The sequence below is a fragment of the Aegilops tauschii genome, chromosome 5, assembly GCF_002575655.3.
Source record: "Aegilops tauschii subsp. strangulata cultivar AL8/78 chromosome 5, Aet v6.0, whole genome shotgun sequence".
In the NCBI taxonomy this organism is placed as follows: Eukaryota; Viridiplantae; Streptophyta; class Magnoliopsida; order Poales; family Poaceae; genus Aegilops; species Aegilops tauschii.
In genome coordinates, this window is record NC_053039.3 from 11264965 (window position 1) to 11335896 (window position 70932).

The window sequence follows — 70932 nt, forward strand, 5'->3', positions numbered from 1 at the left end:
TCGAATCGGTGAATAGTTTCTCGAATCGACAAATATATTTTTTTTGAAAATTTGGATTTCCTCAAAAAAAAAGCACGCACATTAGTTTTGTGTACGAACTTTTTTTTAATTCATTAACATTTTTTGAATCAATGAACCTTTCTAAATTTGGGGAACAACATTTCCTTTATTTTTTATTTTTGTGAACATTTTCTAAAATTTTATGCACATTTTTTCAGATTCACAATATGTTTTGAATACACAATCATTTTTTCAAAATCATGAACATGATTTTATTTCCCGACCTTTTGTTCCAAATCGTGTTTTTTTTTTGTTATTTGCCAACAGTTTGGCAATTCACCAACATTTTTTGAATCCGCAAAAATTTATGATTTCCTAAACTTTTTTTAATTCGCGTACCACCAACATTTTGTACTCAACAAACCACAAATATTTTTTTGACCCAACCACCAATTTTTTTATGATTAACATTCTTTGACTCAAAAAATCACCAACATTTTCTCGAAAACTCGCAACTTTTGAATTTTGAAAATCCCGTATTAATTTAAAGAAAGAAGAAAACAGAATGAGAAAAGAAAAGACAAAAAACGAAATTAGCAAAAACAGGGGAGTGAAGCCTCCCGCATGGGCCGGCCCATGAACGCATACATGGAAGGAGGACGTGAGAAAAGGAGGGCAAAAAAAGTGTGAGGGCTGGGGGGATCAAACCCTGGTTCTGTTGGCTGGAAGACCAAGGCGTTCGCCACTATACTATCAGTGAACCTGAGACTTATGTTGGTACCACCACTATAAAACAACAAAGGAGGACGGCGCCTTTGGATCTGAAAATCGAATCGTTTTTTCTCACTTATGGATGGCACGGTGGGTAATTTTTATCAACTTCAGGGATGTTTTTTTGAACGGACGACCAGAAGCACTATTTGCTTTATTATAACTAGCAAAAGAGCCCGTGCGTTGCAACGGGAGAAAAAAAACACAACACACACTCTTAACCGAACAACCATCACTCAAGACCACAATAGGTCCATCTCCTTTATTTTAGCGACACATCATATTTGTGTTGCCGCTTATCCTGCTTCTCACCCTCGCCGGCGGTGGCCTTAGTGTTCACACAAACCAAAACGTGTTAGAATGTGGTTAATCCTAAGACGGCTCTCTCTCCCTCTCTCCTCCCTCTCCCTCTCTCTCTCGCTTTCAATCACACTCGCGATGAGAAATTTGTTGTTTTCCCCTCCGACGTATTCAGAGGTATGCATTTGTAGTTCTCGATGTTTTCTTTTCCCTATATGATTATAGTGGGTGTTTAGTTGCAATCCGGATCGCCGCCTGTATGAAAGAAAAATGGATCGTGCGCTATAGTTATAAGTTTGCTTCCAAAACAATATTTAAAAAATATTTAACAGGTAAAATTAACATCATATACAGATTTCACACATTTTTCTAATCAAATTTCATATATAACATATTAAAATCAGAGTTACGGTTTAAAAGATACATATAATTTAGAAAACCATTTCTTTGAATTAAATATCTTTCAAAATAATATTTATAAATAATTAACATGTTAAAATAATCTTATATTCATATTCTACATATTTTTCTAATCAAATTTCATATATAACATGTTTAAATCGGAGTTACGGTTTAAAAGATATGGATGGTTTAGAAAAGCATTTGTTTGACTTAAATATGATCCGCGGATGGAATACCTAAAAAGTCAGGGGGGGTTTTGAAAAATTGGAAAATAACGGTTCGGTGTGACTTAAATCTGGACTGCGGGTTGATTTCATGAAAATGCAGGGATTTTTTTGCAAATTGGCACGACGGACGGGTAGAAACCCAACGTGCTTTATTATTATAGGAAACATGCCCGTGCGTTGCAACGGGAGAAAATAAATCACCCCCATACACACACTCGATGACACCAAGAAATCATACGAAATCTTTCACAATGCCGTACGAGAAACAACATTATATGTAGTGTTGTGCACAATTATAAAGGTGGGATGATTTTTTAAGTAACTAAAGTTGTGTCCAATTGATTAGAAAACAAAAATATCTATCTACTTGCCGGTATCAATTCACGTCTTTGTGGTGTTCCTCCTTATTGATACCTAAGAAATAATGCATTACCGTAAAAAAAGAAATAATGCATTAGGCTGAAAATAGCGAATTACACTTTAGTACACAATGATAGCACGTGCATAGGAGCATGTTAGATATCTCCATAAAAAACAATCAATCTATAAGGACATGTATAACGAGTAGGCATTTTCAAATTCCCCATATAGAGAAAAGTATTTAATTAAAGTTGGAACATAAAAATAATTTTAGAAATGGTTATCATGCAAGATAATATCATATCTGGAATGTACACATTTTTTGAGTGATTGTCGTATATAACATTCTAAATTTAAAGTTAGGATTTGAAAGATATGAATATATTTTTAAATACTTGAATCTGCCAAAAAAGTTTAAGAACAAAATGGCTGGGCCGAAATTGAAAAATTGTGTAACCCATCAGATAAGATGGCACTTGGGCGATGCTGTTCTATCTTCCGCTCACAGAAATCAAGAGAAAACAAAGAAAAAGTGGGAGAAGTGGGGATAGAGCTCAGGCCGGCTGGGTGGGAGCGCAGGGCTCAAACCAGTAAGCTACAAGAGTACTTATTATTCATAATGGAATAACACTGTAAATGAGCTAATCGCAACGTTGGTGACTTAAAAAAAAGGAATCGTTTTTGCCACTTACCGGTGGCATTGGTGGGTAATTCTTGCCAACTTCGAGGGTAGTTTTTATGACGTACGACCAGAAACCCAATTTGCTTTATTATTATTATTATTATTATTATTATATATATATATATATATATATATATATATATATATATATACTAGTTGAATGCGCGTGCGTTGCCACAGATCAACAAAATCAGAAAACTACAACGACATACTATGACGAAAACTACGACGACATACTACCATCACATGAAGTATGTAAATGTGTGTGTGCATCCGGTTTCTTTTCTCCTATCCAAGCGTCTCATTGGCAATCTAACAAAAAAATCAGCTTCCCACGCAAATGGGGCCTTGATTAGTGACCCAACATGAGCGGACATCAACCTTCAGGAAGTACCCGTCAAGCTCACCAGATGCCGGCGCACCGCAGAAGTAATTCTGCACACATGAAGACTTAAAAGGCAAAAATCAATGTCTTAGAAAATTAAAAGAAGCTACACATATAAAAGTGTAAAAAGGTATAAGTGAGGGCAAAATTGTGGAATAGCTCTGATGAATGCATAAAAGGCAGTACACTACCAGAATAAATTAGTCTATGTGGCACTTTCATTATCATCGAAGTTTACATGCTCTTAATGTACCCTTCGAGAGCATAATGAAATCCTAAGAAAAATAAAATTATTATCAGCATAAGCAACATACAAGATGTCTAGAAAGCAAATAATAATGGTCATTTTGACAGGAATCAAAATATGACACATTATTTAGAAAAAAGAGTTATAAATTCAATGTGCAGGCAACATGATACTAATTTATACACACGCACTTGTCATGCCCGCAGCAGGAACCATTTGAAAAAGAAAGTAATCATTATTGGTATACATATACTTGTCTTGGACACAAACCGAAACCTACATGCAGCTGAAATCATGCATCAAACCTGCATGTACAAAATACATCTATATTTTCTCAAGGTTGATAATTTTATAGTTTGGTAGCCATCTGCAACCATGCATCAATTCTCAGAATCATATCATGATTGATTTTTTTTTCAATTTGGTAGTCTGCAGATCAATATAACAAGCAACAATTTGAGGGTTGGGAGACATTCCTAATATGATTCGCTTTTTTACAATGTAGTTTCATCATCATCGAAAATTTCCCAATTTGGTAGTTTGCATATCAACATAACAAGCAACAATTTTCCACTTTCTATAACGCAGTTCATCTAGAAAATGACAAACGGGACGTGGGTTTGACACCTAATGAATGATCATCTGCACATTTTAAATGATACCTTTTAGACCTTGTGATAAAAAAAGATGTTGAACTATTGGCAAAGATTCAAAATCAGTCAAGAGATCATTTAATTAGCACCATGATTCTACAACAAAGTGATCAAATTTGAGTACCTCTGCCTTGAGTCGAGCACCTCCATTGTCATCTGATTATTCAATGACGGACTGAATCAGACACAAGACACATGGTCATATGCCTAAATTCAGAATAACACAACAATCACACCAACACCCATCAGGAATACACACTCACTGCCCTGGCATGCAGCGGTTCATGCTCCTTTTGAAATTGCCTCTCGTGATGTGACTATCATGTTTTATCCATGTGCCCGACAATCAAATCAAGTCAGATAGTGACTCCAACTTCTTATTAATTGTGTGTTCCGTTGAACCTTTTAAGCGGTGAAATTACTTGTGTGCATACCATTCCGATGGGCATGCCGCAGTTGATGTTGGAGGAGCCATCCAGGGGATCAAAGCAGACACAGTACCTGATGGGAAATGAAGAGCCACACGTACACTTCATCAGAAACAGCAGAAGTAAAATTGCTCGACCATATCAAGTTTGTGAGCAGAGCATATGGAGTGGAGGTTTTTTACACACTTCCCACGGAGCTTTCGGTCCAAGTATGAAGCCTCCTCGTCCTCCTCGGACACAAGAACGCACTGCATATATGACGCCGTTCGCAGAGCAGTGTCACAAAACAGAATAGAAGCAACGATCTTGTTCAAAAATTAAAAGAACCGAGATGAGAGAAGAGTCATACGGTGCGGCCACTGCTGACAAGGGCATTGACCAACACCTCGTTGGGAGAGCACGTCCAACTTCTTTCCGCTCCTCCACCTGAAGAACCCACGGCAAAGAAAACAGGCAATCATCATCATAGCACCATTCTCACGGAAGAACAACTTTGATGAAGAGAGGAAACAAGCGCTTGCCTGGACGTTGCTCTGAACTGAGAGGCCGATGAGCTTGGCTTGGCCGGCCTTGTTGAGTGTGACGAACTTGCAGCCGAGGACGATGTGGGAGAGGAGGATGGTGAAGTCGCCGCGCGACTCCAGGTGCCTGCTCTGCTCCTTCAGCAGGTATCGCGTGATGGTCATCAGGTCCGTCCGGAAAGCGTCCGCCGCATGATCCATCTCGTTACTTCGACCGTGGACGATCCTCTCCCTCGCCGTTTACTTAGCCCGGATAGAGAGTTTTGTTGCCTGCGTCCCTGTTCCCATCCCGCCGCCTCCGCCTCCCACGGCGGCTCAAGAGGGAGATCTCGCCTCCGACGCCGCTGCTCCCCCAAGGACCCGCGTGCGTTCCCGCCTCGTGTACGTCTCCACCGTGTTCACACTGTGTTGGAACCGGCGATCCACCTATTTGACACCTATTCCATTCGCCTCTCCTTCGTCTCCGGCCACGCGCTGCATGACTACTCCGGTGCCGCAGATTCAACCCACCCAGCTGTTTGAGGAGAGTGATTGGAGGAGTCGAGGCAACGGGACGATTGCGATGGCACCAGTCGAGGAGAATGGATCGGGAGCGAGGGGAAAGCACGAGATCGGCCAGAAGCCCAGAACCGCCGCTGCGCTCCTGCCTCTCCCGTATCTCCCTCTCTCTCTCTCTTCCACGGCAAGCGGAAGGCACGGGATGGGAGGCATCCCAATCCTCTAGACCCTTACGGCACCCGCAGAGGATCATGTGTGGGTTGCGCAGAGGCGAGCACAAGGGGCGGCGACGAGATCGGGGGCGAGGGGTTGGGAATTGCGACCTGTGTGACGACAGTTTTCGTTCTTGTTTCGAGCTGGGATTGATTAACCGGTCGGTTCCCTCGTTTACTTACGCTGGTTAACTCGAAAAAAAAACAATTAGATGGGGCCACGTGGGTGGGAGGATGTATCGATAGCTAGCGATAGGAGGGAGGTCGAACCATCACGAGTTCGATTCTCCTTTAATAGTAGAGATATATTAGGGAAAGAGGTAGAGATTTTTTAAAAAAATTGGCATCTCGTAGAGTGTGTTCTCTACAGTAGCTAGCTAGCGCATGCAGACCGGGCGCGACGCTGATGGATGAACCGGACGGTGCCGAATAATTGTATCTCTCCGGCCGGCAAGCCGACACGAGCACGGGGCACACGGACACGTTGGTGCGCGGCTGAAGCGTTCCTGCCACGACAGAAAGAAGAAAGAAACACATATACAAGCACTGAAGCCACTTGATTTTGCCAAATGCCAGGTGATCCATCGCGGCGTATTCCCTTGACGCTTTCTGCCGAAATCTCTGAATACACATTGTTGATGTGCGTCCAATATTTTGTGTGTTTTCTAGTGGAAGCGATGGACCAACGGCACGCACGCACGTGTCCACTCGCTCTGATTCTTCCTTTTCCAAAATCGTACGTACGCCATGAAGTTGAAGTAATTTCGTCAAACGAAATGCCGCTGTCATTGTGGACGGGCGATCGACGACCTTGTCCCCGTGTGTGTGTGTGGCCTTCGAGTTATTATTAGCTCACCCGCTTCGTGTTTTTTTTTGCGAGTCACCCGCTTCCCTTGTGACCTCTAAAAAGTCAAAATAGTGACGACATGTGTTGGTGCCAGGCCCTGGCTTGGCTAATGTACGGCTTCTGCCCTTTCCGTAAGAAAAATTAAGAGTAAAATGCGTCACTGGTCATTGTACTTATGTCAAAAGCTCATTTTGGTCACTGTACTTAAGAATACGGTCAATACAGTCACTAAATACGACTTAAGGTGATTATACGGTCACTGACGCACCGTATAACTTAGTATTTTGCCTACTTTGACCGGTCAAACTGTCTATGCGACAAATAAGCAGCCTAGTCAGCCAACGTTCTCTCTACCTTTATGCGAGTCCCACCTGTTAGTGAGTTGAAAGAAATAAAAAGGAAATAGAGTGCACCAATGAGGTTCGAACTTGAGATCTCAGGGCGGCGCAAGCCATCTTACGTTCACTAGGTTTACGTGAGTCCCGCCGAGTCGTTCCGTCACGATCGTATCCATCCTGTTGGTGCTAGTGCAAGCCACCGGCCAGAAGCGATACGTACGTACGTCTACCGCAAGACTAAACGTGCACGTGCTGTTAGTCAAGAGATCAATCAAGCAGCTTGCGAGACCGAGTTTTCCCCGAAAACTAGGAGCCACCTCAGGAGGCGATTAGGGTTTCGAGTGGAAAGAGGGCGGCCGCCGGTCAATTCTTGCCGGCAGGCTGCACACAGGGAATCCTGATGGCCGCGGCATCAGGTTCGTCGAGCGGCAAGGATGCTCTCTCGACAAGGGCGGCGAGGGCGCGCATGGAGGATGCCATGGGGAAATTAGATCTCACGGAAGAGGAGGCAACGCCATTGATCCTGGATGATGTTGATGACGGCGCAAGGCCAGTCTGGGCGATTGCGGGGAAGGTTCTCCACTGGAATTTGTTGCATATTCAGACGATCGCCAATGCTTTGCGCCCGGCTTGGGGAAACCCTAGAGGTCTGGTGTTCCGATCGGCTGGTGAGAATATCTTTGTGGCGGAATTTGAGACTCAACGCGATCGTGATCGCGTGTGGGATGGCTCACCATGGCATGTGAGCAAGCATGCTGTGATTCTCACCGAGTTCAAGGAGAGTATGCAGCCGTCAGAACTGCAATTTGACAAACTCAGGATTTGGGCTAGGGTTTTGAACCTGCCGTTCAATCTGAGGAGTGACACAAGGGGCAAGGTTGTGGCTAGGCAAATTGATACGAATGCATCAGCTGTCCAGTTTGATCCCGTTGGGGGGTTCCTGCGTGCAAGGGTGACCATAGATGTAAGGAAGCCTTTGCGCAGGTGGATCTTGATCGACTCTGCGGCTAGAGGCAACAGGGATTGGTATGACATATAGTACGAGCAGGTGCCCAATTTCTGCTTCTCGTGCGGACGATTGGGCCACTTGGATCTTCATTGTCCGACGCCTGGATCACGGGATGAGAACGGTGATTTACCTTTCAAAACTAGCCTGAGAGCGCCGGAAGAGAAGAAGAAAACAGTGTCCAGTGAGGGCTCGTCTAAAGAGCAGCAATCTAGTCAGAATAGCAACAAGGAGGCTCGTACGACGAATGCAAAAAACAGATGCCTATACTGAGGTTGTTTCCCCTCCAAAGAAAAACAATCAGAAGAATAAGAGGAAGGGAGGTCCTCAAAGTCAGAAACAAGTGTATAGACAGATTGCGCTGCCACCGGTGACTACCGTGGAGCAGGTGCAAGAGAAAGGAGCCACCAATGCAATGGTGGTTTTCAAAGCGGGAGAGAATGCATCGGTGGGTGAGGACAGAGACGTTGGGACAGAACGGGATCCGAAGAAGAAAAAGCCCACACCCACCAATTCTCAGAACTCGGATGAATCGGCGGTGGCTGTGATGCAGCCCCGCCGGGAACAATGAGTTGCTTAAGTTGGAACTGCTGGGGGCTTGGGAACCCCGCGGCAGTTCGTGAGCTTCGCAATATTGTGAAGCAAGAAGGGCCCGATCTCTTGTTTGTTATGGAGACGAAGATTTCGGCAAAAAGAGTGGAAAGTCTGAAACTCCTGCTTGGGTTTGCGGGCTGTTTTGCTGTTAGCAGCGCCGGTCTCAGTGGGGGAATTGGTATGTTCTGGTCCGGGGAACTGGATGCAGAGTTGAAGAACTATAGTTCCGGCCATATTGATATGATGGTGCGGAAGAAATGTGATGGCGCGAAGCAATGGCGGGTGACAGGGTTCTATGGAGCCCCGAAAGTTGAGGATCGTCATCATAGCTGGAGGTTTATGAGGACACCACATGCAGTTCAACATGATGCGTGGATGTGCATTGGAGATTTCAATGAGACCTTGAGTGGTTCAGAGCACTTTTCCAGAAATCCCAGACCGGAGTGGCAAATGAGGGCTTTTAGGGAAGTGACGGACGACTGCTCTCTTATTGATTTGGGTTGGTCGGGGACTGAATACACATGGGATAATATGCAGTTTGGCAGATCGAATGTGAGAGCCCGGCTGGATCGGGCATTTGGTAACTCCGCTCTCTTACAAATATTTTCACACATTAAGGTCAGACATATTGTAACAACGGAGTCATATCATTGTTTTGTGTTTGCGGATCTCCGCGAGCACTTGGAAACGGCAGTACCCAGAGGGCCAAAACCTTTTAGATACGATGACATGTGGCAAACTCACGTGGACTACGACAAGCTGGTACTTGACTCATGGCAAAAGGGTGCGGGCTGGGAAGGACTACGAGAGTGAGTCAAGCTCTTACGGCGCTACAGGGCAACCTCGTGGCGTGGTGAGCAAAGGAGTTTGGCTGTTTGTCGCGCAAGATCAGGAAGTTGCGAGAGCAGCTCTCCCGACTGCGTGCCAATCCTCTGCGACGGGGACCTACGGAAGAAGAGAAAGCAGTGGCTCAGAAACTTAAGCTGGCTCTGCATCAAGAAGAAATCTGGCTCCGTCAGCGATCACGTGTTCCATGGCTGCGGGAAGGGGACCGAAACACGGGTTATTTTCAGGCCCGGGCCGCCCAACGCAAGCGCATGAATAAGATAGAAAATCTTGTCCGCAGTGACGGATCGATGTGTACTAGTTTGGAGGAAGATCGTGCTGAGGTGCAGCAGTTTTATGAGCAGTTGTATACCTCGCAAGGTTTTCATCAGATGGATGAATTGTTGGATGTTGTACCGCCACGGGTGACTCCTGTTATGAACGATGCACTTAGCAAGCCTTTTACAGAGGAGGAGGTGCGCCGAGCTCTCTTCCAGATGGCTCCTTCGAAGGCCCCGCGGGTGGATGGTTTCACGGCTGGATTTTTTCAACGCCATTGGAGTTGGCTCAAAGATGACATTGTTCCAGCGGTGCTTGACTTTCTTAATGGGGGAGAACTACCACCGGGGATAAACGACACTTCTATCACATTGATCCCCAAGGTACGATTCCCACAAAGTATCACTCAATATCGTCCTATCTCTCTCTGTCCGGTTTTGTATAAGATCGCCTCCAAGGCCATTGCTAACCGTCTCCGAGAGTTCTTGGATGATATTATCAGTGTTGAACAAAGTGCGTTTGTCCCTGGTCGCCTGATTACTGACAATGTGCTAATTGCACATGAAAGTGTGCATGTGATGAGAAGAAGGAAGAAAGGGGGGAATGCTGTATGTGCTATCAAGCTGGACATGATGAAAGCATACGACCGTGTAGAATGGCACTACTTGCAAGCGATCATGTTGAAGCTTGGTTTCTGTATGGAGTTTGTTCGCCTAGTCATGAAGTGCGTCACTTCAGTCAGATTCTCAATACGGGTGAATGGTGAACTTCTTCCTTTTTTCACTCCCTCTAGGGGGCTACGACAAGGGTGCCCAGCATCTCCGTACTTATTCCTGCTATGTGCGGAAGGATTAACTTCACTTCTGAACCACTTTGGTGGTTTGAGAGTAGACAAAGGCATTCGAGTCAGCTACCGATCTCAGTGGATCAATCATCTTCTTTTCGCGGATGACAGTCTAATATTTATGCAGGCAAAGGTGGACAGTGCCCAAAGGCTCAATGAGATACTGAGAATTTATGAAAGGGGCTCAGGGCAGGCTGTCAACAAAGAGAAAAGCTCTATTTATTTCAGTCCGAACACCTCTGCCCCGGATAAGCTACTGCTGAAGCAAACTCTGAACATTTCGGTAGAAGCTTTCAGCGAGCGTTACCTTGGTCTACCTACAGTTGTGGGTAGGATCACAAGCGGTACTTTTGGCCATATTGGAGAGAGGATTCGAAGCAAACTCCAAGGCGGGTCGGAAAGAATGATTTCTTGTGCTGGAAGGGAAGTGCGTATAAAGACTGTAGCCCAAGCTATACCTATTTTCAGCATGAGTTGTTTCAAGTTAACAAAGAAGGTGTGTAAGAGCCTCACTTCCTCCTTCGCTAAGTATTGGTGGAGCAGCTCCCTGGATCATAATTCAATGCATTGGAAGGCTTGGACGGCTCTGGCAAGTCCAAAAGAGAAGGGCGGAATGGGATTCCGGGATCTTGAGCTTTTCAACACAGCTCTTCTCGGCAAACATGGTTGGCGACTGATGACGAACCCATCATCGCTTTGTGCTAGAGTTCTCAAAGGGAGATATTTTCCCACTTGTGATTTTATGCAAGCTACAGTCCCGCGTTTTTCCTCGGCGATGTGGCGTGCTATCATTGCAGGGAGGGATTCTTTGCAAGTCGGTCTGATCAAACGCATAGGAGATGGCAGGTCGGTCTCTATCTGGGCTGATAAGTGGATCCCCGGTACTCTTTCTATGACTCCGACTGTCAGAAGTACTAATACACAATTGCAAACAGTCCCAGAACTTATTGATACGGTTAATTGGTCGTGGAAGACGGATGTGGTCCGTCAAAACTTCATTACCCCCGATGCGGATGCAATCCTTAACATCCCCCTGATGCGGGGTGGGGGCGATGATGTTCTTGCATGGGCTCACGAACGGTCGGAATGCTATACTGTAAAATCAGCGTATCGTGCTCTAATGACTCGTAACGAGCATCTGGCTCTAGAGGAAGGGACGATCACCGAGACTTCATCGACAGACAAACAGCTATGGTCGCGGTTATGGAAGCTTAAGGTTTTGCCAAGGGTGAGAGTGTTCTGGTGGCGGGTGTTGCATGGGATTCTTCTGGCTGAATCTACTCTCATGCACCGCCATATCACGACCATTGGCACCTGCAATCTGTGTCTTCACGCAGAGGAAGACATGAAGCATGCGTTACTGGATTGCACCCATGCCAGACGTTTTGGAACGCGGCTCCGGACTGGCTTGATATCAAGCGACCGGAGTTGCACCCACTTACATGGTCTCGGAATGTTATTTGCGATCCTATGTTCTCTGAGTCTGAGAGAGCTAAATTGGTTACTGTCATGTGGGCGATCTGGACCTCAAGAAACAATGCCACGCATGACAAAAAGGAACTTGATCCTTTTCAGTCCATGAAGAAAACCCAAGAAGCTCTAACTGTGCTTGAACTACCTCGCGACCATGCGTGAATTTTGCCGGGGCATGGTTGGAGACCGCCAGACTTGGGCTGGATCAAGATCAACACTGATGGTAGTGTTGCAATGGAAGCTAGAAGGGGAGGGGCGGGTGGAGTCGCAAGAACACACTCATCCTTCCTAGCTGCATGGTGCAAACCTTACCCGGGAATCACATATCCTCTTATAGCCGAAGCACTCGCTCTACACGATGGTGTTCTCTTTGCTCATCTTCGAGGCTATTCTGAGGTGGTTTTCGAGTCTGATAATTTGGAGATTGTGAATCTCTGGAACTCGCGTCACAATGCTCGTGCGGTCGTGGCGCCTATCTTGTCCGAGATTAGGGAGCATGTTATTTAATTTGTAACTCAGCATGTAGGGAGGTCAGCTAACGTTTCGGCTCACCTTTGTGCTAAACAAACTAGCACCCTAGATGTAACCGAATGTTGGATGGACTCCATTCCGAGTCTTCTTGTAACCAGCCTCTCAGCTGATTCAGCTGGAGCTGTTAGTGTTGAATAAAGAGCTCCCAAATTTCCCTGCAAAAAAAAAATCAACCAGCTTGCTAGCTTGCTTGCTTTTTTTTCTTTTTGAATTGAGGGGCGATGCCCCGATTTCATTTCATATAATGAAAAGAAACCGATAAACGCTAGCTTGCTTGCTTCCTAAATATAAGTCTTTTTAAAGATTTCAATACGAACTACATACGGATATATATAGATTTATTTTAGAGTGTAGATTCACTCAATTTGCTCGGTTTGTAGTCCATATTAAATCTCTAAAAAAACTTATATTTAGGAACGGAGAGAGTAAAAACCAACAATCGTCTGCCGTTCCTGAGGTCTCAGCCCTCGCGCCATGTCTTTCACGTTTACACCGCGACCATGTATCTCCTGGCCTTCAGGGTCAGCTGGTTCGCATGCAGCCTGCCGCCGCTTGGCGCGCTCGTGCAATTTCTCACCATATTCGCATCATTCACCAGATGCGCTGGCCAACTGATAGATGTCAGTGGATGCACAGGAGCTGCGAGAGGAGGCGGTGCAACGCATACCAACTCTTTGTTTGTGTGAGATGGCCACATGGACGACAACGGCGACACCCACACCGGTCGCTCTCCTTGCCGTGCGCGCGTACCATGGCGGCCCGGCTGCTGGAGCACGCCCCGGCGGCCTCCGATGTGTCATGTGTGCATGCTGTGTGGTGTGTGCTAGGCTGCTAGCGAGTGTGTGCATGCGTGTTTCGTATTCTGATAATAAGGGGATAGGCTCTTGTTATTTAGCATGACTAACCGGTGGTTCAGTTGGCTAGCTCGTTTCGGCGGTAGCCAAAAGTCCAAGTTTCTAATCCCTACTGCACATAATTTTTCCTATTTATTTCTTCATTCAACTAGCTGACTAGGCTACTTATTTGCCACATAGGCAGTTTGACCGGTCAAAGTAGGCAAAATACGAAGCTATACGATGAGTCAGTGACCGTATAATCACCTTAAATTGTATTTAGTGACCGTATTGACCGTATTTCTGAGTACAGTGACCAAAGTGAGCTTTCGACACAAGTACAACGATCAGTGATGCATTGTACTCAAAAATTAATAAGTTGAATAATATGGCGCTGTCGTCGTCAACTTTTTTTAAAAAAAGGCGCGTGGCTGTTTAACCGGAAGCAGCTAGCGAGAGTGACGTAATTGGTGGTGGTGTAGCGCGTGTAGACCGCGGTCGACCGACGTTGATGGATCCCCCGGACGGTGCCTACTGCCTGGCCCCGAACGAATATCTCCGGCCGACACGCCCACGCCCACGCCCACGCATGCCATCACCACGGATGTGTATGTCTCCGGTGCGCCGCTCAGGCGTTGCTGCCTCCACATAAACGGCAGGCTGAGAGGCATCTGCCAACCTATCACGGTTTCGCAGCAGTGCTCCCCGCCGAAACCGGCCTGTAGCATCGCATCGCATGAAATAGTTGAACTTTGTAGCGGAAGCGGTCGGCACGTGGCCACGTTCCGGTTCTCCCGCTCCAAAAACACGTAATAAGTACGTCAGGAAAATGGGAACTATTAAGCTGGCTGGTCAAATAAAGCCGTACGTCGCTGTCCTTTGTGACTTGTGTGGCGTGGAATTAGCTCACCTGCTCCTGCAAGCCTAGCATTTGGCGAGAGCACATAGCCCTTAAAGAGTTAAGATAACGTCTTACTCGAACCGGGGGCGCTTTTCATCTTCCTTTCCCTTTTTCCCGAGCTAGGCGATTAGGCCAAAGTCTTCCTTCTTTCCATCTTCATCCCCCTCCAGCAGCTCGTAGGGAAATCCTGATGCCTCGGATCTGTCACGGCTTGCAGCGCTTCTTCTTTGATTGAGTCGGTCTTTCGGAGTCCAATACTCTTTAAGTTAGTCCGTAGGGATAGATTAGATAGACTAAGGTTAGGGTTTTTTTTGTTGCGCGTGTACGAAAATGAGATATGTTGTCATGTCTTTTCGGATTGATTCAAGGTTCAACAATAACGCTTACTGCTCCAGGGCATTAGTCTTTAATTAGAGGCACACTTACAAAGATTTTTCGGCTATCATTGATAAGTTTTATGCCGGCTCTGGTATGGGAGCGGCAACATCGACGCATGGATGGCCGTTCCACGATTTAGGAATATATCTTTGTAATTTTAATTATGTTTGGGATTCTTTATACTTTTCATAAACATTCGTAAGCATTTGAGTCCTCCTATATGAGCATCTACAGTCGGACTTGGTAAATTCGATTCTTCAAACGCTCAGGGACGCGAGCGGGCGTGTCTACGGACAGTGACCGATCACGTCTTAAATATTTGATTCTACAACCGGACACCTTAAACTAGAGACCTTAAATTTATATTATCACATGCAATGTGAAACCTTAAAGCAAGCAAAAGGTGACGTGATTTACTGGAGATTTGGCACGCATTTTTCACTCGTGGGCGACCAAACAGACAGCACGGCGGACCAATCCCTAGCTCTGAGGCAGACCCACCCGATCGCGGCCGCTGGCCTCCGATCCGACGGTCCATGGGCGCGCGCGGCCGTCATGACGACACCACCACGGACGGACCCGGTCCGACCTACCTGGCGCCCCGCATGACACCCGGCGCCACTCCTGCGTTGCTGCCCGTGGGCCCATCCAGCGCCCACCACGTGCCCCTTCCTTCTCCGTGGACAGACAGCCGAGCAAAATATTTGGCCATTTCCTTATTGTTCACCAATTTATTTATTGGCAATAATAAATACCTCTGGTTGTTTTTTCTCGCGTTGCTTATGGAGGAGAGCGGGAGCAGAAAATAAGACTTGGAAGGAATCCATCAACTCTCTCGCTCTCGCTCCCGGGCGCTTCCCCGCAACCAAAAGCTGTACGCCCAGCGGCCGAGGTTTCCGTTCCAATCTCCGGCGAGGTTGCTTCCTCGCCAATGCCACGCTTGATTTCCAGGTATAGGGTTCTGCGGCGGGACGAGCCCGAGGACGACCGACGCCGGGCGGCGGCCGGTCGCTCGCTTGCTTCGTTCCGGCGGGTTCCCATCGACCAGGAGGTAACGGCGGTGAAGTGAGACAAATAAGGTCTCGTCACCCTCAGGCAAACGCATGTCACTTAGAGGCTGTTTGTTCTCAAACTCAGCTCGCCACGCCGAAGATGCGGCCGCGCCGCAGGTGTGGCGAATGAAATGAGCGCCACACTTTTGGCGAGTTGTGGCGTAAAAAATGAACTAGCAAGCTGTGGCGAGCGGTGCGGCACGCCATAACACCGGCATAAAGCAAACAGCAGTTAAGTTTAGGCGTAGGGAGCTGTGGCGAGCTGTGGCATGCGTAGTCACAAATCAAACACGTCCTTAGAGCATCTCCAGCTGCGCCCCTAACAAGGCCCTTCAGGCGATTTTTGGCCGCCGGCGCTGAAAAATCGGCTCAGTCGCACCCCCAAAGGCCCCTTTTTCGCCGGCTCGGGCCGAAATTGGCGCCGGCGGACCCAGGCCGAACCCGGCGCGCTGGGGCGCCGGACGAATCGTTTTTGGCGTGAAAGAGCCGCGGGCCCGCCGAGTCAGCGACACTCGCCTCGTCGTCCTCGGGACGCCTCGGTTTCTCGCGGGAAATCAATGCCAAGGCTGCCGCCGGTCAGCCTTCCAGTGATTCCTCACGGGGCGGCTCTTCACGGGCGGCGCGGCAACGCCTCACTCCCTGCCCCGCATACACACGCCTCCCCGGCGGCTATAAAAAGCGTCGCCCCCCCCCCCCCCCCGCCGCTGGCCACAGACGCCGTGCTCTCTGCCTCTCTCTCTCCGCCGCCGCCGAATCTCTCCTCTCTCCCAGCCGCAGCCACGGCAATGTGCGAGCGCTTCCCTAGCGACGGAGCGGCGGCCAACGGCTTCGGCCGCCGTTCGCTGCAATCGTGGGAGGCGCACCTGCTTTTCGAGGCCAATATCCCGGCGCCTCCAGACATGCGCGCTGGGCCGACAGGATGGAGGCTCAGCGCCGGAGGCGTCCCCATTCCCCCCTTGTCGGACGCCGTCGCGCGCCCCAACTACTTCGCCGGCGAGGTCGACCGCGTTCGGTCGTCGCTGGCCGAGGAGCAGCGCGCCTCCCCGCAGTACGCCGCCGACAACCACGAGCCGTGGGCGGCGTACTTCCAGCGCCGTCAGGAGCAACGCCTCGCCTCCACCAATGGGGCACCGGTGATGGGGGGCGGCCGGTGGAACAGCGAGGGTCGACGCCTGTGGTGGTCCGTCCCGGCTGGACGCTCCGCGAGGTTCTCGCGCACCTAGAGGGCGGCAACAACCCGCCGCTTGCATACCCGGCCGCCGCCCCGGTCCCCCATCGCGGCGCAGGGCAATGGATGCCAAGGAGGTTTGCCTTTGGCTCGTCGTCCTCGTCCCGCTCCTCCTCTCACTCCTCTTCCCACTCCTCCGGCTCTCCGGCGGTGTTCGGCGTCAAGGCTGAGCCCGCAGCGGGGATCACGCTCGGTCGGCGCACCCGCTCGGCCGGCATCGTCATCAACGAAGGCGGCGGCCGCGCCTCGTCCTCGGCTCCTCCCCGACTCAAGCCGAAGACGAAGCCGGGGCTCGCCGGCGGCGTCAAGGAGGAGGCGCTCGACGACGAAGCGGCCCTCAAATGGGCGCACGACGACTAGCTGCAGACGGAGAGGGAGCGCCAGTACGCCGCCTTCGTGCGGTTTGAAGTTCGTCGTCGTGGCCGGGACGAGGGAGGCATCGTCGTCCTCGAGGATAGCGACAACGACAACGCGCCACCACCACCGGTCCGCCATGGAGACGCTGGGGAGGGGTCCAGCAGGGACGGCCGCGCCATCAAGAAGGAGAAGGCCGACGACTCCGACGAGGACGACGGCGACTGAGCACGGCTGATCGACTACTTCGCCCCGTAGATGTTTTTTTTGAAATAATTTATGTAAACGCCGAACATGTTGAATATGAATGTCTAGTTTGCCGAATTTTAGCCGAACTTTGCCGAATTCTGATTTTTTTAAATTAAAAAAAACGCGTCTGGGGCGACCCTGGGGCGAGCGGCTGGGAACCCGCTCGCCCCCACGCCGTTTTTTTGCGCCGGCTCGTCTCAAGGGCGCGTAAAAGCGCCGCCTGAGGAGCCAACGGCTGGAGATGCTCTTAGACCCTGCATGCACCGTGCACCACATGCAATACTTGGACGAACTTTGTAGTGCGTGTAAACGATCGACCAGCCGCACGGACGTGGCCACTCGTTCTGATTCTTCCGTTCCGTTCCAATACGCGCGTCATGAAAATCGGAATAAGCTGGCTGGTCAAATAAAGCCGTACGTCGCTGTCCTTTGTGACTAGTGTGGCGTGGAATTTAGCTCACCTGCTCCTGCAAGTCTCGCATTTGGCGAGAACACAAAGCGCTTAAGAGTAAACAATAAGGCTACATCGGCTGGTATGAAAATCCTGATGCATCGGCTTTGGTTAGAACGCAAGGCAGGGTTTTAGTTCTGGCAAGGCGGAGCTTCAGCAGGCGTAGATTCGTACTAGCTTGTTGGGACATTTCTCATCGTGTGTACGAGATGATGAGATTTGATGTACTTCTGATCTTCCCAGTAGATCTGAGTTTTCTAAAGAAAATGTAAGAGTAAGCAGGAAGGGCATTATTTTAATATGAAAAAAATTACCGGCAAGTTATCCTAAATACATATACCAGTCTTCCCCGAAAAAAACAATACATATACCAGTCTTAAAGCAAAAGGTGACGTGATTTACCTGAAATATGGCACGCGTTTTCCACTCGTGGGCGAACAGACAAGAGCACGCGTGCATAGTTCGCTGGACGGTGGAGGCCGACCCTCCCAATCACGGCCGCGGCCTCCCGATCCGACGGCCCAGGGGCGCGCGCGGCCGTCATGACGACACCACCACGGACGGACCCGGTCCTCCTACGTGGCTCCCCGCATGACACCCGCCGCCACAAATGGGCCCCGCGGCCCAGCAGGCTCCCACCACGTGCCCCGGGCCGCCGTCACGGCCAAGCCCCTCAATTTATTTATTGTTCGCCTGTTGATTGATTTATTCGCCAGAAATAAAATACCATTGGTTGGTTTTTTCGCGTTGCTTACGGAGGAGAAATAAAACTTGGAAGGAATCCATCAACTCCTCTCGCTCTCGCTCCCGGGCGCTTCCCCGCAGCCAAAAACTCTTGACGCCCGGCGGCCGAGGCTTCCGCTCCAATCTCCGGCGAGGCTGCTCCCTCGCCATTGCCGCGCTCGGTTCCCAGGTGGGCGGCGGCCGCTCCGCTCCTCTCCTCTCCCCGCCCGCCCGCCCGCGCTCCCGGTAACCGTCGGCCGCCTTCTGATTCCGCTTCCGCTTCATGGTGCAGGGCTCTGCGGCGGCGGCGGCGGCGGCACGAGACTCACTCGAGGACGACCGACGCCGGGCGGCGGCCCCTCGCTCGCTCGCTCGCTTGGTTCCGGCGGGTTTCCCTCCCCGTCGTCGACTAGGAGGGTAACGGATTCCCGCTCCTCCTCCGTTTCCGCGCTGATTTTGCTGCTCCTACTGCTTTAGTTCGGCAGATTGGTTTCGGTTCTGGCGAGCTCCTGCCAAGTGCCGGCAGCGATTGCGACGCATTCCCTTCGTCACCTCGCGCAAGCCCCGGAGTTTTCCTCTTCTTTCTTCAGCGATATTAGCTAGCCTGCGGTTGGTTGGTGTGTTTTTTCAGCAGTTGTTCTGCTCTGATTTTGTATTGTTCCGTTCCGTGTTAGCTTTGTTTAGTCTTACTTACACTTTTGAGGATTAAGGGGTAGCCTAGCGTTGCGTTGCTGGTGCTGGCACGCGAACCAACCCCTCCCACAGAAGCGATCGAATCTGGCCTACCTGTTCAGCTCAACCGGACAGCTCGGACTCGCCCAGTTCCAGTTTGCAATGCAATGCTTGCTGCTGCTGCTGCTGCTGCTGCCCAATCATTGAATTTAATTTGATTATATAAACTATGACCTTGGTTGGAGTAGTACTGATATGTGCTTTGATCGACCAAGGGGAGGGGGGCTAATTTGCGGGTAATCTTTGGTAATTTCAGTATGCCTTTTCTGACATTCTCATCAACAAAACATGACTTCAACCTAACTGGTACATCCCAGTCCCAGGGCATAAAAGTAAACGGGTGCTTTTCCAAATGCCACCGCTTGATCGACGCTTCTGCTGTCCTGTCGCACTTCCACATCATGCAGCTTGCTTCGTTTGGAAACTGATGTGAAGGGGGAACTTGTTAAGCACGTTTGAAATGCACATACACCACTGCTGGGCTGACATTGGAATTGGCAGTGATGCCATTGTGCAGTTTACAGTTCAGTCTGTAGACTAAATGTGTTAAGCAATATCTTTCTCTCCCTGTACCTGCAGGTGCCGAGGGCATCACGGATGATGCTTCTGTGCATATTTAGATGACATATGCTCTGTTTTCCGTGACTGACCCGGTAGGAAGCCATGAAGATCAGCGCACTCCTGACCTCTGCGGGCATCAATATTGGGCTCTGCGTGCTCTTTCTGTCGCTCTATTCTGTTCTGAGGAAGCAGCCAGCCAATGTCAGGGTCTACTTCGGCCGGAGGATTTCCGAGGAGCATAGTCGGCTCCGAGAGGCTTTTATTTTGGAGAGGTTTGTTCCATCAACTGGCTGGATTGTCAAGGCCCTGAGGTATACCGAGGAAGAGGTCTTGGCAGCTGCTGGGCTGGATGCTGTCGCTTTCAATAGAATGCTAGTCTTCAGGTACACCAAATTTCGTCTTTGATATCCATGTATCCCTTTGTGCTATTATCATGTTGGTTAGAAGGCATCACCATATGATTGATGAGCTTTTTAGCATCCACGTGTGACCTGAATCAGAAGGAGCCGAAAACTCGTAAATCTGGCAGCTGCATGTAAAATAGAACTTCTTTTAACGCTGTTATGCGAAATCGTAGTTCCCTCTCTCTTTTTTTTGTGTGGCTATTTTCTGTTATATCAGTTTAACCTCAGATTCCAATTTTGCACACTGAATACATTCGTTTTCTGCAGCATACGTATCTTTTCCCTAGCTGCTCTGCTGTGTGTGTTTGGAATTCTTCCACTGCATTATTATGGACAAAATATACAGCATCTTCGGATTCCTTATGAAGATCTGGATATCTTCACAATTGGAAATGTGGAAAAGCGATCAAGATGGTGAGCTGGCCAATTTATTTTAATGTTATCATAAGGTGTTTTTTAGACTATCATAAGGTGGTTTTGTCTAGGCTATCATAAGGTTGTTTTATCAAGGCTGAAATTGTATATTTGTTTGTGGTATGCTGCATTTTTTATTGGTATTTATAATGTTATTTGTTTTGCCTCTAACTGGACTTGATTTAGTTCCGTGCACGTCTCTACTCTTCAAAACATGAGAAAAGAATATGCATATGGGAGCGCAACATACATACTTCTGTATTCATTTTATTTGCTGGTTGCATTGCAGGCTTTGGGTTCATTGTCTAGTTCTCTACATAATATCTGGAGTAGCTTGCATTCTCCTATATCTTGTAAGTATTTTTAGAAACTATGGAGTATTCTACATCCTCATACTTTGGAACGCATGTAATGTTGTTTCTGTACCCAATCTTTCAGGAGTTTAGGCACATTGCTAGACTGAGGCTCCTTCACCTTAAACGTGCAACACCCAATCCAGGCCAATTTACTGTGCTTGTTCGCGGAATACCAAAGACAAAGAAAGAATCGTGCAGTAGTGCTGTTGATGATTTCTTCACCAAGTATCATGCGTCAAGTTACCTATTCCACCAAATTGTTTACAAAACTGGGAAAGTTCAGAAGATAATGGTAAGAATTCTCATACAACGTTTCTATTTGTTTGGAGGGTGGGGGTGGGGGTGGGGAGAATGCGACACAATCGCTAAGGTAGTATTTTTGTGATTTAATGCTGTCAGTCTTAAGACTTACTTTCCTTGTGGTTCGGTAACCACTATGTCATGCAAGTGATAATTCATGTACCGCACATTCATTATGATGATTTTTGTCTTCTCCATGAATTTGTGAAATTAATGATCTCATATCATTTAAGTTAGATTTATAATTTTTATCTGCAAAGGTATTTGTCATATTGCACATTCTTTTTCATATGATATATTTTGTTTTCTCCCTGAACTAGTGAATTGATCTCAGATCGCTTGATTTGGATTTGAATTTATCTGAATGTTAGTATTTTGCTTTCTGCTTTTGGAGTAAAACTGTTTCATATACTGCAGACTGGTGCGAAGAAGGCATGTAGAAAGTTGAAAAATTTCACGGACACCACTGTAGATCAGAGCTGCAAAGCAATTACATACCGGTGTTGTCTTTGTGGTGCCTCTTCAAATTCTTTCCAGTTGTTGCCCACTGATGAAGTTGTACCGAGCAGAGGAAAAGTTGACCTGGACGATTCTAGCTTGAACATAGATAATGAGGTTTTCTTCGCAATTTTGCAAACATTGATTTTTCTGCTAAGTTCATCAACAAGTCTGTGTAGAATCAGTAACTTCAGTTCTTGAACTATTTACAGGAATGTGCAGCTGCTTTTGTATTTTTCAAAACACGGTATGGAGCACTTGTCGCGTCAGACGTACTTCAGACATCAAACCCTACGAAGTGGGTTACTGATCTAGCTCCAGAACCAAATGATGTGTATTGGTCAAACATTTGGCTTCCCTATAAGCAGCTTTGGATTCGACGGATAGCGACGCTACTTGGTTCTATTGTTTTTATGCTCTTATTTCTGGCACCGGTGACGTTTATAAATGGTCTATCTCAGCTTGATCAGTTGCAGAAGAGGCTTCCTTTCCTTAACGGGATATTGAAGCAGTAAGTACCTATGTTGCACTGGAACTGATATCTACTACTCCCTCTGTAAATTAATATAAGAGCATTTAGATCACTAAAATAGTGATCTAAACGCTCTTATATTAGTTTACGGAGGGAGTACTATTGAACTTCATCTTCTTATCCACTAACATGTAGAGCTAACAGCATGCAAAATCATATATATCTAGACCGATTATTAACACATTTTAGTTGAGTGCTTTGGGATTATTGTGGTACTACTGTTCAGCTTAGACATATGGCATGTATTTGTATTTGGCTTCTATTGACTCCTCTTCCATGTGCAGGCCACACCACCTGGTCCAGCTAATAACTGGATACCTTCCGAGTGTCATACTGCAAATATTTCTGTACACCGTTGCGCCAATAATGATGCTATTTTCAACACTAGAAGGGCCTATATCTCACAGCGAAAGGAAGAGGAGTGCGTGCTGTAAAGTGCTGTACTTCTTGATTTGGAATGTATTCTTTGTTAATGTGGTATCTGGCACTGTCTTAAAACAATTGGATTTCTTTTCAAGCCCGAAGGACATTCCTGTCCAGCTCGCTAAGGTTATACCTGGGCAGGTTAGTTCTATCTTGTTGTCACGCTGTAGAAGGATCTTTTTTCTTTTTGAAAACTCCAGAAGATCATTTTGTTTATGGAAGGTCAATATATTCTGACTGCAATTCTGTAAATCCATTTTGATTTCAGGCTTCCTTCTTCATCACCTATGTTCTGACTTCAGGATGGGCCAGTTTATCATCTGAACTCATGCAACTCTTTGGTCTGATCTATAACTTCATAAGGAAGTATGTTCTGAGAATGAAAGAAGATACAGAGTTTGTCCCCTCGTTCCCCTATCACACTGAAGTACCAAAAGTTTTGTTGTTTGGACTATTGGGATTCACATGCTCTGTACTGGCGCCCTTGATCTTACCTTTTCTGCTAGTCTACTTCTTCCTGGGTTATGTCGTATACCGCAATCAGGTGAGAAACTCTAGATGGATACTGAGAAGTCCATGGCATTTTTTCTGTTGCATTCTGTTTTCGTAGCACAACCATGTTGCCCTTAATGGTGAACTTCGTTGTTTAGTACTCCCTCCGTCCCAAAATAAGTGACTTGGTTTTAGTTCAAAATACTTGATACAAAGTATATTTGTTATTTTGTTTGGTATGCTAATGATCTGCCATTTGTATATGTTTTCAGCTGCTCAATGTGTACCGCACGAGATATGACACCGGTGGTTTGTATTGGCCGATTATACACAACACAGTGATATTCTCTCTCGTGCTCACCCAGATCATCTGCCTCGGTGTATTTGGCCTGAAAGTATCACCAGTAGCTGCAGGCTTCACCATACCTCTCATCATCTTCACTCTTCTGTTCAATCAGTATTGCAGAACCCGGCTTCTTCCACTGTTCAGCACTTTCCCAGCACAGGTTTGTATTGCTTCAATAATACTCCAAGCTAGCAGGAAATAACGTATTGATGAAAATGAACCTAGGTGCACCACAAACTAGGGAATAGCCCAGGAGCAGAACTTTATTGCCATTTGCTGACCGTTGAGTTGTTATCCCTGTTTTGTTGATGCTGTGTTCCGACCGTGCAGAATTTAATCGACATGGACAGGGAGGACGAGCTGTCAGGAAGAATGGAACATATTCACCACGGGCTCCATACCGCGTATTGCCAGTTCCCTGAATCTGAAGATATACAACTGGAGGAAATTCGGACCGTCGGGAATGATGAGGACGGCGGAGGTTGTAGCTCGGGCGGGTCCAACGGCAAAGGTAGCCCGGACGAGTTAAACGGCAAAGGTTGCTCGGACGAGCCCAGCGGCAAAGAGACCCTCCAGGAACAGCAGCAGCCCAGAAGGGATCTGTCTCACCCGACACTCAAAGGGCTCCCCGTTAGCCGTCTGCAGACTGCCGTGAGATGCGTCACTTTCCTCATTCGGCTGCAGAAAAGAGGCTTGTCATGATACAGCCAGCGTTGGGCAACTAACCACTAACCCCTTTCATCATGTGGCCGCTCATGTAAATGTACAGCAATATATAGGCCGTACAAGTTTTTTTCTGTTTCTTTTTGGGAAAAAGAGGGGGTTATAGATCATACATACAAGTATACAAGATACATTAGAGAATAGGTTAAGAAATACCAGTAATCCAAGTGAAGCATCATCATGGTTAACTGGGGGTGCAATTTTGGTTTTGGGGCAGCGTCCGGAAGTTTCGGCAGACATGAAAGTGATCGGTGTCGTGGGCTATCATGATCATCGTTACCTGTAAAGTCTTCTTAGCTGTAAACATCCAAGGCTTTGGTCTTCATGCTTGTCTGATTAGCTCTGTCCTGGGCATCTCTGTTTGATGAACTTGACCTGCTTTTGTCGAGAAGCATATGTGCAATCATTTTTGTATTTGATGGCTGGCTCTTGGCATCTAGCATTGGTCAGGCACAATATCTTTGGTCGCCCCCGGGCGACTCGGGCGGGATCACAACCCTAGCCGCGGCGGGATCAATTTTTTGGTGGCTCCCCCCGCGTCGCCCCCGCTCGGGCGACTCGGGCGGGATCACAACCCTAGCCGCCGGGGGCTCCCCGTCCTTCCATCCCTCCCTCCGCCGCCGCCGAAGGACGCCGCCGGCCTATAGCCCGGGGGCTGACGGCGGTGGCGGAGCCTTCCCTCTCTCCCGCGCCATGGGGGCGGTGCGGAGCCCCGCGGCGTGTGGTGGCACGGCCGATCTGGCCTTCGTGGCGTGGCGGGCCTGCCTTGACCGGCGGCGCGGCGGCGGCCTCTTCCTAGGGCGGTGGTGGTGGCGGGTGCGGCGGCCGGCCCTACGTTGGGCAGCAGCCTTGGCTGCGTTCGGCGGCGGCGGACGGATCTGCAGCGACGGACCATCTGACCTCGGATCGGCGGTGGCGGCATGGAGGGCCTGGTGGTTGGGTCGGCGCCATGCGTGGTTTGCCCTCCGGACAGATCTGATCTGCCCGGTGCGGCTTGCTCGATGTGCGGCGGCTCAGATCGGCGGCGACCCGTGCACACGATGCTTGATGGAGGTTCTTCGAGCGGATCCAGGTGAAAACCTTGTTCTCGGCTTGATGCCAAGACCGGCGTTGGCGGCACTCTTTTGTGTCATTACCTTCTTGAAGGGCATCGCGGCGGAGAAGCTCCAGACCTCTATCTGCTACCTCCGGGGGGAAACCCTAGATCAGTAGATCGGATGACGGCGGCGCGTTGGTGTTGTTTCCTCCTTGGGGGCGTCATTCTTGGAGGCGTACACGGGATCGAGGGACCAGTGGGCGGCTTTTTTGGTGGAGCGGTGCTTCATCCTATACATTGATGATGGCGGATCTCCGCGGCGTGGCGCAGTAGAGACTCCGCGCCCGATGCGCGGTGATGGACTCGCGCAGGAGGAGGTAGTTGTCTGGCGTCATGGTGGCGTCGATGACAGAGTGGACTGACAAGGTAGAAGCCTCAATATCTGCTCTGAAGACGAACCTGTGGAGGATGGCGGTGGCGACACTTGTGGGTGCGTCAGACCAGTTTATGCCCCAGACCCGGTATGTGGCTCGGCTGGGGCTTCTGGCTTTTGATGATAGGCTTAGGTGAGTGGTCTGGGTATTTGGCCCAGCTAGCACCCCTTCATCATATGGATAGGAGTAGTGGCATATGTAGCCAAGATGGTGGATTCGGGCATATTGTTGTAATACTTTGTAAGGTTCTTGAAAATAATCAATAAAGTGGCCGCATGCATCTTCCAGATGCAGAGGCCGGAGGTCATCCTCCTTTTCTAAAAGAAAATAATATCTTTGGTCGACTGCGAACTCCACATCAGCCATTATCACAGGATAAAAATCAGGGGGTTGTCATTTCTGTTGGCCACATATATCTTGTAAGTATTATTGGCGGGTAGGACGTCATATGGTCGGTCCAAAAGTAGTAACCGACCGTGCAACCTTGGTTAAATGATGATGAAATGGAATGATCCCTTGGTTACGATGTTGATTGGAGAGCAATTATCAGTGGCTAATTAATAATAATCCTTGCAATTTTTGGAGGGCCGGCGCGGCGTGGAGCGCACGTGAGGAAGCTTGAGGAATTGTATTCAAATTAGATTCCGAAATTGTATTACTTGATCAAAGTTGGAGGATAAAAACCGGGGGGGGAGGGGGGGGGGGGGGGTTGTCATTCCTGTTGCCCGTTGTTCTTTTTATATCCTTGTAAGTATTATTGGCGGCTAGGATGTGGTATGGTCGGTCCAAAAATAGTAACCAAGCCTGCAACCAAGCCCCCTTGTTTAAATAATTGTCAAAAAAAAGAAGATCCCTTGGTAAAATGATGAAATGAAATGATCCCTTGGTTGGGATGTTGATTAGAGATCAATTATTATCGGTGGCTAATAATTAATAATGAATTATTTCATTAGAGGGCCCGGATGGCTCCGCTCCGCTCCCTCCCTCCCGCTCCGCTTCCTCTCGCCTGACCCAGCCACCCACCAACCCCGCCGCCGTTGAATCCCCGACGGCAGCCCTCTTCCACAGCCCTCCTCCTCCCAGCCAACCACCCCCGGCCATGGCGTCCACAAGCGCTGACCCTGTCGAGCCCCGAGCGACCCTCTCCGGCGACCGCGTGTCCTCTGGCAGCCGCTGGTCGGACTCGGAGAGTGAGTCCTTGCTGCGCTCGTACATCGAAGTCGCGCACGCTCCGCCGGCCCCCTCCACGCCGCTGGCGCCCCCCGCCCCGCGGGCCACAGGCCCTGCTCGGGCGCACGCCTCGACCCGCCTTGGTCCTCGCTCAGAGGTACACCGCGTATCTGGCGGAGTCTAGGTCGACGCCGATGGATATCAGCAACTGCGCCGCAGGCATCCGCAGCGCCGCCCGCGCCAGGTCGAAGAGCCCAGCCCGCCCCCGCTGCGCTGGCGCAGCCCCTCCCCGGAGGAGGTCGCGGGACTCTGCTTCCGCTGCCTCGACCACCGCCACCGGGTGCGGGACTGCACCAACGACATCAGGTGCCGACGCTGCCTCGTCTCCGGCCATGACTTGCGCTCCTGCGACGCCTTCGCCGCGCAGCCTCACCCCACAACTGGCCGCGCCGGACCGGCCGTTCGGGAGCGCGCTCCAGTCCAAGTCACCCCACCGCCACCGCCCCCTCGCCGCCTGCAGCCCAGCAGGTTGCCACGCCGGCGGCGCGCGTGCATGAGCCAGTCCGTGTGATCATGGCGCACTCTGTCGAGATGGAAGAGGCCGAGGCGGTCTTGAGCCGCGCCATGGTGGCATGCATCACCGGCAACAGGCCGCGCGTGTCTGCCGTCGAGGTCTCCGACGTGCTGCTTGACACCTTCGACCTCGCCGACGGCGACTTCACCGTCCATGCCCACCATCCCGAGGACTTCCTAATCCTATTCAGCTCCCACGCAACCAAACGCCGGCTGGACGGCGGCCACTTCATCAACTTGCCACGCTTCTCCCTCTCCCTCAGGCCCTGGAGCAAGCTGGCTCACGCCGGTTCCGACGAGTTCGAGTTTTGCGTCGAGCTGGAGCTTCGTGGCATCCCTGCCCAAGCTTGGCACCTCTCCACCGCCGAGCACATCCTGGGAGTGAGCTACTGGATTGAGCGTCTCCACCCCAACACACGCTACAGGGCGGACCTGGCCACGTTCCGGCTGGCAGGGCACACACATTGTCCAGACAGCATTCGCCGCAACGCCATTTTGGAGATTGTTGAGCAGATCCCCGCCCGCCTGAGCTCCGACGCGCCGATCATCAAGACGCTCACATACCCAGTCGCCATCGCGCTGGCACGCGTAGTACCGACCGGCGCATCGTCCCTCGGCGCCCAACCTGGCGCTGGACAAGGTGGAGTGGGCACGCGTGATGATGCCGGCCGTGACCGCGCCCCCGGCCCAGGCAGGGCGCGCCGCCGTGGCCGTAAGCGCTGGCGTACGGATGCGCCACCTTCAGGCCGTGCGGATGGCATGGCCATGGATTCTGCCCTCTGGTGCGCCGGCAACCGCGCTGTCCGCGCGGATGGTGTGACCATGGCTCCATCCTGGCCAACTCCTGCCGCGATGGATGCACCACCGCCCGTACAACATGCTCGCTGCAGCATGGCCCCATGGATGGGTCAGCATGGGCCAACCAACCACCGTCATGCTGCCAGAAAAGGAAGGGGAAGAGGAAAGCAAAAGAGGGCTTTGCCAGTGGACCAGGAGCGCAGCGACGCAGACAAAGCAGAGCCCCACAGGGCGATGATGAATGTGGCAGCTGGTGGCCCATCCTTGACCGTGGGAGCTTTGGTGCAGGAGCCAGCTGGCGACCCGTCATTGGTGGCAGCCACCCCAGAAGCATCTCCAGATTCAAATCAGGCCGAGACCACCGCAACCGAGACAGATCGCGAAAACCCCACGCCCGAGGCGGATCGCAAGAGCCCCGCGCACAGCCCCACGCCTGGCTCGCCTGATCCGATGCGCTGCAGCGACCGGTCTGCCCTGAGCATGGTGCCAGTGAAGGAAATATGCCCTAGAGGCAATAATAAAGTATTATATATTTCCTTATATCATGATAAATATTTATTATTCATGCTAGAATTGTATTAACCGGAAACATAATACATGTGTGAATACATAGACAAACAGAGTGTCACTAGTATGCCTCTACTTGACTAGCTTGTTAATCAAAGATGGTTATGTTTCCTAGCCATAGACATGAGTTGTCATTTGATTAACGAGATCACCTCATTAGGAGAATGACGTGATTGACTTGACCCATTCCGTTAGCTTAGCACCCGATCGTTTAGTATGTTGCTATTGCTTTCTTCATGACTTATACATGTTCCTCTGACTATGAGATTATGCAACTCCCGTTTACCGAAGGAACACTTTGTGTGCTACCAAACGTCACAACGTAAATGGGTGATTATAAAGGTGCTCTACAGGTGTCTCCAAAGGTACTTGTTGGGTTGGCGTATTTCGAGATTAGGATTTGTCACTCCAATTGTCGGAGAGGTATCTCTGGGCCCACTCGGTAATGCACATCACTATAAGCCTTGCAAGCATTGTGACTAATGAGTTAGTTGCGGGATGATGTGTTACGGAACGAGTAAAGAGACTTGCCGGTAACGAGATTGAACTAGGTACCGAGATACCGACGATCAAATCTCGGGCAAGTAACATACCGGTGACAAAGGGAACAACGTATGTTGTTATGCGGTCTGACCGATAAAGATCTTCGTAGAATATGTGGGAGCCAATATGGGCATCCAGGTCCGGCTATTGGTTATTGACCGGAGACGTGTCTCGGTCATGTCTACATAGTTCTCGAACCCGTAGGGTCCGCACGCTTAACGTTACGATGACAGTTTTATTGAGTTTTGATGTACCGAAGGAGTTCGGAGTCCCGGATGAGATCGGGGATATGACGAGGAGTCTCGAAATGGTCGAGACGTAAAGATCGATATATTGGACCACTATATTCGGACTTCGGAAAGGTTCCGAGTGATTCGGGTATTTTTCGGAGTACCGGAGAGTTACGGGAATTCGTATTGGGCCTTAATGGGCCATACGGGAAAGGAGAGAAAGGCCTCAAAAGGTGGCCGCACCCCTCCCCATGGTCTGGTCCGAATTGGACTAGGGAAGGGGGGCGCACCCTTCCTTCTTTCTCCTTCCCCCTTCCCTTCTCCTACTCCCACAAGGAAAGGAGGAGTCCTACTCCCGGTGGGAGTAGGACTCCCCCCTATGGCGCGCCTCTCCCCTTGGCCGGCTGCCTCCCCCTTGCTCCTTTATATACGGGGGCAGGGGGGCACCCCAGAGACACAACAATTGATCCTTGAGATCTCTTAGCCGTGTGCGGTGCCCCCCTCCACCATATTACACCTCGATAATATCGTTGCGGAGCTTAGGCGAAGCCCTGCGTCGGTGGAACATCATCATCGTCACCACGCCGTCGTGCTGACGAAACTCTCCCTCAACACTCGGCTGGATCGGAGTTCGAGGGACGTCATCGAGCTGAACGTGTGTAGAACTCGGAGGTGCCGTACGTTCGGTACTTGATCGGTCGGATCGTGAAGACGTACGACTACATCAACCGCGTTGTGATAACGCTTCCGCTGTCGGTCTACGAGGGTACGTGGACAACACTCTCCCCTCTCGTTGCTATGCATCACCATGATCTTGCGTGTGCGTAGGAATTTTTTTGAAATTACTACGTTCGCCAACAGTGGCATCCGAGCCTGGTTTTATGCGTTTGATGCTATGCACGAGTAGAACACAAGTGAGTTGTGGGCGATATAAGTCATATTGCTTACCAGCATGTCATACTTTGGTTCAGCGGTATTGTGAGATGAAGCGGCCCGGACCGACATTACGCGTACGCTTACGCGAGACTGGTTTCACCGTTGCGAGCACTCGTTGCTTAAAGGTGACCGGCGGGTGTCTGTCTCTCTCACTTTAGTTGAACCGGGTGTGGCTACGCCCGGTCCTTGCGAAGGTTAAAACAGCACCAACTTGACAAACTATCGTTGTGGTTTTGATGCGTAGGTAAGAACGGTTCTTGCTAAGCCCGTAGCAGCCACGTAAAATATGCAACAACAAAGTAGAGGACGTCTAACTTGTTTTTGCAGGGCATGTTGTGATGTGATATGGTCAAGACATGATGTGATATAATGTGTTGTATGAGATGATCATGTTTTGTAACCGAGTTATCGGCAACTAGCAGGAGCCATATGGTTGTCGCTTTATTGTATGAGATGCAATCGCCATGTAATAGTTTTACTTTATCACTAAGCGGTAGCGATAGTCGTAAAAGCAATAAGTTGGCGAGACGACAACGATGCTACGATGGAGATCAAGGTGTCGCGCCGGTGACGATGGTGATCATGACGGTGCTTCGGAGATGGAGATCACAAGCACGGTGCTTCGGAGATGGAGATCACAAGCACAAGATGATGATGGCCATATCATATCACTTATATTGATTGCATGTGATGTTAATCCTTTTTGCATCTTATCTTGCTTTGTTTGACGGTAGCATTATAAGATGATCCTTCACTAAATTATCAAAGTATAAGTGTTCTCCCTGAGTATGCACCGTTGCGAAAGTTCTTCGTGCTGAGACACCACGTGATGATCGGGTGTGATAGGCTCTACGTTCAAATACAACGGGTGCAAAACAGTTGCACACGCGGAATACTCAGGTTAAACTTGACGAGCCTAGCATATAACAGATATGGCCTCGGAACACGGAGACCGAAAGGTCGAGCGTGAATCATATAGTAGATATGATCAACATAGTGATGTTCACCGTTGAAACTACTCCATCTCACGTGATGATCGGACATGGTTTAGTTGATATGGATCACGTGATCACTTAGAGGATTAGAGGGATGTCTATCTAAGTGGGAGTTCTTAAGTAATATGATTAATTGAACTTAAATTTATCATGAACTTAGTCCTGATAGTATTTTGCAAATTATGTTGTAGATCAATAGCTCGCGTTGTTGCTTCCCTGTTTATTTTTGATATGTTCCTGGAGAAATTATGTTGAAAGATGTTAGTAGCGAAGATGCGGATTGGATCCGTGATCTGAGGATTATCCTCATTGCTGCACAGAAAAATTATGTCCTTGATGCACCGCTAGGTGACAGACCTATTGCAGGAGCAGATGCAGACGTTATGAACGTTTGGCTATCTCAATATGATGACTACTTGATAGTTTAGTGCACCATGCTTAACGGCTTAGAATCGGGACTTCAAAGACGTTTTGAACGTCATGGACCATATGAGATGTTTCAGGAGTTGAAGTTAATATTTCAAGCAAATACCCGAGTTGAGAGATATGAAGTCTCCAACAAGTTCTATAGCTAAAAGATGGAGGAGAATCGCTCAACTAGTGAGCATGTGCTCAGATTGTCTGGGTACTACAATCGCTTGAATCAAGTGGGAGTTTATCTTCCAGATAAAATAGTGATTGACAGAATTCTCTAGTCACCATCACCAAGTTAGTAGAACTTCGTGATGAACTATAGTATGCAAAGGGATGACGAAAGTAATTCCCGAGCTCTTCGTGATGCTGAAATCGACGAAGGTAGAAATCGAGAAAAACATCAAGTGTTGATGGTTGACGAGACCACTAGTTTCAAGAAAAGGGCAAAGGGATGAAGGGGAACTTCAAAAAGAGCAGCAAGCAAGTTGCTACTCAAGTGAAGAAGCCCAAGTCTGTACCTAAGCCTGAGACTAAGTGCTTCTACTGCAAAGGGACTGGTCACTGGAAGCGGAACTACCCCAACTATTTGGTGGATAAGAAGGATGGCAAAGTGAACAAAAGTATATTGGATATACATGTTATTGATGTGTACTTTACTAGTGTTTATAGCAACCCCTCGGTATTTGATACTGGTTCAGTTGCTAAGAGTAGTAACTCGAAACGGGAGTTGCAGAATAAACAGAGACTAGTAAAAAGGCGAGGTGACGATGTGTGTTGGAAGTAGTTCCAAGATTGATATGATCATCATCGCACACTCCTTGTACTTTCGGGATTAGTGTTGAAACTAAATAAGTGTTATTTGGTGTTTGCGTTGAGCATGAATATGATTTGATCATGTTTATTGCAATACGGTTATTCATTTAAGCTAGAGAACAATTGTTGTTTTGTTTACATGAATAAAGACCTTCTATGGTCATACACACCAACGAAAATGGTTTGCTGGATCTCGATCATAGTGATACACATATTCATAATAATGAAGCCAAAAGATGCAAAGTTAATAATGATAGTGCAACTTATTTGTGGCACTGCCGTTTAGGTCATATTGGTGTAAAGCGCATGAAGAAACTCCATACTGATGGGCTTTTGGAATCACTTGATTATGTATCACTTGATACTTGCGAACCATGCCTTATGGGCAGGATGACTAAGACTCCGTTCTCCGGAACGATGGAGCGAGCAACTGACTTATTGGAAATAATACATACTGATGTATGCAATCCGATGAGTGTTGAGGCTCGCGGCGGGTATCGTTATTTTCTGACCTTCACAGATGATTTGAGCAGATATGGGTATATCTACTTGATGAAACACAAAGTCTGAAACATTTGAAAAGTTTAAAGAATTTCAGAGTGAAGTGGAGAATCATCGTAACAAGAAATAAAAGTTTCTACGATATGATCGCAGAGGTAAAATATTTGAGTTACGAATTTGGCCTTCAGTTAAAACAATGTGAAATAGTTTCACTACTCACGCCACCTGGAACACCATAGTGTAATGGTGTGTCCGAACATCGTAACCGTACTTATATTAGATATGGTGCGATATATGATGTCTCTTACCGATCTACCACTATCGTTTTTGGGGTTATGCATTAGAGACAGCTGCATTCACGTTAAATAGGGCACCATCAAAATCCGTTGAGATGACGCCTTATGAACTATGGTTTGGCAAGAAACCAAAGTTGTCGTTTCTTAAAATTTGGGGTTGCAATGCTTATGTGAAAAAGGTTTCATCCTGATAAGCTCAAAACCCAAATCGGAGAAATGTGTCTTCATAGGATACCCAAAGGAGACAGTTGGGTACACCTTCTATGACAGATCCGAAGGCAAGACATTCGTTGCTAAGAATGGATCCTTTCTAGAGAAGGAGTTTCTCTCGAAAGAAGTGAGTGGGAGGAAAGTAGAACTTGATGAGGTAACTGTACCTGCTCCCTTATTGGAAAGTAGTTCATCACAGAAATCTGTTCCTGTGACTCCTACACCAATTAGTGAGGAAGTTAATGATGATGATCATGAAACTTCGGATCAAGTTATTACTGAACCTCGTAGGTCAACCAGAGTAAGATCCGCACCAGAGTGGTACGGTAATCCTGTTCTGGAGGTTATGTTACTAGACCATGACGAACCTACGAACTATAAAGAAGCGATGGTGAGCCCAGATTCCGCAAAATGGCTTGAGGCCATGAAATCTGAGATGAGATCCATGTATGAGAACAAAGTGTGGACTTTGGTTGACTTGCCCGATGATCGGCAAGCAATTGAGAATAAATGGATCTTCAAGAGGAAGACGGACGCTGATAGTAGTATCACTATCTACAAAGCTAGAATTGTCGCAAAAAGGTTTTCGACAAGTTCAAAGTGTTGACTACGATGAGAGTTTCTCACTCGTATCTATGCTTAAGTCTGTCCGAATCATGTTAGCAATTGCCGCATTTTATGAAATATGGCAAATGGATAAACAAAACTGCATTCCTTAATAGATTTATTAAAGAAGAGTTGTATATGATGCAACCAGGAGGTTTTGTCAATCCTAAAGGTGCTAACAAAATATGCAAGCTCCAGCGATCCATCTATGGACTGGTGCAAGCATCTCAGAGTTGGAATATACACTTTAATAAGTTGATCAAAGGATATAGTTTTATACAGACTTGCGGTGAAGCCTGTATTTACAAGAAAGTGAGTGGGAGCACTACAGCATTTCTGATAAGTATATGTGAATGACATATTGTTGATCGGAAATAATGTAGAATTATTCTGTAAAGCATAAAGGAGTGTTTTGAAATGAGTTTTTCAAAGAAATACCTCGGTGAAGCTGCTTACATATTGAGCATCAAGATCTATAGAGATAGATCAAGACGCTTGATAAGTTTTTTCAATGAGTACATACCTTAACAAGATTTTGAAGTAGTTCAAAATAGAACAGTCAAAGAAAAGAGTTTCTTGCCTGTGTTACATGGTGTAAAATTGAGTAAGACTCAAAGCCCGACCACGGCAGAATATAGAAAGAGAATGAAAGTCATTCCCTATGCCTTGGCCATAGGTTCTATAAAGTATGCCATGCTGTGTACCAGATCTATTGTATACCCTACACTGATTTTGGCAAGGGAGTACAATAGTGATCTAGGAGTAGATCACTGGACAGCGGTCAAAATTATTCTTAATGGAATAAGGAAATGTTTCTCGATTATGGAAGTGACAAAAAGGTTCGTCGTAAAGGGTTACGTCGATGCAAGTTTTGACACTAAATCTAGATGACTCTAAGTCTTGGTCTAGATACATATTGAAAGTGGGAGCAATTAGCTAGAGTAGCTCCGTACAGAGCATTGTAGACATAGAAATTTGCAAAATACTTACAGATCTGAATGTGACAGACCCGTTGACTAAAATTATCTCACAATCAAAACATGATCACACCTTAGTACTCTTTGGGTGTTAATCACATAGCGATGTGAACTAGATTATTGACTCTAGTAAACCCTTTGGGTGTTGGTCACATGACAATGTGAACTATCGGTGTTAATCACATGGTGATGTGAATTATTGATGTTAAATCACATGGCGATGTGAACTAGATTATTGACTCTAGTGCAAGTGGGAGACTGAAGGAAATATGCCCTAGAGGCAATAATAAAGTATTATATATTTCCTTATATCATTATAAATATTTATTATTCATGCTAGAATTGTATTAACCGGAAACATAATACATGTGTGAATACATAGACAAACAGAGTGTCACTAGTATGCCTCTACTTGACTAGCTTGTTAATCAAAGATGGTTATGTTTCCTAGCCATAGACATGAGTTGTCATTTGATTAACGAGATCACCTCATTAGGAGAATGACGTGATTGACTTGACCCATTCCGTTAGCTTAGCACCCGATCGTTTAGTATGTTGCTATTGCTTTCTTCATGACTTATACATGTTCCTCTGACTATGAGATTATGCAACTCCCGTTTACCGGAGGAACACTTTGTGTGCTACCAAACGTCACAACGTAAATGGGTGATTATAAAGGTGCTCTACAGGTGTCTCCAAAGGTACTTATTGGGTTGGCGTATTTCGAGATTAGGATTTGTCACTCCAATTGTCGGAGAGGTATCTCTGGGCCCACTCGGTAATGCACATCACTATAAGCCTTGCAAGCATTGTGACTAATGAGTTAGTTGCGGGATGATGTGTTACGGAACGAGTAAAGAGACTTGCCGGTAACGAGATTGAACTAGGTATCGAGATACCGACGATCAAATCTCGGGCAAGTAACATACCGGTGACAAAGGGAACAACGTATGTTGTTATGCGGTCTGACCGATAAAGATCTTCGTAGAATATGTGGGAGCCAATATGGGCATCCAGGTCCGGCTATTGGTTATTGACCGGAGACGTGTCTCGGTCATGTCTACATAGTTCTCGAACCCGTAGGGTCCGCACGCTTAACGTTACGATGACAGTTTTATTGAGTTTTGATGTACCGAAGGAGTTCGGAGTCCCGGATAAGATCGGGGATATGACGAGGAGTCTCGAAATGGTCGAGACGTAAAGATCGATATATTGGACCACTATATTCGGACTTCGGAAAGGTTCCGAGTGATTCGGGTATTTTTCGGAGTACCGGAGAGTTACGGGAATTCGTATTGGGCCTTAATGGGCCATACGGGAAAGGAGAGAAAGGCCTCAAAAGGTGGCCGCACCCCTCCCCATGGTCTGGTCCGAATTGGACTAGGGAAGGGGGGCGCACCCTTCCTTCTTTCTCCTTCCCCCTTCCCTTCTCCTACTCCCACAAGGAAAGGAGGAGTCCTACTCCCGGTGGGAGTAGGACTCCCCCCTATGGCGCGCCTCTCCCCTTGGCCGGCTGCCTCCCCCTTGCTCCTTTATATACGGGGGCAGGGGGGCACCCCAGAGACACAACAATTGATCCTTGAGATCTCTTAGCCGTGTGCGGTGCCCCCCTCCACCATATTACACCTCGATAATACCGTTGTGGAGCTTAGGCGAAGCCCTGCGTCGGTGGAACATCATCATCGTCACCACGCCGTCGTGCTGACGAAACTCTCCCTCAACACTCGGCTGGATCGGAGTTCGAGGGACGTCATCGAGCTGAACGTGTGTAGAACTCGGAGGTGCCGTACGTTCGGTACTTGATCGGTCGGATCGTGAAGACGTACGACTACATCAACCGCGTTGTGATAACGCTTCCGCTGTCGGTCTACGAGGGTACGTGGACAACACTCTCCCCTCTCGTTGCTATGCATCACCATGATCTTGCGTGTGCGTAGGAATTTTTTTTGAAATTACTACGTTCCCCAACAGCCAGACTCCCAGCCAGAGGGACCAGCTATCCTGTCGGGGCAAAGTGTTGCCACACTGATGCCAACATCTGCTGCGGGGCCAAACAAACCAGACCAACTCCACGCACGAGATGAGGAGGACAGAGGAGGGCAACTCACCGCTAGCGGTAGCCCCACCACCAGACAGGCCGAACCCCACACCCCGGTGAGAATACTGCAAAGGCCTGCGGCCCAGCCCACGATCAATCCGCCCACGATGACAAGGCCCTCTGCGGATATGCCAGCCCCCACTAGCGTACAGCAAGACCAGCACAACACTGCATCAGGGCGATTCGCCTCCCCGCCGATCACGCTACGTCGATCCCGAGGCCGCGCAGCTCCGCCGCGCACTTGGACTCTGGGCGAGTTCCTGGCCGCCGCCACGAAGCACATTACCGCAGCCCTGCCTACCCCGGGGAGAAGACCACGGCGCCCGCTCAACTTCACTCCGCGGTGAGGCCACTCGGCCTTGACAGCGGCCTCCCCACCGGCGGCTCCGCCCACTGCTGAAAGACGATCGCAAGTTCAGATCTTGTGCACCCTGGGGATAGTCGGGACAAGCCAGAAGATCACACCGGCCGAGATGAAGGCGTATGATGATCTGTTTGCAGCACCCATCCCACTCTCGGTGCTCACAGCCATCGCTGCTCTGGTTGACCGCGACATACCTACGCGCATGGCCACTCCAGCAACTGTCCCGACAAGCAATGCTGTGGTACGCGCGCAATGAGCCGTACGCACGCGCCCCCCTGTCGACTTGGTGTGCATGGATCACAACCTTAGACTTGTTGTTTGGAATGTGCGTGGCCTTAATGCGCCCGACGCACGGCGATCCGCTCGTTGATTGTAACCACCTCCGCCTCCATTGTTTGCCTTCAAGAAACAAAAATGGCGTTTATTTGCTCATCGGTTGTTCTGGACACCCTGGGCTCCGAATTTGACGACTACACGTACCTCCCGGCGCAAGGCACACGGGGCGGCATCCTGCTTGCATGGAAGAGCAACACCGTGACCATCACGGATCCTCTGCTCACCATGAACGCTCTCGCCGCCAAGGTGACCACGGCCACAGGGGCGCCCTGGTGGCTGTCGGTCGTCTACGGCCCCCAGGAGGATGCAGACAAGATTGCATTCATGCAAGAACTGAGAGACATGCGCGTGAGCTGCCCCGGGCCATGGATGGTGTGTGGAGACTTCAACTTAATACTCCATGACGAGGACAAGAGCAGGGGCAATCTGAACTGCCGCATGATGGGCCGGTTCCGCCGCCTCACCATTGACCTCATGCTGAAAGAGGTATACCTCAACGGACGGCGCTTCACGTGGTCGAATGAACAATCGCCGCCCACTTTGGTGCACTTAGACCGCGTACTCTGCACCTCGGATTGGGAAGACGCACACGCAGACTGCCACTTGCGTTGCCTCGCGTCCGTCGTGTCAGACCACAGCCCACTCTTGCTCGATTGCTCACCTACACACACGGCGAGATGACACTTCCATTTTGAAGACTACTGGATGCGCCTACCTAGGTTCCACGACATGGTGGCCACGGCATGGGGATCGGTCCATGACTTGGATCCTTTCCGTCGCTTGATGTTGCGCTTACAGGCAACTGCGCGCATGCTCACGAGCTGGAGTGCCAGGACCACCGGTTTCATACGGGACAAGATGGCGATCTCCCGCGAGCTCATCTCACGATTCGACAAGGCCCAAGAGGATCGCCTGCTATCACCCCCGGAGGACTGGCTACGCAAGCAGATCAAGATCGCATACCTCGGACTGGTCTCCCTTGAGCGCACCATAGCCAGGCAGCGTGCCCGCATCACCACGCTTAAAGACGGCGACGCCAACACGGCCTTCTTTCACAAGCAATGCTCATACCGTCGGCAGAAGAACCACATCCACGCCCTTACCGTCAACGGCCAGGTTATCACCGGCCAAGAGGAGATGGCGCAGGCAGCATTCGCCCACTTCGACGAGCTCTTTGGCTGCCCTGCCGCACGCGACTGCTCGCTGGACCTCGAGCACCTCATTAAGCCTTGCGACCTGGCAGGCCTCGACGAGCCGTTCAGCCCCGAGGAAATATGGAACGCCATCAAGCTCTTGCCGGCTCGCAAAGCCCCCGGGCCGGACGGTTTTATTGCTGAGTTCGTCAGGGCCTGTTGGGGCACCATCCGGCAAGATTTCCTGGACGTCTTCCAGCAGCTATTTGAGTTGCGAAGCCGAGGTTTCTACAAGCTCAACCAGGCACTACTGACCCTGATTCCCAAGCGTGCCGATGCCAACGAACTACGCGACTACCGCCCGATTTGTTTGATACATCTCGTGGCCAAAATATTCGCGAAGGTGATATCCCTCCGACTTGCACCCAGACTTGGCGGCTTGGTCAGTCCAAACCAAAACGCGTTCATCCCAGCAAGAAGCCTCCACGACAACTTCGTTCTGGTCAAGCAATCTCTCATGCTGCTGCATCAGCTCAAGGCCCCGCAGATTATGCTCAAATTGGACCTCACACGGGCCTTCGATTCCCTATCGTGGCCATTCCTCTTTGAGGTTCTTGGTCAATATGGATTCGGGCCTCGATTCAGGGAGTGGATAGCAATCCTCCTCACAACGTCCAGCACCCGCGTCATGGTCAATGGCGATCCCGGCCCACCAATCTGGCTGCGATGTGGTCTACGCCAGGGCGACCCCGTGTCCCCGCAGCTCTTTGTGCTCGCGGTCGACACCCTCAGCCGCCTCATGCGACGCGCCCACGACTACAGAATACTACAGCCGCTGCACCCCCGACGAGCTATTCCGGCGATCTCACTATACGCCGATGATGTGATGATATTCTGCCATGCCACCGAGGACGACGTGGCAGCCAGCAAGGGCCTCTTAGCCCTATTTGGCCAAGCAAGTGGACTCCGGGTGAATTATGCAAAGAGCTCAGCTACCATCCTCCATGGCGAACCCACGACGGCCGAGATGATCACCCAACTTGGATGCCCGGTGGTTGAGTTGCCCATCACCTACCTTGGTATACCGCTAACACTCCGCCGACCCTCTGCTGCACAGTTACAGCCCCTCGTCGACTCGGTGGCCGCCCGGCTCCCGACATGGAAAGCTTGGCTCATGAACAAAGCCGGAAGGCTCGCACTAGTCAAGTCGGTGCTGAGTGCTATCCCAGTCCACCAACTTCTCGCCTTTGCCCCGCCCAAGAAGACACTAAAGCAGCTCGAGAAAATCCAGCGGGGCTTTTTGTGGGCCGGCCGCGCCGTCGCCAACGGAGGAAACTGTCACGTCAATTGGCGCCGCGCCTGCCACCCCGTGGAATATGGTGGCCTTGGGATCCGAGACCTGGAGCGCGCAGGCCTTGCACTACGGCTGCGATGGATGTGGCTCGCCCGCACGGACACGGACCGCGCGTGGCAAGGCCTTGATCTCCAGTTCTCCAAGGAGGAGCGTGCACTGTTCTTCGCATCCACTACTATGATGCTCGGCGATGGCCGGACAACACTCTTCTGGGACGACCGATGGATCAGCGGCCAATCTGTCAGCGAGATTGCCCCCCTGCTATACCAATGCATACCCAAGCAACGACGCAAGACACGAACAGTGGCTGATGGACTCAACGGGAACACTTGGGCCCGAGACATCCAAGGAACCATAGGGATACACGAGATTGGCCAGTACCTGATGCTATGGCAGGCGATACATCACTTTACCCTATCGGAAGAACCTGACCGGCTGTTTGGAGATGGACAACAAATGCTACATATTCGGCCCAATCTTGCTATGCAGCCACCTTCCAGGGATCTACACGCTGCCACTCGTGCAAGCTGATTTGGAAGTGTTGGGCACCACCCCCGTCAAATTCTTCCACTGGCTTGCCCACCAGGACCGATGTTGGACGGCGACAAGACTTGCCAGCCGCGGCCTGCAGCACCACCCTAGGTGCCTCCTCTGCGATCAAGACCCGGAGACCATCCAACACCTGCTACTGACATGCCCGTTTGCTAAGCAGATCTGGCACCGCACCCTAGACTGGACGCACATCCCTGCCCAAACACCGGCCAATGACACCACCTTGATGGACTGGTGGCTGCGGGCGAAGGCGCAAACCCCTCCAATGCTGCACAAAGCTCTGCAATCGATCACACTGCTCGTTCCCTGGATGATCTGGAAACAGAGGAACGAGTGCGTCTTAGACAAGTCAAGACCATCGATAGATGCGCTAGTTGATAGGATTAAAGACGAGGCCAATTGTTGGGCACAAGCTGGGGCACAGGGGCTGCGAGTAGTCTTGCCCGCCTTCTGGGATGTCCACTGATCGGAGGAGTTAGGACTCTGTAAATATAACCTCCTAGGAGGTATGTACTTTCCCACCTTTTCAATGCAATGAAACGCAAAATCGCTTTGCGTTTTCTTGAAAAATAATTAATAATAATCCTTACAATTTGGGAGGGCCGGCGCGGCGTGGAGCGCACGCGAGGAAGCTTGAGGAATTGTATTCAAATTAGATTCCGAAATTGTATTACTTGATCAAGTTGGAGGAATGATTAATTATGCATGGAAGCAAACACAAAGCAGGATTAGTGAATAGTCCACCTTCCTTGTGGGGGCATTGCTGCTCCTTCTTGCCAGCCTAAGTGACGTGGTTGGGTCCGCAGTTTGTATGTACACCGCTCGTTGCAGGCGTCAAGGAGTCGACGTCCGAGGCGTCTCTACTGTTGAGCCGACATAATAAGCGTGGAGTGCTTTTCTTTCTTTTTTTGTTTCTTCTGTTTCTTTTATGAGCTTTCTTGTTTTGTTTTTCAGTTTTTCATTTTTATTTTTCGTTTCTCATTTTTTCCTGCCTTTAAAAAAAAAATCTGCTTCTTTTTACGTGTTTTCATGTTTTCCCTTTGTTTTTCTGTTTTTATTTTATCATTTTTTTCATCTTTCCCTTTTGTTTTGCATCGTTTTCGGCGACGAGGAGGAATGCACGGACTTGTTAAAAATTCACATGAACATATACTCTTACCACGTATGAACAACTTTTCTCAAATGCATGAAGTTTTCTAAATATGCACAAGTGGCCAATTTTTAAACATGTTATAATTTTCTTTAATACACGTGGGGTGGGCCCCGCATTAGAATTGGTTGGTTTCGGAGGAGTAGGATGGGCTCTGCCTGCTCCCTCTCTCTGCTCTGCCGAGACAAATCAACTCTCTCTGGCTCTGACCCGCCTCCCACCAACCAATCGCCGGCGACCTCGGCCCCTCGCCATTGCCGCGCTCCGTCGGCGCTGCTCCCCGCCAATGCTCCCGATGCCCGCCGCGTTTCCATTCTGATTTTTCTGGTCGCTTGAGGGTGGCGTAGGGTTCCTCCTGTTCTCGCGGCGGCGGGCGGACGACTTCTTGGCTCCGGCGGCTGTCCCAGTCCTGTCCTGTACACTCTGAGGTAGCGGATTCCTCCTCATCCTCCCTTTTGTTCTGCTCCTATGTATTCTTCTGCTACTTCCATCAGAGCGGCAGATTGAATTCGTCTCAACTGTTCTCGGCATTTTGGTCAGAGGTTGGAAGTTTTCATTTTGTTCCTAGTAGTAAAATTATTATCCTCCAAGTTGGTCGAAGAATCTGATTTTGAAGTGCTCCTGTTCACTTTTGATCGAATATAGCCCACTACCTGTTAAACTCAGCCGGACAGCTCGGATTCCTCCCGTTTACATATCTCATGGAATTTGTGCTCAGAAAAATTATCTGATGGAATCTCTGCTCAGAATTTGTCGCAGAAAATTATCTGATGGAATTTGTGCTCGGAGCATCCAATATTACCATGTTGTGCTAGATAATGTGTGCTTTGATCGAGCCAGGGGGGCGGTGCTCGGATTCGGTAGCCACTTAGAGGGGAATCTTTAGTAGTCTCAGTTAACTGATACATCCAAAGTTGAAAAAACAGCACTAGGAGTTAATTGTGCTTTTGGCACCGCCTTGCGCTTTTCTGACAAAAGCGCAGGCTTAACCGCAATTAAGCGCCAGGGGTTTCGCTATCCCGGCGCAGGCACGCCTTTTTAACTATGGTCTTGTCACACTACAACATTGAACAGCTTTTGCTTCATCTTGAACTTGTGAAGTTTAGACTTTAGACTACTTCAGTCTCTAGTGTTAAGCAATATCTTCATCTTCCTGCATCTGTAGGTGCTGAGGACATCAAGAATGATGCTTCTGTATATGCTTAGATAGTTAGATGACATCAATCAGCCGGACAGCTCGGATTCCTCCAGTTCACATCTGATGGAATTTGTGCTTTGATCGAGCCAGGGGGCGGTGCTCGGATTCCTCCAGTTCACATCTGATGGAATTTGTGCTTTGATCGAGTCAGGGGGGCGGTGCTCGGATTCCTCCAGTTCACATCTGATGGAATTTGTGCTTTGATCGAGCCAGGGGGGCGGTGCTCGGATTCTGTAGCCACTTAGAGGGGAATCTTTGGTAATCTCAGTTAACTGATACATCCAAAGTTTGAAAAAAACAGCACTAGGAGTTAATTGTGCTTTTCTGACAAAAGCACACGCTCAAGCGTAATTATGCGCATATTACGTGCTGCTATCGCCCAGGCACGCCTTTTTTAACTATGGTCTTATCACACTACCACGTTGAGTAGCTTTTTGCTTCATCTGGAACTTGTGCAGTTTAGACTTTAGACTACTCCAGTGTCTACTACTGTTAAGAAATATCTTCATCTTTCTGTACCTGTAGGTCCCGAGGACATCAAGGATGATGCTTAGATGACATGTGCCCTGTTTCTTGTCCGTGGCTGGTCTGATAGGATAGGAAGCCATGAAGATCAGCGCGCTCATGACCTCTGCTGGCATCAATATTGGGATCTGCGTGCTCTTGTGGTCGCTCTATTCCGTTCTCAGAAAGCAGCCAGCATTTGTAAGGGTCTACTTCGGCCGGAGGATCGCCGAGGAGAATAGACTGCTCCGAGAGGCCTTCATCTTGGAGAGGTTTGTTCCATCCACTGGCTGGATCGTCAAGGCCCTGCAGTGTACCGAGGAAGAGCTATTGGCAGCTGCTGGGCTGGATGCTGTTGCTTTCAATAGAATGCTAGTATTCAGGTACTCCCGAGTTTTCGTCCTGATATCCATGTACTCCTTCCTTGGTATCATCATTCTGCTGGCTAGAAGAAGACACCGGTATCTGGTTGATGAGCATATTAACATCCATCTATCTATGTGTTGACTATAAAATCAGGAGACGGAAAGTGGCAGCTCTGGCAGCTACCTTACAAAATTGGGCTTGTTTTAGTGCTTGTTAAGAAGAATCCTTTTTCTATCGGCTTAATGGACCTCAGATTCCAAATTTGCAAACTGATGTATTCATTTTTTTTCTGCAGCATACGCATCTTTTCCCTAGCTGCCATCCTGTGTCTTTTTGGAATTCTTCCAGTGCATTATTTTGGACGAAAGATGCATCGCCTTGAGATTTCTTCAGAACAATTGCATATGTTCACAGTTGGTAATGTGGAAGTGCAATCAAGATGGTGAGCTGAACAATTTATTCTAGGTTTATCATAAGGTAGTTTTATCAAGGCTGAAATTGTATATTTATTCACGGTATGCTGCGTTGATTATTTGGATTTATAGGGTTATCTTGTTTTGCCTCTACCTTGACTTGATTAGTTCCTTGTATGTCCACTCTTCAAGACATTAGAAAAGAACAGGCATGGTATGGTGGCGCAACATACATCCATACTTCTGTATTCATTTTATGTGCTGGCTGTATTGCAGGCTTTGGGTTCATTCTATAGTCCTCTACATAATATCTGGAGTAGCTTGCTTTCTCCTATATGTTGTAAGTTTTTTTGCTCGTAGAAAGTACGGAGTATTCTGTTTCCTCATATTGAGGAACACATGTAATGTTGTTTCTGTACCCAAATCTTTCAGGAGTATAGGCACATCGCTAGGCTGAGGCTCATTCACCTTAAACGTGCAACAGTAAATCCAGGCCAATTTACTGTGCTTGTTCGCGGAATACCAAAGACAACAAACGAATCGTGCAGTACTGACGTCGATGATTTCTTCACCAAGTATCATCCATCAAGTTACCTATTCCATCAAGTTGTTTACAAGGCTGGGAAAGTTCAGAAGATAATCGTAAGCATTTCTCATACAACATTTCTATTTGTTTGGAGGGTGGGGGATGATCTCAAATCGCTTGGCTTGGATTTGTACCTTTTGGAGTAAAACTGTTTCATACGCTGCAGACTGGCGCGAAGAAGGCATGTGGAATGTCGGACCCTTCCACAGACACAACTCTAGATCAGAGCTGTGAGGCAATTACATACCCGTGTTCTCTTTGTGGAGCCTCTTCGGATTCCTTCCGGTTGTTACCGACTGCCGAAGTTGCAAAGAACATAGATAACGAGGTTTGATTTGCAGTTTTGCGTTCATTGATTGCTTTATTTACTAAGTTCATCAGTATGTATAATAAAGTCAGCAACTTCAGTTCTGGAACTGTTTACAGGAATGTGCGGCTGCTTTTGTATTTTTCAAAACTCGGTATGGAGCACTTGTTGCTTCAGAAGCACTTCAGACTTCGAACCCTACGAACTGGGTAACTGATCTAGCTCCAGAACCAGATGATGTGTATTGGTCAAACATTTGGCTTCCTTATAAGCAGCTTTGGATTCGACGGATAGCTACGGTTCTAGGTTCTCTTGTTTTTCTGGTCTCATTTCTGCTACCAGTGGCATTTATTCAAGGTCTATCCCGGCTTGATCAGTTGCAGAAGAAGCTTCCTTTCCTTGATGGGTTATTGAAGAAGTAAGTACCCATGTACTGGAATAAACCTCTCTAAGCTCATCTTGATATCCACTGACTCGTAGACTCTAGTATGCATCAGGTCTCATTTAGACTGGTTACCACATTCTACCTTGATGTATCTTGAACATATGGCTTTTTCCTCATTTATATGTAGTTGGCTTCGAGAATTGACCCCCGTCTCTTTGACGTGCAGGCCATACATGAGCCAAATAATAACTGGATACCTTCCGAGCGTCATACTGCTATTATTCCTGTACACCGTTTCGCCAATAATGATACGGTTTTCGACAATGGAGGGGCCTACATCTCACAGTGAAAGGAAGAAGAGTGCTTGCTCTAAAGTGCTGTACTTCTACATTTGGAATGTGTTCTTTGTTAGTTTAGCATCTGGTGCTGTCATAAGCCAATTGAGCCCTTCTTCGAGCACGAAGGACATCGCTGTCCGGCTCGCTCATGTCATACCTGAGCAGGTTAGTTCTATCTTGTCTTTCATGCTGCAGAAAGATCATTTTTCCTCTAACTAATACACTGTAAATCTGTGATTTCAGACTACGTTCTTCATCACCTATGTTCTGACTTCAGGATGGGCCAGTTTATCATCTGAACTTATGCAACTCTTTGGCCTGATCTATAACTTTATAATAAAGTATGTTCTGAGAATGAAAGAAGATATCGCGTTTGTTCCCACATTTCCTTATCACACAGAAATACCAAAAGTTATGTTGTTTGGACTATTGGGCTTCTCGTGCTCTGTACTGGCACCCTTGATCTTACCTTTTCTGCTAGTCTACTTCTTCCTGGGTTATGTTGTATACCGCAATCAGGTGAGAGAGAAACTAGAGACGGCTTCTAGAATACTAATAATTCCATGGCAGTTGCTATGTTGCATTCTATTTTCTTAGAACAATGTTGCCCTCGCAAAAAAAAGAACAACCATGTTGCCATTACAATTAAAGATAGTTTAGCAACATACAGTGCTATCTGCAGATATAAAATAGGAAAAAAAATTAAGTACATGCTCTTGACGGCAAATACTTGATAAAAGTATTTTTGTTGATTTTTTTCGACGAGCAAGGCAGGAGCTCTGCCGGTTTCATTATGCTGCCGATTTTTTTCATATGAACCGTATTGGTTCTGTATGCTAATGATCTGCCATCTTGTATCTGTTTTCAGTTGCTCAATGTTTACCGCATGAGATATGACAGTGGTGGTTTGTATTGGCCAATTGTACACAACACGGTGATATTCTCTCTCGTGCTCACCCAGGTCATCTGCTTCGGTGTATTTGGCCTAAAAGAATCACCAGTAGCCGCAGGCTTCACCATACCTCCGATCTTCTTTATTCTTTCATTCAATCAGTATTGTAGAACCCGATTCCTTCCCCTGTTCAAAACTTTTCCGTCACAGGTTCGTGCTATTATTTCCATACATAACACCCCAAACTAGTTGGGAATAATAACCCAGGAGTGAAATTTATTGTTATGGTGACTGATGAGTTGTTGTTATCCCTGTTCCACTGATTGGCTGTGTTCCGACTGCGCAGGATTTAATCGACTTGGACAGGGAAGACGAAAGGTCAGGGAGAATGGAACATATTCACCACAGACTCCGTTCCGCATACCGGCAGTTCCCTGGCAATGAAGATATAAAGCTGGAGAAAATCGTGACCGTCGGGAATGACGAGGACCAAGATGAAGGCCCTAGCTCGGGCGAGCCCAACGGAGAAGAAACATGCGAGGAACAAGAACCCAGCAGAAGGGATCTGTCTCACCCAACTCTGAAAGGACTCCCTGTTAGCCGTCTGTGGGATTCCGTGAGATCCATTGCTTTCCTCTGGACTGCAGAAAAGAGGTCCGGCGATAGCGCATTGATTAGCGCGTCAATTAACTAACCTGTCCATCTGTCCGTCCGCTCGTGTAAATGTACGTCAGTATAGGTCATACATACAAGTATAGTACAGCATGCATTAGTTAGAAAATCCAAGTGAAGCATCATCATGGTTGCTGGGGTGCAATTTTTGTTTTAGGGCCAGCATTCCAAGTTTGGACAAACAGGAATTAAGGCCACCCACAATGCATAGTATCATGGGCTAGTATCATAATAACGCATGATACTACTTTAGTTACTGCATCCACATTGCATGATATCATACATTAGTATCACATTATCACTTGATATGTTCAGTTGTGAAACCTCGATATGAAATTGTGGATATGATCTATTTCTTGCAAACTCTTCTCATTTGATGCTCTATGATATTGTGTCGTAATATTGAAGAATTTTGGGTTTTATGCCCGGCTGAGGGCGTGCAACTCTGTTTGATGAACTTAATCTGTATTTATGAAGAAGCATGTGCAATCATTTTTGTATTTGGTGGCAGCTCTTGACCTGTCATCTACAATATCTGTAGATGATTTCAGACTTTACAGCCATTATCTATCACTATCATTTTTTAATGCAATTGACAGTAGGACATTGTCCCAGTGTATAATTTTATTAAGATTTATATACAAATGTACATGCAAAGAATAAAGAATGGGAGAATAAAACAGAATGAAAGCAAAGGGAAGTTAGGCAGAGATGTGGGTCTATCCAAGTGCTAAAATAGTTTGATTTTTCTTTTTCGTTTAAGATTGTGCGGCTGTGTCCAATCAGAATAAGATCTTGCTTCAGCTCGAATCGCCAAGAGTTAATCCCTGGGAGTTTCATTCTTGTAAATTTCATCATTGCGCTGCATCCACCGTTCTAGCAAGTAGCAACCCATAGTTAAAATATCCATTGCAATCTGCTTAGGAACCATTGACTTGCCAACAGAATTTCATGGAAGACTGAAATGCCCCTCAATCTCTTATGAATAATAGATTGCCAACATTCTTGAGCAAAATTGCAGTCCCAAAAAAGACGTGTAGGGGTTTCCTCAGTGCCCTCATTGCATAAGATACAAGTACAGATGTTCATATGAAGAGACTTGCACTTGAGAAGGATCCTAGTGTTGACCCTGTCATGTATGGACAACCAAAACAAGATTTATCTCCTGATCTACATGCACTTATTCAAAGCAATTTAAACAAAAGACGAGCCTCTGTCTTGTCCATGAGAAAGTTGTATGTTCGCATTGATGAGTAAGCATGTGATTTTGAAATATAGCCCTATTTATCTTGCTCATCCGATTGAGGATTTCGATGAAGCAAGTCTTGTACTTCAGTATACCAAGTGAAAGCTTGACTAGACAAATGCTTGTGGCATTCTTCTGCAAGATCACCAGAGTTAAGGATACTAGCCAGAGAAACTTTATCATTAAGAGCAGACGATGCATCTCAGGGAGTTTTTAGTGAGAGTTTGTACTACCCATTTATCATGTAAAAATAACACAGAGTGCCTTTGTCCAACAATACATGTGGCCACATCTTTACAATTTGGGATGTGCTTCAAGAGAAATTGTCAACAGAAAGACCCTTCTGTTCTGCCCCGAGGAGGGGTATTAGAATAGTAACTTTCCCAAATGAGCTTCAACTAAGGAAGACTAGCCTTGGTATAAACCTTATATTGATTCTTGATTAGTAAAGCTTTGTTATGTGTATATCCAAAACTCACAAACATCCCCGAGTTGTAGTCCTACAGACTTTGTTCCACGAAATGAGAACCCTTATCCTCTGTTCCAATTTCTTCTTCTTCATAAGGTAGATAATATTCTTTCAATTCTTTTGGGAAGGGGTGTAAAATCATCGATTCTTGGCATGCTGATAGTAAGTTGCTCCAATTAGGTGAAAGGGTAGGAGCCCCTAGCAAGCTAGCATGGCAGTGGGAGCTTGCATCTTAGCATCTAATCTAGCACATTGATATACACCATGAATTTAGGACAGTAAAACTGAGCCTAAAGCGAGCCCCTCTCGGCGATTTGCATCTGATCGTGATTCTGACTGTTCGTTTACGCGATCTGGATGTTTCTCGCCGTCGGATCTCATGTGTATATACATCTCTCCCGCATCCGGCCCAACTGTCCACTACTAGGGAAAAGCCTAGCAGCAGCGTGGGTTTTTGGACTATCAGTAGCGCGGATAACCGCGCTACTGCTACGGCGCTACAGCTAAAGGTTAGCAGTAGTGTTTGTCAGCACGCGCTACTGCTCTATATACTTAGTAGTAGCGTGTCCTGCAACAAGCGCTACTGGTAATTACTAGTAGTGCCTCTCAGTGCCCGCGCTATTACTATTATTCCGTATTCTATTTCTTTTTTAATTTATGTCGTATTCATACACCTTTATACAAGTTTTCATACAGTAGCAATTTAGAGATTGTTTTTACATTATAATGAGTTATTAAATCACTAGATGAAAGAACCGCAGATTAGATTCAAATGGATGGATCCTAAGTGACCAAGTCATGGATTATCACGATAATCCATGACTTGATCACCTAGGATCCATCCACTTGAAACTAATTGCGGTTCTTTCACCCAATGATATAATAACTCATCATCATCATCATCATCATCATCATCATCATCATCATCATATTAATATAAAAACTCTTGCATCGTATCATCACCAACAACACTAGCTAATAATCATCATAGTCATTACCACCAACACTATTTAATCATCATAGTCATAGTGTAGCTATCTAATCACCACCAACACTAGCTAATAATAATCATCATAGTCATTACCACCAACACTAGCTATTTAATCATCATAGTCATAGTGTAGCACATCATCATCTTCAAACTCATTCTAGCTAGCTAATCACTCCTACTGCTCTCTCTCAGGGTAAAATAGCATAGAACATGTGTAGCACTCCTGATTCATCATATTGGAGCATGCAGATGAACCTGTCTCCTAATTGTGGGCTGCGCTTCTGATTGCTGCCCCTAGTACTTCTCTGCGATCCTTCACAATTTTGCTCCAGTCTTTCACTATTAAGACTTGCTCGCTTTTAGAAATCCTGAATGCACTCATGTGCAATGTAGGATGACTTGGTCGTAAGCTAACCATTGCCATGCGACCTTTAGACTCGATCCAATGAGGCACAACTATCATCGGGAGTCCCTATTGAAGAACATCATAGTAACATACTTAGCAATGAAGTTTAGCTTAAAAAATAATGTATGCAAAAGATGCACTGAGGACAAATAGTAAAAATCTTACCATCTTTCCTAAATAGTTGTGACCGTAAACACGAACACTATTGGTCGCACGTTTTCAGTACTAAGATTTTCAAGTCCAGGAAAATAATTTGACTTAACAGTATCAAGATCCTCAAGCCATGAAACATAAGGACTTATCTCCTCGCAGTTTAGTTCAGCCCCGGGACAGTGGTAGGTGATGACGACATGTACCTAGGGTAGGGTCATAGGCCTGACCTAGACACCCTCCCCAAGGACATTTACCTAAGTCAAAAGCATTCAAGGGATACCATCATCCACTCGACCAGAAACTTTCCACTCGGAAGACTCAAGTTCATTCGACCAGGAAGTACTCACTCGACCGTAACAAGAATCACTCGATGGATAGAAGATGTAAAGTCACTCTGTATGGCAACGGACAGGCGTTACTCTGTAGACTTAATGGTCATTCATGTATCTTTATTGCTGGCATTATCAGTAACGCCCTATCTTTATGTACCTTAAACCCTGTGAAACTGAGGGCCGGAGGGGCTTGGCGAACTCTATATAAGCCACCCCCCTCCTCAGGGACAAGGGTTCGCACCCCCTGTAACTCCACACACATAATCCAATCGACCGAGCTCCCGAGCACCGAGACGTAGGGCTGTTACTTCCACTGGGAAGGGCCTGAACTCGTAAACCTTGTGTGTACAACTTCACCATAGCTAGGATCTTGCCTCCTCATACCTACCCCCCATTCTACTGTCAGTCTTAGAACCACGACAGTTGGCGCCCACCGTGGGGCAGGTGTCTTAGCGACTTTCTGGTGAGGTTGCGATTTTTTCCGATTTCCATCATCATGGTTTCCGGCGATGGATTGGCTGAGGGCCGCGAGATACGTTTCGGCGCGCTCGTCTTCGTCGCCGACGACTCCGCCTGGCTCCAGGAAGCTCCCCTCGACGTTGAGGGAGTCCTGGACTAAGGGGTCCTCGGGCGTCCGGCCTGTTATCCATTGGGCCGGACTGATGGGCTGTGAAGATATGAAGGCCGAAGACTATACCCGTGTCTGGATTGGACTCTCCTTGGCGTGGAAGGCAAGCCAGGCAACCAACTATGAAGATTCCTTCTTATGTAACCGACCCCATGTAACCCTAGATCTCTCCGGTGTCTATATAAACCGGAGAGCGTAGTCATACAGGCTAGACTTCTAGGGTTTAGCCATTACGATCTCGTGGTAGATCAACTCTTGTAACACTTATATTCATCAAGATCAATCAAGCAGGAAGTAGGGTATTACCTCCATAGAGAGGGCCCGAACCTGTGTAAACATCGTGTCCCCCGTCTCCTGTTACCATCGATCCTAGACGCACAGTTCGGGACCCCCTACCCGAGATCTGCCGGTTTTGACACCGACATTGCTGCTTTCATTGAGAGTTCCACTATGCCGCCGACAAAAGGTTTGAGGGCCCCTTCGATCGTCGATAATGACGCTGTCCAAGGAAGAACCTTCCTCCCCGGACAGATTTTTGTGTTCGGCGGCTTCGTACTGCGGGCCAACTCGCTTGGTCGTCTGGAGCAGATCGATAGCTACGCCCCTAACCACCAGGTCAGATTTGGAAGCTTGAACTACGTCGCAGATACCCGTGGAGACTCGATCTTCAAGGGGTCTGAAACCGCAGCGATCGCTCCCCCTCGTCCTGATGAACATGACTTATATCTGTCATCGGATTACATCCAGGAGATGGATCCTGTTGCTGCAACGGCCTCAGAACCGAAGTAGATCGTGCCCTCCGAGGCCACAAAGTCCGCGGCATTGGAGCCGCACACGGACTCGACATCCTGTAATGTTTGTGTCAATGGAACTCCGGACTCGTCTCCGGCTATACGTTTCGGACCAAGTACGCCTACGGACACCGAGCTGGATCGGTTATCAATTTTCGAATTTAGCACCGCAGACATCTTCCAGCATTCACCTTTGGGTGACATGCTAAACTCTTTAAAGAACTTGTCCTTGGAGGAGGACTCACAGCCGAACTATGTTCGGTTCGAGCTAGAGGCGGATGACAAGGACTTTTGCTTCCCACCCGCCACCCACTTCACAGCCTCTGTCGATGACTTAACCGACGTGCTTGACTATGGCTTCGAAGACATCGACGGTATGGACGACGATGCCGACAAGGAGCAAGGCCAAGACCCGCCATTTACTGGACGTTGGACGGTCACCTCTTCGTACGACGTGTACATGGTTGATACACCTAAAGGATCTGGCGACGACAAAGAAGAGCCAGACGTTAATAAACCCTCTGAGACGCAGTCCAAGCGCCGGCGCCCCAAACACCATTCTAAGCCTCGTCGCTCAAAGGATGGCAACACTGGCACCGGAGAAAATAGTACTCCGGGCGACGCCGAAAACAGCGAAGACCCTGTAGGAGCTGCACCCGAACAGGAGGAACATGACAACAGGCAAGACAACCCTGATGAACAGGCCATAGAAGATGACTCGGAGGACGATAGTTACCGTCCACCCTCCGACGAGGAGACAAGCCTCGGCAACAAAGGCTTCATGGTGCCTAAGGATCCTATGGAGCAGGAGCGATTTAAGCTTCAGCTCATAGCCACTGCAAGGAGCCTGAAAAAGAAACAGCAGTAGCTTCAAGTTGAACAAGATCTACTCGTCGACAGATGGACTGATGTCCTGACAGCCGAAGAATACGGCCTCAAGCGCCCAGCCAAGAGCTACCCGAAACGCAGACTGCTACCTCAATTCGATGAGGAGGCACCGGAGCACATATCTCCCTTGCGTAATGCGGAACGACCACCACGTGGTCGAGACAGGGCGGCCGACCGGCCACCCCGCGGTCGGGATAAAGCGGCAACTCAGGCCGAACAACAGCCTGCCCCACTGCCCCGTAAAAATAGAGAAGGAAGAGTTCGGAGTCACGCGTACGACCTCCAGCAGACCCTGGACAGTAGAGCAGGACATACAAGATCGATCTACGGATCGCGAGGACGTGCCTCGAGGCACAACGACGGCTACCTATTCGGACGTGATAAACCTAACCACACCCGGGCTGAATGCCGCAGACGGACTCCATCAGAGCTACGCCGCGATGCGGCCCGATACAGAGGTGCCGCACACCCTCTCTGCTTCAGAGATGAAGTACTGGATCACGAATTCCCCAAGGGGTTCAAGCCCATCAATATCGAATCATACGACGGCACAACCGATCCTGCAGTATGGATCGAGGATTTTATTCTCCATATCCATATGGCTCGAGGAGATGACCTCCATGCCATTAAATACCTCCTACTAAAGCTCAAAGGGCCAGCTCGGCACTGGCTTAACAGCCTGCCTGAAAATTCTATCGGCAGCTGGGAGGACTTGGAAGAAGCCTTCCTGGACAACTTCCAAGGAACTTACGTCCGGCCACCAGACGCCGATGACTTAAGCCACATAGTTCAACAACCTAGAGAATCAGCTAGAAAATTCTGGACTAGGTTCCTAACCAAAAAGAACCAGATTGTTGACTGTCCGGATGCCGAGGCCCTAGCAGCCTTCAAACACAGCATCCGTGACGAATGGCTAGCACGCCACCTCGGCCAAGAAAAGCCGAAGTCAATGGCAGCCCTTACGGCACTCATGACCCGCTTTTGCGCGGGCGAGGATAGCTGGCTGACTCATAGCAAAAACACAGCCAGTGAGGCAGGCCCCACGGAGGCCAAGAACAGCACCGGCAAGCTCCGGCGCAATAGACACAAACGCCGAAGCAATGGCGACAACACCGATGACACCACAGTCAACGCCGGATTCAGTGGCTCCAAGTCCGGCCAACGGAAGAAGCCCTACAAAAGAAATAACGAAGGACCTTCCAGCCTAGACCGCATACTCGACCGTCCGTGCCAAATACACGGCACCCCGGATAAGCAAGCCAATCATACCAATAGGGATTGTTGGGTTTTCAAACAGGCTGGCAAGTTAAATGCCGAAAACAAAGCAGAGGGATCACAAAGTGAGGACGAGGACGAAGAGCCCCGACAGCCGAACACTGGGGGGGCAGAAGAAATTTCCCCCTCAAGTCAAAATGGTGAACATGATATACGCTACACACATCCCCAAAAGGGAGCGTAAGCGAGCACTTAGGGACGTCTACGCGGTAGAGCCAGTCGCCCCAAAATTCAATCTGTGGTCATCGTTCCCGATCACCTTCGATCGTCGAGATCACCCAACTAGTATCCGCCACGGCGGTTCAGCCGCACTAGCCCTTGACCCAATTATTGATGGGTTTCACCTAACACAAGTCCTGATGGACGGTGGTAGCAGCCTCAACCTGCTCTATCAGGACACAGTGCGGAAGATGGGCATTAACCCCTCACGAATCAAACCAACAAAGACTACCTTTAAAGGAGTCATACCAGGCGTAGAAGCCCGCTGTACGGGCTCAATCACGCTGGAGGTGGTCTTCGGTTCTTCGGACAACTTCCAAAGCGAAGAGTTAATCTTCGATATCGTCCCCTTCCGCAGCGGCTACCACGCGCTGCTCGGACGAACCACGTTTGCTAGATTCAACGCAGTACCACACTATGCTTATGTCAAGCTCAAGATGCCCGGTCCACGCAGCGTCATAACAGTCAATGGCAATACGGAACGCTCCCTCCGAACAGAGGAGCACACCGCCGCCCTAGCAGCAGAGGTACAGAGCGGCCTTCTCAAACAGCACCATTGTACGACTGTCGAGCCCCTGGACATCATCAAGAGGTTCCGGACTACACTGCAGCAGGACAGCGTGGCTCATCAAGAGCTCGATTAGCAATTCGGCCTCCGTCCCAGTCCCGACGAAGTAGTGGCATTCGCACCACGCGTACATAATTATGCACTCAAAATCCCATGGACATCGACGGAGGCACAAGCTAACCCGGGATCTACAGTTCGGCTAGACCGATCCCGGACACACATACTTTCATATTTTTCTTTTTGTTTCAGGTTCCTTTTCCCACGGGCCTGATCATCAGTCCCTTTGAAGGATCGGCATACAGAGGAGGCAAGAAACATAGGTGTGTAGGGTAACCTCTATACGTTCTTCTTGACGGTATTTCCTCTTATTTCTCAGGACCCGCACACTGCGCCCTCTTGATCCTAGCATGTTAAATAGCCCATATGCTTATCACACTATTTGTAAAAGATACGCCTTGACGTATCCATTCAGTTATAATGAACATGGTTTGCGGCCCAGTTTCTGTGGTTTCCGCTTCTTACTTCATTTTATTTCGATCTGCTTATCGACCGCATTCGTACACTTTGGTACGTTTCATATTCGCCAGGGGCTCCCCATCGCCCCATAATACGACAATAAAGTCCGAACACTTTATATATATATATATATGTTCGGCACCCCGAATTTAGCATTATATGCATTGGCTCCGAATCATGTCTTTGGTCAATAGTTGGGTTGCCCGGCTCCTGTGCTTGCTACCCTATGTTCCGTTATATCGGCTAGGGTAGTAAAGGGAGAACTACTGCGATTGTGCCCTGGCCTTGACCAGATGAGCACCTCAGTAGAGAAAGCCGAAAACTGACTGTCATGATGCGGCGAGAGCCAATCAGCTGTTCGGAGGTCACAAATTGTTGGAGATTTTTTCCGCATTCCGTGAAGGATCGGCACTTCCCGATCAAGCACCGACAGCACTCTGGTTCGTATACCAGGGGCTGCGCACATGTTTTATTATAAAACTCCTATGGCTAAGTGAGGGCGTTCAAGCCACATAGTCTGATTGCCTGGTTCGTAGTGCTAAGCAACTCCTTCAAGGACCATATAATTGGATAAAGATTGTTTAGATACCATCCCGAACACCTCCGTACTACCTACGTGAGGGTAGAAGCCGACGACTGGCCAACCCTCAGATTTCATATAACACGGCCGCACAGGAGGAAACAATTAAAACATAACAAGCATTATATTACACACCGGCTTTGTTTTTATCATACAAGGCATGGATCGAACACGAATGTACTCATTCGAAAATAATGTCCTGCCCGCATTGCGCTGCGGCAAGTCGAGATTCTTCTAGGACATCCGCAAAATATAGCTCGGGTGTGCGGTGCTCCTTGCCCTCGGGCGGTCCTCGGGCCACGTCAACAGCGTTCATCTTCGCCCACCATATCTTGCAACGGGTGAACGCCATGCGGGCACCTTCGATGCAGGCCGATCGCTTGGCGGTATCCAGCCACGGACAGGCTTCCGCTAGCCGCCTCCTGAGTCCGAAGTAGCTGCCGGGCATAGCTTCGGCGGGCCACATCCAGATCATCAAATCCTTCATGGCTAGTTCGGCCACCCTGTGCAGCTCCACCAGCTGCTTCAGCTGATCGGTGAAGGACACGGGATGCTCTGGCATTGCATACTGCGACCAGAATAGCTTCTCCATAGAACCCCCTTCTTCGGCTCGGTAGAACTCCGCAACGTCTTGTCGGTGTACAAAAGAAGGGGCGCACCCTTGTACCCCTTTACCTGTGCACGGGCAGTCGGAGCCGCGCCCACGGCCACACCAAGTAGAGCAGGGGAGGTGAACCAAGGCAAAACCGAAGCCCAAGACAGCCAGAGCAACGCCAAGACCAAGAACGCAAAGAAGCAGAGGGGCGGAGTAGTTTCCCCCGGCAAGACCCTTGCCGGGGACTGCCTCAGCAGCCCCGGCAAGACCCTTGCCGGGGCAGCGCGCCCAACACCAACAGGGCGAGCCACCCTTGAGCCCACGTCCCCAACACCATCAGCCACGTGGGGCCGGGGCTCGGGAGGCACCTCTGTGGTGGCATGCAGATCTTTGTGAAGACATATTCAAGATCAGATGAGGATTAGAAGACAACAATCCTCGGCAAGATCCTTGCCGAGGAGAGCCACGAGGCCCCCGGCAAGATTCCTGCCGGGGACGACAGCGCGCCACGGCAAGACCCTTGCCGGGCCCCCCGGCAAGGCTCTCGCTAAAGACGCCAGCATGACCACTGCCAGGCCCGCACCGGCCAAGTCTCCACCACCGTTCACATGCAGCTGCCAGCCCAAACCAGCTGGGCAGGCACCTGCGTGGCAACATGCAGCTTCCAGGCCAACTCAGCAGGCGCCTGCGTGGCGGCATGCAAATCTTTGTGAAGACCCTACCACCACGCCACCTCAGCTGCTTGCCTGCCTACATGGCGCCGCACGCATCGCTGGCCATGACGCGTGTCGAAGCGAGGAGGAGCGGCGGCGGATGGGATGGGCCTCGCCCCCGTCCCCGATAAAGCTAGGGGACACCTCAGCGGCGCATTAAATGCGACTTGTCCTATAATCCAAGCGATAAGCTCGCAATACTGTACGCCTTTCCACCTCCTGTATGCCACTGTGGCAGCCCCTTTCGCCTATAAAAGGAGGCCCATGGCGTACTAGAGAGGGATTCAGCTTTTTCGAACCACACACTCACCATAGCTAGTTCGAGAGCTCAAGAACTCTCTGAAATACACCCACCGAAGCAGGACTAGGGTTTTACGCATCCTCGCGGCCCGAACCTGGGTAAACGATCCTCGTGCTGATTACTAATCCTGCTCTTCTCGCAACCCTGCGCCCCGGCAACCGTAGTAGGGATTCTTGTGATCCCATAGGTGTCGTTCCACACCGACATCTTTGGCGCGCCAGGTAGGGAATCTGGTCTAGTAGCTAGCCTAGCGGTTCCTCATCGCCATGACTCCCAAGAAGGAGATGGCCAGGAGAAAAAAGGGCGCCACCCGCAAACGCGAAGGACGCCAGCGCGGCAGCAGAAAAGCTAAGTCATTCGGAACTTTGAGTTACTTCCTTTTATATATAAGGTTATCGTCCTCGGAGATCTTGCCTATGTATGAGAAACCTGCACGCAAAGGGGCCCTCCCGCAATTGGCAACGCCCTTGTTCTGTTTCGAGTCCGCTCAATAGCTCAAAGCGGCCGCGTCGAGAGTGGCGGGGTAGCCTTCCGCACTTGGCAACACTCCCGACTCTGACTCGAGTCAAACTCGACAGTTCGGGCGGCCGCGCTAAGGGCGGTAAGGTGGTTCTCCTGGCAGCAAGCACACCCGGCATGCCAATGGGGATCCGTCCCCAAGACGCTGCCTTGGGTTTACGCGCCGGCAAACCTACCCGGTTAACGTAGGGTGGACACACAAAGGAAAATCGAACGGGAAAATAACATGCATGATACTAAAAGTGCTGCAGAGTCATATTACATCAAATTCTTGCTGCGGTTCTAACTAGAGATAGCAATTGTCTTGGTTGTGAACCTGCAACGGCGATAAGAAATGGGGTGCCTAATCCCGGCGCTGGCCCTCCACCCTCAGAATTCGGCCGACACGGCTGATGATGGGCTTGATGCGCTCCCTGAGCGGCGCGAGGTCGGTACCTTCCGGCAAGCTCTCCAGCGCGGCGTCGAAGTCGAGGTCGGGGTACCAGTGTGCCACCTTGGTGAGAACCTGTTGGAAATATGCCCTAGAGGCAATAATAAATAGGTTATTATTATATTTCCTTGTTCATGATAATCGTTTATTATCCATGCTAGAATTGTATTGATAGGAAACTCAGATACATGTGTGGATACATAGACAACACCATGTCCCTAGTAAGCCTCTAGTTGACTAGCTCGTTGATCAATAGATGGTTACGGTTTCCTGACCATGGACATTGGATGTCGTTGATAACGGGATCACATCATTAGGAGAATGATGTGATGGACAAGACCCAATCCTAAGCCTAGCACAAGATCGTGTAGTTCGTTTGCTCAGAGCTTTTCTAATGTCAAGTATCATTTCCTTAGACCATGAGATTGTGCAACTCCCGGATACCGTAGGAATGCTTTGGGTGTACCAAACGTCACAACATAACTGGGTGGCTATAAAGGTGCACTACAGGTATCTCCGAAAGTGTCTGTTGGGTTGGCACGAATCGAGACTGGGATTTGGCACTCCGTGTAAACGGAGAGGTATCTCTGGGCCCACTCGGTAGGACATCATCATAATGTGCACAATGTGACCAAGGAGTTGATCACGGGATGATGTGAGTTACGGAACGAGTAAAGAGACTTGCCGGTAACGAGATTGAACAAGGTATCGGGATACCGACGATCGAATCTTGGGCAAGTAACATACCGATAGACAAAGGGAATTGTATACGGGATTGATTGAATCCTCGACATCGTGGTTCATCCGATGAGATCATCGAGGAGCATGTGGGAGCCAACATGGGTATCCAGATCCCGCTGTTGGTTATTGACCGGAGAGTCGTCTCGGTCATGTCTGCGTGTCTCCCGAACCCGTAGGGTCTACACACTTAAGGTTCGGTGACGCTAGGGTTGTAGAGATATTAGTATGCGGTAACCCGAAAGTTGTTCGGAGTCCCGGATGAGATCCCGGACGTCACGAGGAGTTCCGGAATGGTCCGGAGGTAAACATTTATATATGGGAAGTCTTATTTTGGTCGCCGGAAAAGTTTCGCACTTTATCGGTATTGTACCGGGAGTGCCGAAAGGGGTCCGGGGGTCCACCAGCCCCGGGGGGCCACATGGGCTGTAGGGGGTGCGCCTTGGCCTATATGGGCCAAGGGCACCAGCCCCAAGAGGCCCATGCGCCAAGAGATAAGATAAACGGAGAGTCCTAAAGGGGGAAGGCACCTTCGAGGTGCCTTGGGGAGGAAGGACTCCTCCCTGGCCGCACCCTTCCTTGGAGGAAGGGCCAAGGCTGCGCCCCCCTCTCCCTTGGCCCTATATATAGTGGGGGGGGGGAGGGAGGGCAGCAGCAATCCAACCCCTGGCGCATCCCTCTCCCTCCCGTGACACCTCTCCCTCCCGTTAGTGCTTGGCGAAGCCCTACCGGGATCCCCGCTACTTCCACCACCACGCCGTCGTGCTGCTGGATCTCCATCAACCTCTCCTCCCCCCTTGCTGGATCAAGAAGGAGGAGACGTTGCTGCTCCGTACGTGTGTTGAATGCGGAGGTGCCGTCCGTTCGGCGCTAGGATCATCGGTGATTTGGATCACGACGAGTACGACTCCATCAACCCCGTTCTCTTGAACGCTTCCGCTCGCGATCTACAAGGGTATGTAGATGCACTCCTTCCCTCTTGTTGCTAGTAAATTCCATAGATTGATCTTGGTGATGCGTAGAAAATTTTGAATTTCTGCTACGTTCCCCAACAGTGGCATCATGAGCTAGGTCTATGTGTAGTTTCTATGCACGAGTAGAACACAAAGTAGTTGTGGGCGTCGATGTTGCCAATTCTTCTTGCCACTACTAGTCTTATCTTGTTTCGGCGGCATTGTGGGATGAAGCGGCCCGGACCGACCTTACACGTACACTTACGTGAGACAGGTTCCACCGACTGACATGCACTAGTTGCATAAGGTGGCTAGCGGGTGTCTGTCTCTCCCACTTTAGTCGGAACGGATTCGATGAAAAGGGTCCTTATGAAGGGTAAATAGAAATTGGCATATCACGTTGTGGTTTTACGTACGTAAGAAACGTTCTTGCTAGAAACCTATACAAGCCACGTAAAAACTTGCAACAACAATTAGAGGACGTCTAACTTGTCTTTGCAGCATGTGCTATGTGATGTGATATGGCCAGAAGATGTGATGAATGATATATGTGATGTATGAGATTGATCATATTCTTGTAATAGGAATCATGACTTGCATGTCGATGAGTATGACAACCGGCAGGAGCCATAGGAGTTGTCTTTATTTTTTGTATGACCTGCGTGTCATTGAATAACGCCATGTAAATTACTTTACTTTATTGCTAAGCGCGTTAGCCATAGAAGTAGAAGTAATCGTTGGCGTGACAACTTCATGAAGACACAATGATGGAGATCATGATGATGGAGATCATGGTGTCATGCCGGTGACAAAGATGATCATGGTGCCCCGAAGATGGAGATCAAAGGAGCAAAATGATATTGGCCATATCATGTCACTATTTGATTGCATGTGATGTTTATCATGTTATGCATCTTATTTGCTTAGAACGGCGGTAGTAAGTAAGATGATCCCTCACTAAAATTTCAAGAGACGTGTTCCCCCTAACTGTGCACCGTTGCGAAGGTTCGTTGTTTCGAAGCACCACGTGATGATCGGGTGTGATAGATTCTAACGTTTGAATACAACGGGTGTTGACGAGCCTAGCATGTACAGACATGGCCTCGGAACACATGCAAAACACTTAGGTTGACTTGACGAGCCTAGCATGTACAGACATGGCCTCGGAACACAAGAGACCGAAAGGTCGAGCATGAGTCGTATTGAAGATACGATCAACATGGAGATGTTCACCGATGATGACTAGTCCGTCTCACGTGATGATCGGACACGGCCTAGTTTGACTCGGATCATGTATCACTTAGATGACTAGAGGGATGTCTATCTGAGTGGGAGTTCATTAATCAGATGAACTTAATTATCATGAACATAGTCAAAAAGATCTTTGCAAATTATGTCATACGCTTTAGTTCTACTGTTTAAGATACGTTCCTAGAGAAAATTTAGTTGAAAGTTGGTAGTAGCAATTATGCGGACTGGGTCCGTAAACTGAGGATTGTCCTCATTGCTACACAGAAGGCTTATGTCCTTAATGCACCGCTCGGTGTGCTGAACCTCAGCGTCGTCTGTAGATGTTGCGAAACATCTGGCATACACGTTTTGATGACTACGATATAGTTCAGTGCGTAATGCTAACGGTTTAGAATTGTGGCACCAAAGACGTTTTTGAAACGTCGCAGAACATATGAGATGTTCCAAAGACTGAAATTGGGATTTCAGACTAGTGCCCACGTCAAGAGGTATGAGACCTCTGACAAGTTTCTTAAGCCTGAAGACTAAGGGAGAAAAGCTCAATCGTTGAGCATGTGCTCAGATTGTCTGAGTGCCACAATCGCTTGAATCAAGTGGGAGTTAATCTTCCAGATGAGATAGTGATGGTTCTCCATAGTCACTGCCACCAAGCTATTAGAGCTTCGTGATGAACTATAACATATCAAGGATAGATGATGATCCTTGAGCAACTCGCGATGTTTGACACCGCGAAAGTAGAAATCAAGAAGGAGCATCAATTGTTGATGGTTAGTAAAACCACTAGTTTCAAGAAGGGCAAGGGAAAAAGGGATACTTCATGAAACAACAAATCGTTTGCTGCTCTAGTGAAGAATCCCAAGGTTGAACCCAAACCCGAGACTGAGTGCTTCTGTAATGAGGGGAACGGTCACTGAAGCGGAACTACCCTAGACACTTGGTAGATGAGAAGGCAGGCAAGGTCGACAGAAGTATATTGGATATACATTATATGAATGTGTACTTTACTAGTACTCCTAGCAGCACCAGGGTATTAGATACCGGTTCGGTTGCTAAGTGTTAGTAACTCGAAATAAAAGCTGCGGAATAAACGGAGACTAGCTAAAGGTGAGATGACGATGTATGTTGGAAGTGTTTCCAAGGTTGATGTGATCAAGCATCGCATGCTCCCTCTACTATCGAGATTTGGTGTTTGCGTTGAACATGATTGGATTATGTTTATCGCAATACGGTTATTCATTTAAGGAGAATAATGGTTACTCTGTTTATTTGAATAATACCAGCAATGGTCTTGCACCTAAAATGAATCTCGATCGCAGTGATACACATGTTCGTGCCAAAAGATATAAAATAGTAATGATAGTACCACATACTTGTGGCACTGCCATTTGAGTCATATTGGTATAGAACGCATGAAGAAGCTCCATGTAGATGGATCTTTGGACTCACTCGTTTTTGAAAAGATTGAGACATGCGAACCATGTCTATTGGTATATATGCATGAAGAAACTCCATGCAGATGGATCGTTTGGACTCACTTGATTTTGAATCACTTGAGACATGCAAATCATACCACATGGGCAAGATGACTGAAAGGCCTCGTTTTCAGTAAAATGGAACAAGAGAGCAACTTATTGGAAGTAATACATTTTGATGTATGCAGTCCAATGAGTGCTGAGGCATGCAATGGATATCGTTATGTTCTTACTTCACAGATGATTTGAGTAGATGCTGAGTGTATTTGCTTGATGAAACACAAGTCTGAATTATTGAAAGGTTCAAGTAATTTCAGAGTGAAGTTGAAGATCGTCGTGACAAGAGGATAAAATGTCTATGATATGATCATAGAGATGAGTATCTGATTTACGAGTTTGGCACACAATTAAGACATTGTGGAAAGTGTTTCACAAGTAATACCGCCTTGAACACCATAGTGTGATGGTGTGTCCGAACATCATAACTGCACCCTATTGGATATGGTGCATACCATGATGTCTCTTATCGAATTACCACTATCGTTTATGGGTTAGGCATTAGAGACAACCGCATTCACTTTAAAAGGGGCACCACGCAATTCCGTTGAGACGACACCGTTTAGAGAAACCTAACTTGTCGTTTCTTAAAAGTTTGGGGCTGCGATGCTTATGTGAAAAAAGTTTCAGGCTGATAAGCTCGAACCCAAAACGGATAAATGCATCTTCATAGAATACCCAAAACAGTTGGGTGTACCTCCTATTTCAGATCTGGAAGCAAAAGTAATTGCTTCTAGAAACATGTCCTTTCTCGAGGAAAAGTTTCTCTCGAAAGAATTGAGTGGGAGGATGGTGGAGACTTGATAAGGTTATTGAACCGTCACTTCAACTAGTATGTAGCAGGGCACAGGAAGTTGTTCCTGTGGCACCTACACCAATTGAAGTGGAAGCTTATGATAGTGATCATGAAACTTCGGATCAAGTCACCACCAAACCTCGTAGGACGACGAGGATGCGTGCTACTTCAGAGTGGTACGTGATCCTGTCTGAGATATCATGTGTTTGGACAATACTGAACCTACGACCTATGGAGAAGCGATGGTGGGCCCATATTCCGACAAATGGTTAGAAGCCATGAAATCCGAGATAAATGGATCTTTAAGAAGAAGATGGACATGGACGGTAATGTTACCGTCTATGAAGCTCGACTTGTGGCAAAGAGTATTTCCACAAGTTCAAGGAGTTGACTACGATGAGATTTTCCCATCCGTAGCGATGCTTAAGTCCGTCGGAATCATGTTAGCATTAGCTGCATTTATGAAATCTGGAAGATGGATGTCAAAACAAGTTTCCTTACCAATTTTCGTAAGGAAAGGTTGTATGTGATACAATCAGATGGGTTTTGTCGATCCTAAGGATGCTAAAAGGTATGCTAGCTCCAGCGATCCTTCCAAGGACTAGAGCAAGCATCTCGGAGTCAGAATATACGCTTTGATGGAGTGATCAAAGTTTTTGGGTTTATACAAAGTTTGTTAGAAACTTGTATTTACAATAAAGTGAGTGGGAGCGCTACAACATTTCTGACAAGTATATGTGAATGACATATTGTTGATCCGAAATGATGTAAAATTTCTGGAAAGCATAAAGGGTTGTTTGAAAGGAGTTTTTCAAAGGAAGACCTGGATAAAGCTGCTTACATATTGGGCATCAAGATCTATAGAGATAGATCAAGACGCCTGATGATACTTTCAAGGAACGCACACCTTGACATGATTTTGAAAGAGTTCAAAATAGATCAGCAAAGAAGGAGTTCTTGGCTGTGTTACAAGGTGTGAGTATTGAGTAAGACTCAAGACCTGACCACAGCAGAAGAGAGAGAAAGGACGAAGGTCGCCCCCTATGCTTCAGACGTAGGCTCTACAGTATGCTATGCTGCGTACCGCACATGTAGTGTGCCTTGCCATGAGTTGGTCAAGGGGTACAATAGTGATCCGGGAAAGGATCACATGACAGCGGTCGAACTTATCCTTAGCACCTAGTGGACTAAGGAATTTTCTCGATTATGGAGGTGAAAAGGAGTTCGTCGTAAAGAGTTACGTCGATGCGAACTTTGACACTAATCCGGATGACTCTGAGTAGTAAACCGGATTCGTATAGTTGAGCAATTATTTGAAATGGCTCCAAATAGCGCGTGGTAGCATCCACAAGATGACATAGATATTCGTAAAGCACACACGGATCTGAAAGGTTCAGACCCGTTGACTAATAACCTCTCTCACAAGCATAACATGATCAAACCAGAACTCATTGAGTGTTAATCACATAGTGATGTGAACTAGATTGTTGACTCTAGTAAACTCTTTGGATGTTGGTCACATGGTGATGTGACCTGTCAGTGTTAATCACATGGTGATGTGAACTAGATTATTGACTCTAGTGCAAGTGGGAGACTGTTGGAAATATGCCCTAGAGGCAATAATAAATAGGTTATTATTATATTTCCTTGTTCATGATAATCGTTTATTATCCATGCTAGAATTGTATTGATAGGAAACTCAGATACATGTGTGGATACATAGACAACACCATGTCCCTAGTAAGCCTCTAGTTGACTAGCTCGTTGATCAATAGATGGTTACGGTTTCCTGACCATGGACATTGGATGTCGTTGATAACGGGATCACATCATTAGGAGAATGATGTGATGGACAAGACCCAATCCTAAGCCTAGCACAAGATCGTGTAGTTCGTTTGCTCAGAGCTTTTCTAATGTCAAGTATCATTTCCTTAGACCATGAGATTGTGCAGCTCCCGGATACCGTAGGAATGCTTTGGGTGTACCAAGCGTCACAACGTAACTGGGTGGCTATAAAGGTGCACTACAGGTATCTCCGAAAGTGTCTGTTGGGTTGGCACGAATCGAGACTGGGATTTGTCACTCCGTGTAAACGGAGAGGTATCTCTGGGCCCACTCGGTAGGACATCATCATAATGTGCACAATGTGACCAAGGAGTTGATCACAGGATGATGTGAGTTACGGAACGAGTAAAGAGACTTGCCGGTAACGAGATTGAACAAGGTATCGGGATACCGACGATCGAATCTCGGGCAAGTAACATACCGATAGACAAAGGGAATTGTATACGGGATTGATTGAATCCTCGACATCGTGGTTCATCCGATGAGATCATCGAGGAGCATGTGGGAGCCAACATGGGTATCCAGATCCCGCTGTTGGTTATTGACCGGAGAGTCGTCTCGGTCATGTCTGCGTGTCTCCCGAACCCGTAGGGTCTACACACTTAAGGTTCGGTGACGCTAGGGTTGTAGAGATATTAGTATGCGGTAACCCGAAAGTTGTTCGGAGTCCCGGATGAGATCCCGGACGTCACGAGGAGTTCCGGAATGGTCCGGAGGTAAAGATTTATATATGGAAAGTCTTATTTTGGTCGCCGGAAAAGTTTCGCACTTTATCGGTATTGTACCGGGAGTGCCGAAAGGGGTCCGGGGGTCCACCAAGGGGGTCCACCAGCCCCGGGGGCCACATGGGCTGTAGGGGGTGCGCCTTGGCCTATATGGGCCAAGGGCACCAGCCCCAAGAGGCCCATGCGCCAAGAGATAAGATAAACGGAGAGTCCTAAAGGGGGAAGGCACCTCCGAGGTGCCTTGGGGAGGAAGGACTCCTCCCTGGCCGCACCCTTCCTTGGAGGAAGGGCCAAGGCTGCGCCCCCTCTCCCTTGGCCCTATATATAGTGGGGGGGAGGGAGGGCAACAGCAATCCAACCCCTGGCGCCTCCCTCTCCCTCCCGTGACACCTCTCCCTCCCGTTAGTGCTTGGCGAAGCCCTACCGGGATCCCCGCTACTTCCACCACCACGCCGTCGTGCTGCTGGATCTCCATCAACCTCTCCTCCCCCCTTGCTGGATCAAGAAGGAGGAGACGTTGCTGCTCCGTACGTGTGTTGAATGCGGAGGTGCCGTCCGTTCGGCGCTAGGATCATCGGTGATTTGGATCACGACGAGTACGACTCCATCAACCCCGTTCTCTTGAACGCTTCCGCTCGCGATCTACAAGGGTATGTAGATGCACTCCTTCCCTCTTGTTGCTAGTAAATTCCATAGATTGATCTTGGTGATGCGTAGAAAATTTTGAATTTCTGCTACGTTCCCCAACAGAACCTTGGTCATGGCACCCTGGCAAAGCCTCCGGGCCTCGTCGGCCAGCGAGGCCGCCCGGTTGGCGTGAAGCTGCTCCAGGGCTCCGAGAACACACTCGAAGAACAAGGTCAGCTTGGCGTTGGTGGTCCCGCTGCGCTCCGGGGCATACCTCACGCTTGGCATCCCCATGGTAGCCAACTGCGCGGTGATCCTACCGGCGACGTCCTTGAGGCGGCCGATCCAGCGGTTCACGCCCTCCTTGAAATCCTTGTGCTCGGCGGCCTCGTTCTTCTGCAGCTGCTTCTCGGTCTCCAGCTCCTTGGCCAGGATCCCCTCCCGGGTTTTGGCCTCCATGAGCATCCCCTTGAGGCCCTCCAGCTTCAGCGTGAGGTCCTTGACGGACTTGTTTGCCTCGGAGAGCTCCCCAGCCCTGCTGACGGCCGCGCCCTGCGCCTCCGTCAGGGCTCTGTTGAGCGTGTCCTTCTCCTGGGACAGCTTCAGGGCATGCTCCTTCAGCCCGTCCCGCTCCGCCTCCAGCTCCTTCACCTTGTCGGCGTGAACCTGGGCCTGGGCATCGAGCGCCTCTTTGTGCCTCTGCTCCAGCTCACTGGTCCACTGCAAGACGAGCTTCTCCACCTCTTCATCCTTGCCGCGAAGCGTGGCGGCAATCTTCTCCTCGCGCGCGGCAAGGTCCTCCTCCTGGGAGTTCAGCGCGGCCTAGTGCTGGGTTTGGGCGGCCTCGGCTGCCGCGGCCAAGCTCGCCGCCGTCTCCTGGGCCTTCTCGATGTCGGCCAGCTTCATGGTGAGCTCCACATCACGCTTGGCCAGCTCGCCCTGGGCGGCCTTCATCTTGTCGCGAGCCTCGCGGAACCAGTCCTGCGTCTCGGCGACGCGCTTCTGGAGGTCCGCCTCCGCCTTCTCCACCACCGCCGTCCTGGACTTAGCCTTGTCTAGGCGGGCGCGGTGGAGCGCCTGGAGCTTCCGGAAGCTGGCGCCTATGGCGTGGAGGAGCCGCTCTTCCTGCGAGCCGTCACCAACAACGCTCGGCTCGTCGACGACCTCAAGCCCGACGGCGGCAAGCACTTCGTCGTCAAACACCTCTGCCTCGACGGGTGCCCTGGTGCTCGATGATAACCCACAAGTATAGGGGATCAATTGTAGCCTCTTTCGATAAGTAAGAGTGTCGAACCCAACGAGGAGCTAAAGGTAGAACAAATATTCCCTCAAGTTCTATCGACCACCGATACAACTCTACGCACGCTTAACGTTCGCTTTACCTAGAACAAGTATGAAACTAGAAGTACTTTGTAGGTGTTTTTGGATAGGTTTGCAAGAATATAAAGAGCGCGTAAATAAAAAGTAGGGGCTGTTTAGATGAAGACACAACTAAGTTAGTTTTAGTAGAGAGCTTTTTGTCTCGAGAAAGTTATTTGTCCCTAGGCAATCGATAACTAGACCGGTAATCATTATTGCAATTTTATTTGAGGGAGAGGCATAAGCTAACAAACTTTCTCTACTTGGATCATATGCACTTATGATTGGAACTCTAGCAAGCATCCGCAACTACTAAAGATCATTAAGGTAAAACCCAACCATAGCATTAAAGCATCAAGTCCCCTTTATCCCATACGCAACAACCCCCTTACTCGGGTTTGTGTTTCAGTCACTCACACAACCCACTATAAGCGAATCATGAACGTATTACAACACCCTACAGCGGGAATCCCTCACGCTTGCGCGACACGGAGAGCACCATAGGACAGCACCAATAATAAAACATGCAACTCAAACCAATCTTGATCATCAAATAGCCCATAGGACAAAACAGATCTACTCAAACATCATAGGATAGCCATACGTCATTGGGAAATAGTATATAGCATTGAGCACCATGTTTAAGTAGAGATTACAGCAGGTAAGAGAGAGGTTACACCGCTGCATAGAGGGGGGAAGAGTTGGTGATGATGGCGGTGAAGTTGTTGGTGAAGATTGCGGTGATGATGATGGCCACGGCGGTGTTCCGGCGCCACCGGAAGAGAAGGGGAGAGAGGCCCCTTCGTCTTCTTCTTCCTTGACCTCCACCCTAGATGGGAGATGGGTTTCCCCTCTGGTCCTTGTCCTCCATGGCGTGGGAGGGGCGAGAGCCCCTCCGAGATTGGATATGTCTCTCTGTCTCTCTCTGTTTCTGCGTTCTCGGATTCTGCCATGGCACCGTTTCTTTTATATCTGGAGACCGTAACTCCGATTGGATTGAAACCTTCGCCCAGATCTTTTTCCAAAAAATAGCTTTCTTGCGGCCAAAGTAGAGCATCAACCGCCTTACGAGGGGCCCAAGAGGGTGGGGGGCACGCCCACCTGGAGTGGGCGTGGGCCCTACCCTCGTGGCCACCTCGGGCACCGTCTCGCGTTGATTTTACCTCCCAAAAATCACAAATATTCCAAAATAATTCTCCGTCCGTTTTTACCTTGTTTGGACTCCGTTTGATATGGGGTTTCTGTGAAACATAAAACATGCAACAAACAGGAACTGGCACTGGGCACTGGATCAATATGTTAGTCCCAAAAATAGTATAAAAAGTTGCCAAAAGTATATGAAAGTTGAATAATATTGGCATGGAACAAT

At 48.5% G+C, this 70932-nt stretch overlaps 3 protein-coding genes across 5 annotated transcripts; 2 read left to right on the forward strand and 1 right to left on the reverse strand.

The window, feature by feature from the left end:
* Positions 1-2937: 2937 nt before the first annotated feature.
* Positions 2938-5838, reverse strand: LOC109733203 (fructose-1,6-bisphosphatase, cytosolic). Its single transcript, XM_073499623.1, has 4 exons — positions 4977-5838; positions 4805-4881; positions 4642-4703; positions 2938-4528 (listed from the first exon to the last, which is right to left on the reverse strand). Exons 1-4 carry the CDS (start codon positions 5175-5177, stop codon positions 4446-4448), a joined length of 423 nt encoding a protein of 140 aa, XP_073355724.1. The 5' UTR covers positions 5178-5838; the 3' UTR covers positions 2938-4445.
* A 12742-nt stretch (positions 5839-18580) lies between these two features.
* Positions 18581-24719, forward strand: LOC109733205 (CSC1-like protein RXW8). The gene is made up of 12 exons (XM_020292403.4): positions 18581-18782; positions 18885-19009; positions 19904-20268; positions 20557-20703; positions 20993-21056; positions 21142-21351; positions 21777-21974; positions 22070-22368; positions 22674-22953; positions 23081-23356; positions 23577-23810; positions 23981-24719. Exons 3-12 carry the CDS (start codon positions 19988-19990, stop codon positions 24350-24352), a joined length of 2361 nt encoding a protein of 786 aa, XP_020147992.1. The 5' UTR covers positions 18581-18782; positions 18885-19009; positions 19904-19987; the 3' UTR covers positions 24353-24719.
* A 17889-nt stretch (positions 24720-42608) lies between these two features.
* On the forward strand, positions 42609-48483 carry LOC109733206 (CSC1-like protein RXW8). 3 transcript variants are annotated; one of them, XM_073499625.1, is made up of 13 exons: positions 42638-42887; positions 43625-43709; positions 43834-43915; positions 44183-44544; positions 44823-44969; positions 45217-45280; positions 45373-45582; positions 45693-45854; positions 45953-46251; positions 46445-46721; positions 46800-47075; positions 47425-47658; positions 47795-48483. In XM_073499625.1, exons 4-13 carry the CDS (start codon positions 44264-44266, stop codon positions 48140-48142), a joined length of 2298 nt encoding a protein of 765 aa, XP_073355726.1. In that variant the 5' UTR covers positions 42638-42887; positions 43625-43709; positions 43834-43915; positions 44183-44263; the 3' UTR covers positions 48143-48483. The 3 variants fall into 3 exon arrangements, with proteins under 3 accessions (XP_020147993.3, XP_073355725.1, XP_073355726.1); XM_020292404.4 differs by lacking the exons at positions 43625-43709; positions 43834-43915 and having other exon boundaries at positions 42609-42887; positions 45935-46251; XM_073499624.1 differs by lacking the exons at positions 43625-43709; positions 43834-43915 and having other exon boundaries at positions 42609-42887.
* Positions 48484-70932: the final 22449 nt, after the last annotated feature.

What these genes read in the sequence shown, in the direction of transcription:
- LOC109733206 (XM_020292404.4), top strand. Translation starts at nt 44,264, where the DNA reads ATGAAGATCAGCGCGCTCATGACCTCTGCTGGCATCAATATTGGGATC. An exon ending in AATAGAATGCTAGTATTCAG is followed by an intron (nt 44,545 to 44,822) that starts GTACTCCCGAGT and finishes TTTTTTCTGCAG; the next exon opens with CATACGCATCTTTTCCCTAG. An exon ending in CTTGCTTTCTCCTATATGTT is followed by an intron (nt 45,281 to 45,372) that starts GTAAGTTTTTTT and finishes CAAATCTTTCAG; the next exon opens with GAGTATAGGCACATCGCTAG.
- LOC109733205 (XM_020292403.4), top strand. Translation starts at nt 19,988, where the DNA reads ATGAAGATCAGCGCACTCCTGACCTCTGCGGGCATCAATATTGGGCTC. An exon ending in GTGGAAAAGCGATCAAGATG is followed by an intron (nt 20,704 to 20,992) that starts GTGAGCTGGCCA and finishes GTTGCATTGCAG; the next exon opens with GCTTTGGGTTCATTGTCTAG. An exon ending in ATGTCGTATACCGCAATCAG is followed by an intron (nt 23,357 to 23,576) that starts GTGAGAAACTCT and finishes ATATGTTTTCAG; the next exon opens with CTGCTCAATGTGTACCGCAC.
- LOC109733203 (XM_073499623.1), bottom strand. Translation starts at nt 5,177, where the DNA reads ATGGATCATGCGGCGGACGCTTTCCGGACGGACCTGATGACCATCACG. An exon ending in CAGTTCAGAGCAACGTCCAG is followed by an intron (nt 4,882 to 4,976) that starts GCAAGCGCTTGT and finishes TGGGTTCTTCAG; the next exon opens with GTGGAGGAGCGGAAAGAAGT. An exon ending in GACCGAAAGCTCCGTGGGAA is followed by an intron (nt 4,529 to 4,641) that starts GTGTGTAAAAAA and finishes ATTTCCCATCAG; the next exon opens with GTACTGTGTCTGCTTTGATC.